We start from the raw sequence: 72,089 nt of genomic DNA on the forward strand, positions 1-72,089 counted from the left end.
TAACCAGAGTTGACAGTGAGAGAACCCGAAGGATCATGCCCCCAAATAAGACAATCCTTAGAATTGGAATTGATAGGGATACTAAGGATTGACTTAACAAGATCATTGTCAAAATAAGTGGTGAGTTTATTTAGATCTCAAAGGCCATCCTCACTAATAAAACAAGAAATCGAAATATCCGGAGGAGTGAGGTTATTCTTGAAGTAAAAAGAATTTGATCCTGGAATCCAATTTGGGCTAGTGAAGTGAATAGAATTGCAATCCCCAACCTTCTAAACTAAACCTTTAAGAAAGAGATCTCTTCCCAAAAGGAGAGTACGCCAAGAAAATGAAGGAAAATGACCAATTTTGGCATGAAGAAAATCATTGTTTTTAAAGTATTTAGCTTTTAAAAGGAAAGCAACAAGAGAGTCAGGATTCGTAAGGATACGCCAAGCTTGTTTAGCTAGCATGGCTTGGTTGTGGTGAACAATATCCTGAAATCCTAGTCCCCAATAAAACTTGGATTTACAAAGAGACACTACAAGAAAAGGCCTTTTTACCGGCGCAGATCGTCAAATGCGCCGGTAAAAGTTGTCGACGTAAAGCAAAAACTGAAATCCCATTTGCATTTTTGCTTTATTTTTGCCGGCGCAATAATGCGCCGGTATTACTATGTTTTGCCGGTGCAATAATGAATATGCGCCGGTAAAAGTAATGAAATGAAGCGCCAACAGGCGCGAAAAGTTTGCCGCCTTTCATTTCATTTATTCTGGCGCTTATACACTTTTACCGGCGCATATATGCACCGATAAAAGTCCCAGAAAAAAGAGAGGGAAACTTCCCACGTGGATTTCCTTGGTAGGTGGGGATACTTTTACCGGCGCACAATTGCGCCGGCAAAAGTATTAAATAAAACGCGTGGATTTTGACGTGGCAAGTTGGGATACTTTTACCGGCGCAATTGTGCGCCGGTAAAAGTTGTAAATGAAACGCACGTTTTGACTTAGGTCAAATTTTCAAAAGAACTTTTACCGGCGCATCCAATTGCACCGGTAAAAGTGTATATATGAACCAGAGCTGCACGAAGCCCCCTTTCTTCCCCATTTTCTTTTTTGCATTTTCAGAAAAAGAAAAAAAAAAAAAAAAAAACCTCTCACCCTCTCACCCTCTCCGATTCTCTCAAACCCTTTATCAATCTCTCTCAATCTCTAACTCAATCCCTCTCAATCCTCTCAATCACCCTCTTTTTTTCTTCAAAAAAACCACCACCACCACTTCGTCGGCCACCACCGCCACCACCACCGGCAGTCACCGTTCCCATCGACGACAGCTGAGGTACGACAGCCACCACCGCAGACCACCAAGCCCCACCTCCTCCAATTTATTTAAGGTATTTTTAATTTTTTTAATTTTAATTTTTTTTAATGTGGGTATAAATGTATGTGTATGTATAAATACATGTATGTATGTGTATATATGTTGGATTATGTATATATATGTGTATGTATGTGTATGTGTATGTGTGTGTGGATGTGGATGTGGATGTGTATATATATGTGTGTATATGTATGTATGTGTGTATGTGTGTATGTGTATATGTGTATGTATTTATGTGTATGTGTATGTGGGTGTGGGTGTGGGTGTGGGTGTGGGTGTGGGTGTTGGTGTGTATATATATGTATGCATGTATTTGTATGTGTATATTGGTATATGTATATATACATATGTATGTATGTAAATATGTATGCATATATGTGTATGTATGTATATATGTATATATGTATGTAAATATATATGTATATGTGTGTGTATGTGTGTGTATAAGTGTATGTGTATGTGTGTGTATATGTGTAAGTTAGTGTAGGGTAATGAATATGTGATAAAATTTTGAAATTTTTATAGGTATTAATTGAATGTTTGGTTTTACTTTTTTATAGAATTAGGTTCGTGTTCGACCGCTCTGGATTACCGCTAGCTGCCTGAAGTTGTCATTTTTGCACTCGATTCAGGTATGTTTTTTTGCTTTCGCTTAGTACATAGTAGAGTTTGTTATTAGTTAATAAGTTTATGCATGTTAGAGAAGTAGGTTCTGTGATAAAATTGACTGCTATTGGATGGGTGAATTATTTTGTTGTTTATATATTGTCTGAAAATATTTGTTTGTGTTATTTTTAGGTATTAAAAATTTTGGGTTTACACTTTTTAAGCCGTTCTGCTGCCGAAATTTTAGTAGAGAAAATGTAAAATTAATTGAATGTTTAAATGAAATAAAATTGAAATTGAAATTTAAAACATGTAATTAAAAAGTTAGTAAAATAATACTCTTTTTTTTAAAAAAAAAAATATATATATTTTCAATTTAAATAATAAATAATTAGGAAAATATTTAATTATGAAATGTAATATATAATTTTAAATATAATAAAATGATATTATTAGTTTTATTAAGTTAGTAATTTTAATTTAATTAATAAATGATTAATAATTATTAAATGATTGAAAAAAAAAAATAAAGAATGTAAGATATAATTTAAAATGTAATAAAGTAGTATTAAAATTTTTTAAAAAGTTAGTACTTTTAATTTAAATAATAAATGATTAAAAAATAATAAAAATGAAAAAAAATGTAATGTATACTTTAAAATATAATAAAGTGATATTATAAATTTAAAAAAGTTAGTAATTTTAATTTAAATAATAAATTATTAAAAAAATAATAAAAGTAAAAAATGTAATATATAATTTAAAATGTAATAAAGTGGTATTAATTTTTTTTTAAAAGTTAGTAATTTTAATTTAAAAAATAAATGATTAAAAAATAATATAAATGAAAAAAATGCAATATATAATTTAAAATATAATAAAGTGATATTATAAATTTGAGAAAGTTAGTAATTTTAATTAAAATAATAAAAGTGAAAATTTTAATATATAATTTAAAATGTAATAAAGTGGTATTAATTTTTTTTTTAAAAGTTAGTAATTCTAATTTAAATAATAAATGATTAAAAAATAATAAAAATGAAAAAAAAGGTAAGATATAATTTAAAATATAATAAAGTGATATTATAAATTTAAAAAATTTGTAATTTTAATTTAAATAATAAAAGTGAAAATGTAATAAAGTGATATTATAATAACTATAAATGAGCATAAGATATTGTAAAGTATATGATAAGATATTGTAAAATAGCATAAAATTAAATTTGTATTATCTTTCCTTGATCTCTTTGGTTATACACCAAAGATAGGATTTAACAATTGTATTTGTATTATCACATAGTGATAATTTTTTTTTTAATTTTACACATGCACGAAATACCTTAGACCCGTTTGGAGAAGCTGAGTCAGTAAGGACTCTTAAATACGCTTCTCCAAATTATCCAGGACTGTTTGTCCGCATGGATAGTTTGGGCTTGTTTTATACTTATAGTATGATCTATTGCTTATTTGATTATTTCATTAGTAAATATTTTGGTACAATGTCTTCTTACACGTTCTTGTAAGTCGGTAAACTTAATTACTACAAGTTTGCTAACTTATAAGAACTATAGGGAGGTGCTGCCGAAATTTTTACAAAAATGAAATAATTTTAAGAGCGTAGATTGTACTATATGTATATTACAAACCTGAATAGGATAGGTTCTTTACCCTTTTAGTAATGGAGTGAAAAGGTGGATTAGGACACTTGCACATTTTGTTGTTTGTTTTTAATTTTTTTTTTTGTTAATTACTTCATAGTGGAAGATGCCTACCAACCGAAGTTGGATGAAGGCGCACCGGTGCTCTGCAGAGTTTCAAAGTGGCGTTGAGGGGTTCGTTGCGACGTGAATTCTGACGGATTAGCTTGATGACCATGCATGCGGTGTTTGAATGTGAATTTCCACACACCTGCAACTATAAGGGTTCATTTATTTCTCAGCGGGATCCAACCTTCGTACAACCCCTGGTATTTTCACGGGGAGACTTTCTCTCAGCTCGCAGTTGAACTTCCTGAAAATGACGAAGAGGAAATGGCAGATGTGTTGGCGGACATGTTAAGAGGGGACCCTAGGTTTGACGAATCTGCTAACACTACTGATTCTTTCAATGAACCCCCTATCAACGAAAACAACAAGTTTGATGACTTGTTTAAGCAGATTGAGGCTGAGTTATATCCAGGTTGCAAAAAATCAGCCCTCAATGCACTGGTAAAGCTTATGCACTGCAAGGTTTTGAATAGGTGGAGTAACCACTCTTTCGATATGTTACTGTCCATCTTGATTGATCTATTTCCAGAGGGGACAAAATTACCGAAGTCGCATTATGAGTCGAAGATGCGATTGCGCAATCTAGGTTTGGGTTACGACTCAATAGATGTGTGCAAGTATAATTGTGCTATTTTCTGGAAGGAGAATGAGAAGAAGGAGTTTTGCCCTGTATGTGGCGAATCACGATGGGTGAAAAGAAAGGGTAAGGGGAAAAAAGTTCCTCACAAAGTTATGCGTTACTTCCCACTCACACCTAGACTAAAACGATTATATTGCTCAAGACACACTGCGGAGGATATGCGGTGGCATTACTCGCAGAGACCAAAAGAAGATGGTGTGCTTAGGCATCCTGCGGATGCTGAAGAATGGAAGCAGTTTGACCGCCTTCATCCGTCTTTTGCTGTTGAACCTAGAAATGTCAGACTGGGATTGGCGACTGACGGTTTTAATCCATTTGGCAACATGAGCAACTCTTACAGCCTGTGGCCAGTTATTTGTGTCCCATATATAATTTGCCACCGTGGAAGTGTATGAGTTCTGAATCGTTGTTGTTGACCTTATTAATTCCATGTCCATCATCTCCTGGGAAAGACATAGATGTATTCATGAGACCGTTAATTGATGAACTGAAACAGTTGTGGGAGACGGGTGTTGAAACCCGAGATGCCTACAACGGAACTGTGTTTTCAATGCGTGCGGCAGTGTTGTGGACAATAAATGATTTTCCTGCTTATGCTCTAATGTCTGGTTGGAGCACAAAAGGGTATATGGCGTGTCCCACTTGCAATGAACATACTCCTTCCATTGGCCTAAATAGTAAGATTGGATATGTTGGCCACAGACGCTTTCTCGAAATGAGTGATTCGAGAAGGAGAAGCAAAAAGTACAATGGTAAGCCCGAGAAGAGAGCACCACCTCCTGTATTGACGGGGGATGATATTTTATCTCAATTAGACCGAATTCCATTGACTTTGCCTGGAAAACACAAACAGTTCGGGGGTGTGAAACGGAAGCGTTCTAGTGAAGAGCTCAATTGGTCTAAAAAAAGTATTTTTTTTTTTTTTGAGCTTGAGTACTGGAAGTCAAAGTCCTTACGACATAATCTTGATGTACTGCACATTGAGAAAAATGTGTGTGACAGCTTAGTAGGTACTCTTCTAAGTATCGACGGGAAGTCAAAGGATACCGACAAGGCGAGAATGGATTTGCAAGACTTGCAAATACGACGAGAGTTGTGGTTGTATGAAGACCGGAATGGGAAGTGGAAGAAGCCTCCAGCTAGTTACACACTTAGTGTTCAAGAACGGATTGAATTTGCAGACTTCATAAAGTCTGTACGATTTCCGGACGGTTTTGCAGCAAACATAGACAAAAATGTAAATTTGGATACGGGCAAGATTTCCGGGCTCAAATCACATGATTGTCATGTGTTGTTACAACGTTTACTACCGGCAGGTCTCCGTAAGTTCTTGAAAAAAGAAATCCGGGACACAATCATTGAGCTGTGTGTGTATTTCAAACAATTATGCTCAAGAACACTTCATGTTTCGGATTCAGAAAAAATGCAAACAAATATTCTAACTATTTTGTGCAAGTTAGAAACAATTTTTCCACCGGCTTTCTTTGACATAACAGTTCACGTAGTTATGCATCTCCCTAAAGAAGCTATACTAGATAGACAAGTGCAGTACAGGTGGATGTATCCCATTGAGCGGTCAATGTCTGTGTACAAGCAATATGTCAGGAATCGTGCCCGTCCGGAAGGCTCTATTGCTGAATCTTTTGTGGTTAATGAGGCATTAACCTTTTGCTCAATGTACTGTCGAGAAGTGGAAACTCGATTCAACCGTCCTGACCGGAACAATGACATTGTCCAAAACATGCCAACTCGACAATTTTCTGTATTCAAGCATGTTGGGCGACCCCTCAGTATGAGGACAGTCGACACCTTACCCATGCAAAGCAAGCGTAAGGCGGGGTGGTACATTTTGAACAATTGCACAGAGGTTGAGCCGTATATCAAGTAAGTATAAAATTCCATAAACACAAACACACAATAGTCGACTTCGTTTAAAAAATTCTTAACTTACTAAGTGCATTATATTATATAGTGAGCACAAGGAGTTGCTTCAAGCAAGGGGTGTAGGCAATATTGAAAAAGTGCAAGAGACTGAGTTCCCTAAATCGTTCAAAACTCGAGTAAGCCTTGTTGCCTCTCAATACTCTTAATCTTGTTCTCAATAACTGTTCAACTTTTCTTAATTTAATTTTTTTCCTGATATGTGGATTAATGAACTACGGTTGAGCAACCAGGGTGTAGTGACAGATGAGTTGTATGCTATCGCTAACCCAGCGAATGCAGCAATTTCTTTTTATCTAGGGTGCATAGTGAACGGTATTAAATTTTTGGTCAAGGAAAGAGATGATAACCGCAAAACACAAAATAGCGGTGTTATGGTCCCCGGTGAAGATGGACAAAATTTTTACGGCACACTTGAAAAAATTATGGAGTTCACTTATTTAAAAGACTTCAGTGTTCTCTTATTTTTTTGTAAGTGGTTTGACACTAACGGGAGTAGAATGGATAGTGACGGTGTTATTGCTAGCATCTGCGTCAACCGACAGTGGTATCAAAATGAACCGTTCATACTTGCATCTCAAGCAAAATTGATCTACTACATTCCTGATTTAAAGAACGGTAAAGACTGGCTGATTGTAAATGAGTACATACCGCGCAATGTTTGGGACTTCCCGGACACGGATGGGGAGACACCCTTTGTACAGGAAAACAATTCAGCTGAAACCGAGTTCGTTGTTCAACTTCCATAGTTGGATGATGTTGACTATGTTCGCCATGATGTCGACCCAACTGAAGTTGCAAACATCCATCGTGTGAATTCACAGCCTCAACAATTAGATGATTTCATTGTCGATGATGACAACGAGGGTCTAAATACCGAAGAAGACAACTCCTTAGAATTAGAGAGTGACTGTGATGATAATGCTGTATATGTAACTGATGATGAGGATGATGAATTGTAATTGAAATAGTGTTTTAAATAAAATAAAAATTACAACCCTTCTTCTTTAATATGTTTGCAATATGTTAGTTTATTTTAAATAAACAATATGTGTTGTATATGTAGTATGTCTACACCAGGTGGCAGCAGTTCGAAAAAGAAAGGGGTTAGAGGTAAATACAAGGGCAAGAATGTTGAGGAGGAGCTCTCCAAAACACAATCTGCCAAGTTACAGATTGAGGTGCACGCAGAGACTGGCACCCCCGTAGGCAAAAACGGAAAAAAATTCAACAATATGGCGAAATGGATGACTCGGATGTCTATCCCCATTAATAAATTCAAATGGGAAGATGTCAGTAGAGTTGACATCAATGCACTCTGGGATAGACTTGAGGTATGTCTTAATAATTTTTTTAATTTCTAAATTACTATACTCTTATTAAATTGTAATTAATGTATTAATGTGTAACATTTTGCAGACCAAGTTTGTCCTCCCACGAGATAACCCTACATTCGTAGACTACGGTGAGTACGGATGTCAAAGGGTTTACGTGACTGGAGGGCAGACTGCAAGAAAAAGTGGATACAAAACATTGAGGAGCTTGGACAGGAGAGGGCCGACATGTCACCTCCTGAGGGAGTAACTCAAGAGGTGTGGAGTGACTGCATCGCTTATTGGAACACAGACAAACAAAAGGTACATTTTTTAAAATTTCAAATTTTGGTAATGTTTAATTTATATAGTCAATAATAAATAATTAATTGTTAGAAAAATTATTAATTTCAGGCGAGAGCAGCGAAAAATAAAGAAAGTCGGGGTAAGATGAAATTTCTAGGAGGCTGGGGCTCCAAGCCTATTGTTTCACATGTTGTCGAGGGGGTAAGTTTATATTTAACTATCATTTATTTAAATTTTTCTAGTAAAATAACAATACTAATATATTTTCTCTTGAAAATAGGCTAACCCCGACACGGGAGAACTGCCAACTGCGGTGGAAACTTTTCAAAAGTTTCACCATAAAGGCAACGATTGGCACAAAGAGTTCGCGCAACAAGCTTACGTAAGTTTACGTTTTAATTCAATTTTTATTTATTTCTTTTAATTTATTTTGTATTAAAATTAACCATTTAACTTATTTGTTTGTTTTAGGAGCAATTGGTTGAAATAGCGGCAACTCAACCAGCGCCCACTGAAGATGAGCCCGAAGAGCCTGGTGTTGATCCTACACAGTATCCCCGAGACTTACCTGTTATGACGCAAGTACTCGGGGAACGATCTCGGCATCTTAGAGGCTTTGGCCATCTCCCCAGACTGAATGGAGTTGGGGCCAAAAGAGCACCTGCCACGCATCCTTCAGCCCAACCGACTGTTACAATGGAACAGTACGAGGCTTTACAGAAAAAAGTGGAGGAAGCGGAGCAGACAACTCAACATACGAAGCAGCAGTATGAGACACAACAACTCTACCTCAGACGATTCCAAGATCAGTTTGAGTATCTTTCTCGAGCTGTGCCGGGTTTCAACTTGCCTCCCATGGATCTTCCACCATTGCCCACTCCTGGTGCTGGATCCTCGGCTGCTCCTGGTGCTGGATCGTCATCGCAGCCTCCCGAGACTCAGAGAAACAACGATGACGACATTACCCGCCTATAGAACTGTACTTTTTTTTATTATCCGGTTCGAACATTTAACATTTTGTTTATATACTGATTTTAGTAGAACATAATATAATTAATGTTGGTTTATCTTTTAATGTAAATTATGTTGGTTTTTTTGGTTAATATAATATTATAATTATTTAAATATTTAATTAATTAATTAAATTTTTTTAAAAAATAAAAATTAATACTTTTGCCAGCGCATTACTGCGCCGGTAAAAAGTGGCCAAAACTATTGGCGCCAACCGTCAGATTGGCGCCAATAGTTTTGCCGGCGTATTATTGCGCCGGAAAAAGCTTATCAAAGCAGGTCCAAAGCGGATAAGGGCATTTTTTAACACCGGCGCTTATTTTTTACCGGCGTGATTTCTCGCCGGTAAAAGGAAGTTTTACCGGTGCGGTTACTCTACGTGCCGGTAAAAAGTCCTTTACCGACCAAGCTTCCCAGATAAGCTTTGTCGGCGCAGTTGTGCGCTGGCAAATTGCCGGCTCAGTTAGGGTACTTTTATCGACGCAACAATGCGTCGGCAAAAGCGGGTTTTCTTGTAGTGAGAATACCATTTTTTCCAATGAATTTTGTGCTGATTTTGACCCAAAGATCTCCACCCGTAATTTGCCATCATCTTCCCCAAATGTTTACAAGTAGAGATAGGAATTCTATAACAAGACACGGCATATGAAGGAATGACTTGGATAACTACCTTGAGCAGAGTTTCTTTTCAAACTTTAGAGAAAAGCCTTTGATTCCAGACCGAAAGCTTACTGTAAGATTTTTGGAGGATGTAATAGAAAGAAGATTTTTTAGATCGAGAGAAACATTGAGGAACACCCAAATATTTGTCAACAAAAGGTTTATCCTCCATATGAAGAGAATTGAGAAAAGAATTTTTATCTTGAGGTGTAGTGTTGGGCGAGAAAAGGACAGAGGATTTGGTGAGGTTGACAAATTGACTGGTGGCCTTATTATAGATACTAAGAATGTCTTGAATAGTTCCACAATTTTGGTTATTGACATGGGTGAAAAGCATACTATCATCAACAAATAAAAGATGAGAAATAGGAGGAGGAGCACGACAAATGGAGATTCCTTTAAAAAGGTTGGCATGAGCTTTGGAAGTAATGAGACCGGACAACCCTTCAGCAACAAGGATGAACAGATAGGGAGAGTGATGATCACCTTGCCTAATTCCCCTAGAAGGAATAATGGGAGAAGAGAGGCTATTGTTAATGTAGAGTTTGAAAGAAATAGTTAAGATACAGTTAGAAATGAGGGAAACAAAATTGGCAGGTAGGCCAAGATGAGAGAGAGAATTCGATGAATAAAATTCACTCCACCATATCCGAAAGCTTTTTCTATCTCCAACTTCAGAGCAGCCCAACCCACTTTACCTTTTTTCCTGGCGGTGATAGCAATAATAATTTTGTTAGCAATAATGATGTTATCATGAATATAATGATTGCTAAGAAAAGCCCCTTGATTGTGGGAAATGAGATCAGTGAGAACAACCTTCAATCTATTAGCAAGAGATTTAGCAGCAACTTTATAGATGGTCGAGCATAAACTGATAGGTTTGAAATCACAAACTTGACAAGTGTGAGTTTTCTTGGGAATAAGGACAACGAAGGTCTTGTTGATGGGAGCAAGATTGGAATCATGATTCAAAACATTAAGAACGGCATGGCAAAGATCAGTACCAGCAACGGACCAATTTTTTTGGTAGAAGAGGGGGTTAATGCCATCAGGCCCAGGGGCCTTATCACTAGACAGCTGAAGAAGAACACTCTTACCTTCAGAGAAAGTGAAAGGACTGGCAAGGAAGCTGAATTGGTTGCTATCGATGCGTTTAGAGATACCCCTAAGAACCGTGTTAATGGACTCAAGATCAGTACTATTAAAGGTAAAAAGAGTAGAATAAAACTAGACAAAGTTATTAGTGATATCAGTGAGATTGTTAACAATAGAATTATCATCGAGAGTGACACTATTGATGACTTTGTTTCTTTTCCTAGTGGAGGCCTTATTATGAAAGTACTTAGTGTCTTTATCCCCGGCCTTGAGCCAATTAACCCCTAGATCTTTGCTTCCAGAAAACTTCCTCTTTAAGCAAGATTGCATCAAGAGAGGATTGAAGAGAATTAATATGATTGATGTCAAGCCTAGAGATAGAGAGTTTGGATAAGACACTATCCATGGAAAATTGAATATTATTAATTTTAGGGTAAATACTATTTTGGACCCTCTGTTTTGCAAAAGTTACCAATTGGACCCTGTGTTTTGTTAAATGACAAAATGGACCCTTTATTTTCTAAAATAGTACAAATAGGACCCTAAATTGATTTTTTGTCAAAATAAAGTTTAATTATAATCCGATCTAAAAGTGCTATGACAAAACTGTTTACATTTTTTGTATCTGTTCGTATTAAGCATTGTCTTCAAGTTGGTTGTATTAAAAAAAAAGTTGTCAAAAATTAAGCTCAGGGTCCTATTTTTACTATTTTAGAAAATACAGGGTCCATTTTGTCATTTAACAAAACAGAGGGTCCAATCTGTAACTTTTGCAAAATACAGGGTCCAAAATAGTATTTACCCTTAATTTGAAGCTTGAAACTATTTTTACTTAGGTCTTCATGGAATTGATACAGTTATTTTGCTTGGGGAGAAAGGAATGAAGATTAGGAGCAGAGGTAGTCGAATACACATTAGATGTCCAACTTTTTTTAATGAGATTGAAAAAATAAGCTCCAACAGCCAGTGGTTTTCAAAGAATAATCTGCGGTTATTTTTATTGGTAATAATATAAGTATGATAGATCATATTAGTAGCCCGGTGATCCGACCCATAAAAGGGAATATGAACAATGTTAGCAGTGGGATAGAGATCCGACCAAGCTTGATTAGCAATACCCCAATCAAGTCGTTCAAGAAGAACATCATATCTCCAAGTGAAACAGTTACCAGTGAAATGCAAAAGAGACATATCGTATTTGCCAAGAAAATGTTGGAAATTATTGAACCCTGAGTAATTATTGAAATTGCCTAAAATAAGCCAGGGAGAGAGGGGGCAGCATCAAAAAGGCGATTCAACAAAGTCCAAAAGTTATGTTTAGATAGAATTAGATTGGGCAAGATGCTGAGACATAATTTTGTGTGTAATAACGAATAATAAAACTCAATACTCTTGTTTTTGTTTTAGTTTCGTCCTGATTATGTAATTATTTTCTAACAATATTTTATCTGTATTGCAAATAAGGTTTTATCTTATGTATATATCCAAAAGATAGAATAATTTAAATTTAGGCAGGGAGAGTATTTAATAAATGCAGCTCAATTTGATAGCTGCAAGGTATTTCATTTATATAGTAGTAGGATATAGAGAGAAGAGCCAAACAACTCTATATAGCTGGATACAATTACAGAAGAAATATTCTAACAATCCTGATTTTATAATGATTACACAATCATAAAGCATAATAAAATTTGTACAGGCCAGCATTCCTTGATAAAGAAATAAAGCACGTGCTGGTGTTGAATAGGTTGTTGGTACAGGGTGTTAGGCAGAGAATCACAGTAGGTGATTGGTTGATAATTTGCTATTCCTTAACAAGAGTTTAGTCTAGGAAAATTATAATACATAAATTTTAAAAATATTGACCAATCAATGTAAATTATTGCTGCAAAAGAAATATTAACAGTAAAAATATATTATTAAAATAATATAAAATATATAAATTATCATATACACCACCATTTATATTACTATCATGCAACTTATTACTTAAACACCATTCTATTTTTAATCAATGAACCAAAAAAAATGTTCCTATGGGTAGGGACATTTGGAGCTTCCCTACTATAGAAATAAAACGTTAAAAAGATTCCCAAACCAATAAAACTAATGATGTGTATTGCCCCTAATATTTATATATATGTATTGCCCCTAATATTTATACATTTCTATATTTGATGTGTGTTAACATTATATCTTGATCAGTACCACACAATATAATTTCTAGAAAGAAACAAACGAATAAACACATTTAAGTGAAAAACATTTTGCACCAACAAACGAAGAATATATTATCTTCCACATAAAGATGTGTACTCTATTGTACACTTTATTTATATATTTAACTAATAATAACATGCAACAGCACTCTCATAATTAGTTTACATAATCATGAGAGTTTTTATTGAACTGATAAAATTATTAATACGTATCCTAGTGATATTAATGTAAGACATTATAGTACGACTAATATTTAAGCTGGAACAAAGTTGACAGGATCAAGAGTTGTTGGGGCAAGAGTTGGATCACCAACAATAGCTGCTAGATCCTTATGATCACCACCCACATAAGCCCTTAAAAAAGCTACCAAAATACCACCCACTGACCTCCTCATAAGATCTCTTGGACTTGTTCCATTCTTACACATACAATTTGCAATTGCCCCATCAATTCCTCCAGGACGATCAACCAACATGTCCATGTGGCCGAAGTCTTTGGCCACAAAATATGCACATGGGGGCTTGCACTCGTTGAAGAACTCTGCATGGTTCAGCCCATCTGGAGCACACGCCGGCATATAGGGCTTCCTCCTCTCCGAGCCAAGCCCGGTCCCTATAACCGCCACCGGAATACATAGGTCTAAAGAGCGCGGCACGTATGTAAGGATGTGAGGCTCAGTTCGGTTCCTCATGCTAGACCCTTCCACAGGATCTACCCCTACTAGTACTGAAAACTTAAGGTTACATTTCACTTCAGATTTTCCTAGAGCTAGGGCAAATGCGGCTTTTCCACCTCTACTATGGCCGGCTAGGGCAACCGTTGTTAAGTCTGCAACCACTTTATTATTATTATTGACCAAATCATTAATCAAAGGTTGGAGACCTTCTTCTAACCAATTGATCACTTCTGCTGCTGATTCAATTTCTTCCGGTCCAGACGGAGGAATTAACTCGTACAACTGTAATCAATATAGAATACCATATCATGTAATTTTGGCATATATATAATTATGAACATAACAAATAACAATAATATGTTAATCACTTTTTAATTGTATAGTTAAGATTAATAATAAATTATTATGTGTATGAAATGTGTGTAGTTTAAGCAGGGCCGATTCTAAGGTATATGGACCTAAGGCGAAATTAAATTTTGAGGCCCTATATATATAGTTTAACTATTATGAAAATAATAGTTCTAGTGCTTAGTGTAATGGTAAAAATTTTAGAAACTCTCTCTATGGTTCAATCCTTCATAACTACACATTAAATATTTTTTTAAAACATTAAAAAGTAGAGATGGGAAATTGATCCCATGATCTTTTAATTTAAAATAAGACCTTTTACTACTACACCAATTAATTTTTGTTATATTTTCTTTTTATTTAATATTTTATCTATATATTAATATTTTTTTTTCACAATTTCGGAGCCCTAAATGTTCGGGACCCGAGGCACACGCCTAACCCGTCTACCCTCAGAGCCGGCCCTGAATTTAAGTGTTTCCCAATTATTTTCAGTTATATTATTATAATAGTTCAACTCAACCAAGTGGATATAGAATACAAATTTTAATTAATCACCTTGCAATAATATTTTTATATGAGGGAGAGGAGAACCAGAATGTTTCTCTTAGGGAGCTGCTATTTAAATATATATATTTATATATATATATACTAGATGATCGTTACGTGCCAAACTACGTACTATTAATTTTATTTAATATTTTAATTTTTTATTTTAATTAATAATTAAAATAGTATAATTATTTGAACGATTTGTTTTAAAAAAATAAAATATGTGTCAGTATATTTAGTAAGTAAAACATAATTATGTTATAATAATGTATGTTATTAATAGTAAAATGTACATTAATTTTCTAATTGAAAAAAGTTCTATTCTAATTATGTTATTCTAATGTATGTTATATATTTATAGACTTTCACATTCTTTGCAAATTACTAATAAGCACCAATAATATCTATATTTTTTTTTTTAAAAAAAAAAATTATTAATATTCTCCCAAGATAGGTTTGTTAGAGAAATATGTGGCTAAGATGATTTTTTTAATTTAAAAAAAGATTATTAATATTTAAAAGATTATTTAATTTTTTTGGATTTAATTATTGGGTTTATTTGTTAACGGGAGATCAAAGCTAATCGTTAAATTTAACAGAATATTTAAGTATATTCTGTTAAACCAAGAAATACCGTTAGATAGACACTTTTAATACATAAAGATATATTAAAAATAGTTGGGTATAATAATGATTTTAATCACTATATATTTTGAAGATTTTAGGTAAATGAATAAGTTGAAACTCTATTTATTTTACACGGCATATAATGTACATTATATGGAGCCATCCATAAATTTTCGAATGATTTAGAATATCAAAACCATATTCAAACACAAATTACACAAGTTTCTTTTCCAATATTTTATATACGCTTAATTTCGTAATTATATAAACTCATTTAAATATATGCTAGTTTAAAATAAAAATCCAAATATATTCTATTCATTTTAGAAATGTTTGGAATGATGAAATAGAGTACTATAACTCCTAATTTACAGAAAAAGAACATGGTCCAAAAAAACAAAAAATTACATAATAAAGGCCAATAAATAATAATATAAATTCTTCAAAATTACATATTTTCTCCAAAAAAAAAAAAAAACCATCAATTTTTTTTTTTATATTATTTATTTATTTTCTAAAAAAAAAATTACATGGTACTTATTCCTCTGGTCTTTCGATAATTCGGAAGTGGCAACTATAGGAGAACCAAATCTCATATTTCCTTCATTGAATCATTGGTAACATACCTCGGCTGAGGGAGGAAAATCTTATGGGTCAATATTTGTCCTCTCTCAATTTCTTATAAATTAATTTTTGTATGTTTATATTTTTAAATATTTTAATTCTTGCCCATATAAAATTAATATTTTTTTATTTATACCCTCCATATTTTTATTTTATTCCAGTAAAATTTATAATTGTTATTTTAATCGTACATAATTTTATTTTTATCCTTGCTAAGTTTACAGCTTTTACTTTTTATATTAACATATTTTTATTTTTATGTTTATAATACTCTTTTTACAAAGAAAAAAAAAATTGTCCCTATGGGTCGGACTTCGTCACTATACTTCAAAGGTTCTCATTTCATAAAAGGATGTTATCCACACGAAGCTAGTCATACTTGTTTGGTACGCAGGATTGGACTAGATTGGACTGGACTGGACAAGATTGGATCATGCTGAAAGTAATCCTGAGTTTAATTTAAGAATAGACTGGACTATTTTTTTTTTTATTTCTTTTAAAAAAAGAAAAACTTAAATTAAAATAAAAATATAGATAATAAATTAAAATTAAAATATATAATAATAAATAAATAAAAGTGAATAATTCGCAGTAAAAAAATAAAAATAATTAATTAATTATAAAATAAAATAAAATAATATATCCTATATAATTAAGTATATATCATAAATATATAATAAAATATTTTATCATATTTTTTATTTAATAAAGAATTAAAATAATAAAATAAAAATACTTGAATAATATAAAATTATTTATCTTAAACATTAATTTAATCACTAATTTAATATAAACATTAATTTTTAAAATATTTATATAAATTTTCTAGTAATTTAAAAACAATATATAATTTTATTGTCTTATTGTTTTTCTTCGAATCAAATTAATTAAGTAACTATTATTTAATTAATAATATTATAAATTTTGAAAATTTATGTATAATAATTCAAAATTATACATTTTCACTAATTTTAATGATTAAGTTTTTGATAAAAAAAAATGTATAAATAAATATGTGATAATTATTTCCTTTAAATTCTTATCAAATTTAAAATTTATTAATAAAATTAAAATTAAAAAAACGATAAAAAAAATCTCACCAGCATGGGATTATTTATCCATCGGTGGGATAGATAATCCCACACAGATCAAGTTAGCTGGATTAGTTATCAGACTTTTAACATGCCCAAACACTAAATTAGACAAATTAGTCTGTCTAATCCAATCAAGTGAGTACCAAACGAGTCCCAAAGACCAAATATTATCCCTCCCGAAAAGGTGTGGGGAACATTTGACCTCTCAAAGAAAGAAAGAATGGCAGAAAAGACATCCTGCTATACAATTTAAACCCTTGAAAAATAATAAAAAATGCATATATTAATTGTACGTACTGTAGGTACCTACCTGAGGGGCAACTAGTATAAGTCCATGGGAGGATATGTGGTGGAGTAGATCTTCATAGAATTTGTTTTCGAGTAAGAATCCATGGAAAAACAACACTACAGGATAAGTGCCCTCCTTTGTTGGACTCACGATGAATAGTTGTTTTGGAGGTGAAAAAGTAGCCCACGAAACCAGTCTTGGCTCAAAAAAATTGGATTTAATTTCAAAACACCCCTTCTCAAAAACATCTGTGCTATTTGAGATGATAATGCTACTTTTTTTTTCAGTTCCCAAAATTGTGCCTGCCAATGCCATGATTCTATATTAATTCCTTGCTATATATGTATATATTTATATATCCTCCTCTCAACTCAAATACTATATTTATTCTATTTATATAGAATTTCCCATATGTATAGCGATCTTGTGTATAATCCAAAAGTACTGTTGAAGATGTTTGTAAATTTTGTCCCTTTTTTTATATATATATGAAATAAGTATTAGTAAATGAATTTCACTATAAATATTAATTTTTAAAAATATTAAATTATTAGATTTTGATGAATAATAAATGAATAAAAATAAATTTAAATTTGTATATTTAATTTAGCTATTTAATTAAAAATATAGTAATTAGTAGCATAAATACTTAAAATTTTAGGTTTGTAAGCGGCATAAATACTTAATGTTTATAAAACGGTAATTTTCCTCCAGTTTCATCAGTACAGACTCTGTTAAAGTCTTAAACAGAATACATATAAGATCCAAATTCAAGATTATTTGGTTGGACAGAAGTATGTAGTATCAGTTTTTCTAAATTTTCTTTTAATAAATTTAAAATGGAGCTTGTATTGACATACGAAAATAGAGAAAAATTACAGTTTTACAAACATTGAGTACTTATGCTATTAAAAAAAATTATTAAATTTATCCCGCTTACAAACTCAAAACTTGGTATTTATGCCGCTATTAATTACCCTTAAAAAATAGGGGTTTTACACCACATACTGAAATTTCCAACTTTTTTACATGTTTACTGTGGGCAGAGTTTTTTTTTTTTCTTTCAAAATACTGTGTTTTTTTTCTTCAAAAATACTATATAAGTTTTATACTGTGTACTGTGTTAAGTTTTCACGGGTGTTACACGGTTATTTTTTAGTTGTTTCACTGTTGTTTTAATTGTTCTGTTTTGTTATTTTACGGTTGTTTTATTAAAAAAAAAATAGTATTTTTTTTAAAAAAATTTGTATAACAGTAAAATTGTAAACTTTTGCCCAAAATAATATAGTATTTTTGTAAAAACCTCAATATATATATATATATAAATATCTCTTTTTACACTATATAAAAAATATATTTATATACAAAATACATTTAATATGTTTATTCAATGTATTCTTATATATTCATTAAAAGAAAACAAAAAACATAAAAATTCAAATTTTTCTAGTAATATCCATTCATAGGTAACACATATTAAGAGTGTACAAAAATATATGTATATATATATCACTTTGTGCATATATATATATATTGAAATAGGTGATTAAATACTTTATATATAAATATAAATATATATAGAAAAGTACTAGCGTCAACTTTCTATTATAATTTTTTAGTCAAATTCTGTGTTTAAAAATACATGTCAGAATATTTTCTTTTAAACAATTATCACATTATTTGCTATAGTTATAATATCATCCCTATAAATATTTGAAAATTTTTGAATAATTTACAGTATCATAAATAAGTTTAAATTTTTTGAACACGCGTGACAAATTTAAATATCAAAAATTATATTTTCAATACTATAAACTATTCAGAATTTGTGAAAAATATAGAAAGATTGCAATAAAAAGTTATAACTCGCACTTCTCATATATTTAGTTTAGGGAGCTTATATATATATATATATTGTACAGTTACACGATATAATAATTGTATAAATAGACAAAATTATATCATACATCATATAATTAATTAACCAACCAATATACTTATTATTATTATTATTATTATTATTATTATGAAATTAATGTAATTATTATTAGTATTATTATTTGAAACAATTATTATAATTATTTTGAAATGCAATATTATATTATACATGTATAGCAATTTTTATTAATGGAGAAAAACCTAAAAAAAAAATCTATATCAAAGCACGAAGTTCATGTGACCTTATTATTATTTAAATTATGCATACCAACCTTTTTCATATTTTCAAAGGAATCTTGTTAGGTGCAGAGACAGAGATCAACCACAAAATTATGTTGATATATAATCCAAAACCTTTGAACTTATTACTTTTGGAATATATATAAACATACCATGAATTTCTTGTCGAATCTTCTGTTCTATATATATTTTCTATGATACAGTTATCTTATAATGTAAGGTGGGCATGCATTGAGCTATCTTCATGATTTTCTCCCTACCCTTCAAATTAATCTCAGCCTTTTAAATATTTTTATTTACGTGTGCATATACATACTGTAATAATATCTTCGTCTTCATAGTGATCATCACCCCAAATAATGTTTGTATTCTTATGAAAGTGATAAAAAAAATTTGAAAAATGTGATTAATTATGTGAGAGAGAATAATAAAAGGATACAATGAAATTGAGATATAAAATTATTAATTAATAGGACCAATATAATTACATAATTTTTATTGAGATTTTTTTTCAATATGTTATATGATTGTGGCTATATATTTAAATTTAAATTTACTACACATTTTTTATTTTATATTAATTGTGGTTATATAACATAGAGTATTTGGGGTATAGTTCCTCCAGATAAAAAGATCTCCAAGAGTTGTTATCATTCGTAAAAAGTTGTTGAGTCGCGGATGTAAGTCTTGGAAGACTTTCTTGTCCTTCAAGAAACGATTGTCCTCCGGAAAAGAAAGAGTTCCGGATGGCTAGCTATTCCTCCTAGAAGGTATAGTCTCAAATAGTCCACTCCAGTTGGCACTTTTCTATCCAGGAAGGTCCTTCAGGGAGTGCCCTGAACTGTGACTCCGGAAGCCCTCATACTCGCCCCTGGATGCACGCTTACTTAGGCTGACGTGGAGACCTCACTCTAAGGATAGTTGGTTAAGTTGGTTATTTCCTAACTAACTTAACAACCTCCCTTCTTGCAACCACCGACTTTAGGATCTTGATCCTAAGCCTATAAGTACAACCAACACTTATCATTTCGGGAAAAAAAAAAAAAAGAACGATCAGATTGATTTGAGAGAGAGAGAGAGAGAGAGAGAGAGAGAGAGAGAGAGATTGGGTTTAGGTTCGTGTAAGATGAATCTTCTATATATAGATGAAGAAGATTTTGGGGTAAGAGTGTGAGAGTTGAAACACTTCAAGAGAACTCTTTATATAATCGATGTCGACTGTATTGTACATGTTCTTACTCATTCAATAAAGAGAATTTGTTGGTGTTCCAAATATTGTGAATAAAAATACATTTAGTCACAACAAATTGTAATTTTTGTGACTAATACATTTAACCACGGACCTTTTAATTATAATATAGGAATGATGAATTATAATTTGTCACAACTTTTTTACTTTTATTTATCAATTTTTGTAAATAAAAGTAAGATTTTTTTGTAGTAAGAATATGAGATATAATTTTTTGGGATAACAATGTTTAGACTATTAATCATTCTTTATGTAGTATAAGATTGGATGTTATAGTACTGTAAATTGCTGGTTATTCAATATATTCTTATTCATCAAAGATGAAAGCTTTAAAGCAAAGTAAGAAAACAGAGGAAGAAAAGCCTCAGAACCAAGAGAAAACAGCTTGGTTAAACTGAGGAGGAAAACTCTTTATTTATACAGCAAGATTACAGAACAGAGAATTTTGTTATGCAACAGAATTAAATACAAGAATCTTAACAGTATTAACAGACAATACACAACCAATTTGACACGTGTACTATTGGTTATCATCCCCCCTCAAACGAAAAGGTGTACAAATAACTTTGAGTTTGCCTTTGAGATAATGAAAGCGATCCTTGGGTAGAGACTTGGTTAGAATATCAGCAATTTGATCAATACTAGGAACATGTCTAACCGAGATCTCTTTCCTCAGAATTTGCTCACGAACAAAATGCAAGTCGATCTCAATATGTTTGCATCGAGCATGAAAGATTGGGTTTGCGGCAAGAGCAGCCGCACCTTGATTGTCCACCCATATAATGGGAATATCTGGTGCTGTAACTTGTAGCTCAGAAAGCAAGGAGCAAAGCCATTTGACTTCAGCTGCTGCATTTGCCAATGCTCGGAATTCAGACTCAGTTGATGATCGAGCAACTACTTGTTGCTTTTTGGCGGACCAAGAGATCAAATTTGGGCCAAGAAAAGCTGCATAACCACCCGTAGAACGTCTGTCATCAAGGGAACTTGCCCAATCTGCATCAGAGTACACTTGCAAGGATAGCCGAGATGCTGGTTTAAGGAGTAACCCTTCGTTAATGGTGCCTTTCAAGTACCTGAGTAGCCGTTTGCATGCATCCCAGTGCACACAGGTTGGTGCATGAATAAACTGAGACAATTTGTTTATTATAAATGCCACATCTGGCCTGGTAAGGGTCAAGTATTGCAAAGCCCCTAAGGTACTTCGGTATAAGGTCGAATCTTCAAAAGCAGTACCTTCATAGAGAGAAAGTATATGAGCTGTACTAGTGGGATTAGAACATGGTTTGGCTCCATCAAGTTGAACCTTTACTAGTAAATCAGAAATATACTTGGACTGAGACAAGTATATGCCTTCTGTGTTTCTGCATACTTCAACACCAAGGAAGTAATGTATGGCACCAAGATCTTTAAGTTCAAAACAGTGATTCAAATCAGAAATTAACTTGGTGATTAAAGAAGTATTAGGGCCCGTGATAAGTATATCGTCCACATATACTAGAAATATGATTAAATTCTTACCAGAGCCATAAACAAATAATGCAGAATCAGCCCGAGATGCAGTGAATCCCCATGCAAGTAAAGTAGTTTTGAGTTTGTCATTCCAAGCCCGAGGGGCTTGTTTGAGACCATAAATGGCTTTATGTAAATGACAAACATGGTTTGGTTTTGTTGAATCTTCAAAACCTTTCGGTTGTACCATGTAAACTGTTTCTTCAAGAACACCATTGAGAAAGGCATTAGACACATCCAATTGTTTAACCTCCCATTGAAATGAAACCGCAAGTGTGAGCACCATTCGAATTGTGACTGGTTTAACGACAGGGCTGAAGGTTTCAGCATAGTCAATTCCTGGTGCTTGCAAATAACCACGGGCCACAAGTCGAGATTTGTATCTGTCAACACTCCCATCTGAATTCAATTTAATTCGATGAACCCATTTGTTATCTATAAGATGCATATGACTTTGATATGGTACGAGAGTCCAAGTACCATTTTTCTTGAGAGCAGCAACTTCGTTGTTCATTGCAGCATTCCAAGCTGGATGTGCAAGAGCCGATTTGAGAGATTTAGGCTCACGGGGTAACAAGGATTCAGGGAGTTGATGCTTAGTTGCCAAGTATGCCTTCGGTTTGTAAATACCATGTTGAGATCGAGTGGTCATAGGATGAGTTCGTGTTGGTGCAGCAGGTATTAGTTCAGTAGGAGCCGAGGTGGACTGAACAGGCATGGTTGGCTCAGTAGCAGATGACAGATGTGGAGTGGACTGTGTGGAGAAGCTGCTGGAAGATGGTACAGAATTCAGAGGAGCAACATCAATTGGAGGAGTGCCATTTTGCTCATGATCAACAATAGGACAGGTATTAGTAGGAGCAACAATAGGTACAGATTGAGTGGAGAAAGTAGCAGTAGGAAAAAGTTCATTAGATTGTACCTGTGTTGTATTGTTGGTGAGGAAGGCAGGAAAGTGTGCTTCATTAAAAACCACATTTCGAGCAATAAAGATTCGACCTTCTTTATTCTCACATATGTAGCCCTTGTGCCTGGGAGAATAACCAAGAAAGAGGCATTCTTGAGATCGAAACTCCATTTTGTGATGAGAGTAGGGTCTTAAGTGGGGAAAACATGAGCAACCAAATGGTTTTTGTATGCTGTAATCAGGTTGTTGCTTGAATAGACATTCAAATGGGCTAATATTTCCAATAACAGAGGTGGGCATTCGATTTATGGCATACACAGCACTTTGAAAAGCATGCCACCAATAAGACATGTCAAGTCCAGAGTGAGCTAACAAAGTTAAACCAGTTTCAGTAACATGACGATGTTTCCTTTCCACTCTCCCATTTTGCTCATGAGTATGAGGACAAGACAATTGAAACTTTATACCTTGGTCACTTAGAAATTTTTCAAATGATCTATATTCACCTCCTTCATCTGCCTGAACTGCCTTTATAGGTAAGTTAAACTGTTTTTCCACTAAGCTTTTGAACTTGATGAATACTTCAAAGGCCTGAGACTTAAGTGTTAATGGAAAAATCCAAGAAAACCGACTATAGTCATCTAGAAAAATGATGTAGTATTTGTAGTTGTCTTTGGACACAATATGGGAGGGACCCCAAAGATCCGTATGCACTAACTCAAGGGGCTGAGATGCACGGTTTTTGGACAAGGAGAATGGAAGTCGATGACTTTTGCCCAATTGACAAGAGTTGCAGAATTTTAAATTTTTGACAGAATGAGGAATGTTGGACTGTGTTAAAATTCTGCTAAGGACATCCGAGGCAGGATGCCCCAACTTACAGTGCCACATATTTATATCATGATGCATATTAGTGCTAAAAACAGTAGGAGATGAGAAAATGTCACTTTTATTGATGGAAAATTCATTACAAGATGAATCTTTGGAATCAAGGGGTTTACAAACATCAAAAGTATTACAAGTGCAGGTAGAAGAACTAGTAATAGAATTGACAAGATTGCATTGCAGAGAACTGTTAGACAGCTTGGAGTGACCATCTCCCAACAGGTACAAGTCATTCTTGAGAATTCCTTTGAGAAGGACAGCCCCCGAGTGTTTGTCCTTGACAAAACAACAAGACTTGTGAAACTCAAGAAAAACATCATTATCTTTAGTTAGTTTGGAAACACTAACCAAATTTTTTGTAATAGAAGGGACATGCAAAACAGATTGAAGTTTGAGAGGATTAGAATGGATTGAAGGAAGAGTGGTTTTACCAATATGAGAGATAAGTAATTTCTTACCATCTCCAACAGCAACGGATTCTTGACCATTGTAAGGTGTTGCAGTGTCCAAAGAGTCCATAGAGAAGGCTACATGATTAGTTGCACCCGTATCAACATACCATCCTATGTCATCTCCAAAGTCAGGGAGGATTTGAGTTTGATGATCAATAGGCGAGTTCTGTTCAGTGAGATGAACATGCGGCTGAGATGAAGGATTCTTGGGAGTAACCCAATTTTTGTCAAACCTGTAGTGACAGGTTGTGGCAGTATGACCATACTTCATACACAATTGACACAAGGGTCTAGTGCTTGGTGGTGGGCGACTGTAGTGTCTGGCTTGCATTTTGGGTTGCTGATCACCAGAAGGCATTCGACCATGATGAAAAGGATGTCTGTATGGACCTGGTCTGGAGCCGAATGTAAGATTTGCAGCCATTTTGGTGGGTAGATCCATCATTGAAGAATGTCTTTCAAGCCTAGTCTCGTGAGACATTAGAAGGGCTTGGACTTCCTCTATTGTCAAAGCATCATTTCTTGAGGTGATACCGGAGACGACAGGATCGAACTCCGGTCCAAGTCCATTAAGCAAGTGGAGAATGAGATCAAGATCAGTAATAGTATGACCGGCTATAGCTAAAGAATCACAAATGGACTTGATTTTATCGACATAATCTGAAATGCTTAGATTACCTTTGTAAAGATTTGTCAATTGTCCCTTGAGTTGAAGTAATCTAGCTTTCGATTGTCCAGCAAACTTTTGTTCGAGAGCAACCCACACTGCATTAGAGGAAGTGAAATTCGAGACAGTGCCAAGAATGGCTTCAGACATTGAAGAGCGAAGCCATGACAGAAGCAATTGATCTTTCTTGCGCCATTGCTGAAACAGGGGATTAGGTTCACCAGAGACAAGAACACGAGGAGGAGAGTTGCTGGTAAACAATATTTCATCGAGGTCATGTCCAATGACCGTAGGAACAACCTGGGATTTCCAGGCGAGATAATTGGCTCGATCGAGCTTGATTGTGAGAGACGAAGTTAAGGAATTTGAGAAAGGATTCCATTGCGCAGAGACAGCAGCTGAAGGAGGCGCCTGAGGCCGAGGATCAGTAACACCGACTGGGGACGAGTTGTCGCCGGAAGAAGCCATGGACGTGAGCCAAGAAGCTCTGATACCATGAAAGCTTTAAAGCAAAGTAAGAAAACAGAGGAAGAAAAGCCTCAGGACCAAGAGAAAACAGCTTGGTTAAACTGAGGAGGAAAACTCTTTATTTATACAGCAAGATTACAGAACAGAGAATTCTGTTATGCAACAGAATTAGTTACAAGAATCTTAACAGTATTAACAGACAATACACAACCAATTTGACACGTGTACTATTGGTTATCAAAAGAAAAAAAGTTAGAAATAATTACCGATTTTATGTTCTTTTGCTATTTATTTTTCCAATTTACTGTATTTATTTTTACTTTTTACTTTTATATTTTGAATTTTTAACTTTTACAGTAAAATACAACTTTTAATTTCAACTGTAGGATGTCCCATTTCAATTTTGTGTGAGCCTTAGTCTTCTTCATTATGTTTACCCTTTGCATTAGTCTTCTTCTTCATCATTTCAAGATTTTCATATCATCCAACACATGTTCACTCTCGACCTTACTCTTATTTTCTATTGTTTCAAAGTTCTTCACACTGTCCAACACAGGTGCTCTTCTTGGCCTTAGATTGCCATTTTGAGGTTTTATTGGCTATACTTATTATGATGGCTATGGCTTTCTTTCCCATTACCGTTCTCCATTTGCATGTCTAGAGAATTTCACAAAGAGATCTTGAATGGTGACTTTCTTCTCTCATATATAGATATCTCACACTAGGACGATATTGGGACAAAATAAAAGTGTATGGTAAGTATATAAACAGGTTCGCCGCAAAAAATAGAGATCACCAAATTTTGATTACGGGTAAAATGGAGCTTATTGAATTCGTATTGCCGCTAAAGATGGGGTGGTCGGGTTTTGATTGCCAGTAAAAGAGGATATGACAAAAAAACAAAATAAGTAATCTTGATTTAAAATTTGTAGCTTATACATTTTTTTTTTTTGATTAAAAACTAAATTACCGTAGAAGTGATTAAAATTTCACTTATTATTGTATTTTTGAAAAAATTCCAAAAAATTAAACATGCATGGATTATTTCACAAATATACAAAAACATCTAAAGAATTACAAAATTTAAGTCTCACTGAATTTTAAATATTTTTACGATTTTTTTTAATTTTATTTACAAAAAAATGCAATTTTTTTATGTTGTACTCTTATTAATTTGTTATTGATTTTTTGTTATCTATATATTATTTTTTATTGTTGCTTTGATGTTATTTTTTGGTTATTTTGTATAATTTTCTTATTGTTTTCGTAGAAAATCGTAAAATATATAAAAAAAAAAAAAAAAAATCTTAAAAGGTAAAAATATAATTTTTTATGTTTTATGTAATTATCCCTACATTTTATTTCAATAAAATCAGAAAGCCCAAAGAACGACCATAGGTCCATAACTGCAGGTATTACATGGTAGATTTCATTTGTTGCTGTCTAACCTAAAAATGTTACCATATTCAAGATACAAATCATGTATGAAATATATAATATTTTACTATTATTATTCTAAGCTATGATATTATATACTGTTACTCCATTACATGTTGCCATTTTAAATTTACATATAAACATGGGCTTCCTCTACCATAGGAGCAATGAATCACTAATTCTTTCTATGAACAAATTCATCAGATGTGGAAAGTCTGCATAAGCAGTGAAATATCTAACTACACAACCTACTTTCTCTTTACAGATAAATAAAACCTCAACATATCATCAGCCTTCCATTCCCTTATTTTCCTTTTCTGACTTTCTTGATAAACTATTTTTGCTCAACCAATCAACAGACTGAAATTTCTGAAGAACTCTTTTCATCACACAATCAATCATCAGAATAAACTCTTTTTTATTATCAAGGAAGAGACTTAACTCTTCGAAGAACCCTTGGGCATTTCTTCTTTTCCTCTGCCGGAATCACATTTTCCATAAGCTGCAAAAGAAAACTACATTAGCAAAGGACATTTGTATCTGCAAGAAACTCAACCAACACCAAACGCTTTTAAATTTTCTTAACAAATATAACTACTTTCATTTTTTGTTTTAACCAAAACAATTGCATAAAGATGCATTCATTGCATTGCTAAGGTGTTCATTAATTGCAGCACATTGTATTACTTGTATGCATGCATACGCAAATGCAAAATGATAGTTCAACTTCAAAATATAATAGTTTTAGAGCAAACTCATAGTTCATGGTCCCAACCTGTTGAAACCTTTGCTGCGTCCGCTCAACCTGTATTCAATTTACACTAGTGTCAAACTTACAAAGAAATTAAAGAATTGAGACTAATATATCATTGAAAATAAATTTACACTCATAAGGATTTGTAAAGAACAATAATCCACAGCATACAAACACAACAGAACAGAGCATTGCTGTTTTCTGATAAACATAAAACACAGAAGCAACAACACGAAAACAATATATCCCATAAGAGAAATGCTATAGAGCCCGAGCCAGGTGGCCCCAATTTTCTCCCAATCCAAGTGTCTACCTCATATCCTTATACATAGTTTATAATCTGACCAAATTTTTATAATTTCTACATATAAAAAAAAATCAAATGGAAATTCTTCATTAAACAATTTTTCAACAATTTCAATATATTTGCTTTTCACTTTTTTTTTCTTCTCTTTTAATTATTTCCACTTAGAATAAAGACAATTTACATGAAGCATGATTCTGTGATATTTTTTCAATTTTAATATGTTTTTTAATTTTTTTTCTCTAAATTGCAATCTTAGTACATGAAGCTTTATATAGTGTTGCAAACAAAGGGACTTGAATAAAATCTCTAAATACTGTAACCACAGAGAAGGAAAATCGGCAGTTTACAAAAAGAAACTAAACAATGACTGTGCCAGAAGGATACATCAGATGTAGCTCTTTGAAAATTCCGTTGAATATATATAGATAAATTTTAATTTCAGTTGAAGAGTTGATTAAGTAAAAGAAAAAAAAAATCTGCTGTGTTGAAATATCGATTTTTAAATCCTGAAGAAAATTTAATAATATGAAAAAAAAATAAAAACTAGAAGGAAATGGTGAATTTTTTAAACCCAATTTTTTTTACTCTCTATAAGAAATGAGAAATGATGAGATCCACATGTTAGCAATTAATTTCTTACCTTATAATTTTGATTCCCAATCATTTTATCACTGAATAAAAGTTATCATTTTACATTATATATTTTTTCCCACTGTATTTTTCCTTATTTCTTATTGCTGTTTATAAACACAAATCAACAAAAAAAAAGTTTTAACACTTATTTTCAAGAATTATCTTAAATCTTTATTTTTTAACTAAATGGAAAAAAAAAAAAATAGTAGAAGAAATTATTAGAGATATCATGATAGATGACAAAACATATATCAAGAACGAAAAAGAAGAAGATGAAGAAGAGAAGTGAGGGCTTGAGGAGAGAGAAAGACATAATGAATTAATAAAAAAGATAAATCAATGAGGTCAATAGCATTGAATAAAACTAAATAATGAATTAATAAAAAAATTGGTTAAATGATACACTATATGATGGACGCGTGCGAGACACTTGGATCAAAAGAAAATTCAGGCCACTTGGCTCGGGATCTATAGCATTTCTCATCCCATAACCACAAACCCATTACAGAAAAATCTACCATAATTAATGACAAAATTATACAGGAAAACCAAAATTGCAAATTTGGGTGCATTGTCTGGCAAATGCATGACTTTTTTCAGAAACAAAACAGCGACTTATATTACAGAGTTAATAATACAAAAGAATATTAAGCAAAAACACGCCCACCGAATTATGCTAATAAGCTAAATCCTAAGTGGTAATTATTGTTAGGAATAGAAATTCTGTATAATCTTTAACTAGTTTCTAGATGCCCTGCTGGCATATTTCTGTTATTGTGGTGATCATTCGTCACGTTCTCTGTACTATACAAAACATTATTTCTGTTTTGTTCTTTCAGTTATGGTTGAATAATGATGTGCAATATACTCATGAATCGTGATGATATAAAATGCATATAGAAAGAACTTTAGCCAGCCTCAATTGATTGAGCTGTGCATTTCATTTATCTGTTTATTGCTTTATTTCTACATTTCTCACCCACCAAAATATACTATAAAGCTAAATCCTAAAAAGCACCCTACGATTACAAGTTTTATCACTAAAGATGTAACCAGAAGATTTCGGTCGGTCATCCTAACAAAAAAAAAGTAAAAGAAGATGATTTTGGTTATCTTTTTTCTTCATACATATACATCTCTGTTACTTATTTGTAATGAAATAAAAATAATACATCTCTATGGAAATCATAGAAACACAAGTTTTGTCTCACATGGCGCTAGGCACAATTCTTCAAACACAGATCTAAGAGAATGATGGGGTTTAACTAGTTTCTCACATGGCACTAGGCACAATTTATATTATTATTGTCGTAAAAGGTACCGAGGTCAAATGTCTTAAATTGACCTCCTTCCATAATTATTAGGGAGCCTCACATCCTATAACAAATAAGACTTAGGACTTCAATTGCATAAAATAAAAGAGAAATGTTAAACGGCAACTATGATACTTAGAACCTTCTTACGTGTTAATATCGCTATTAGTGCAATAAAGTATCAGGTCCCATATAATTTAATGTCATAACATTTAGATAATATTACTAATCAATTATAAGGTGACACGTCTAGAAAGTGCTAGAAACCACTAGTATCAAGTAGCAATGCTCAAAATAAAACTATTAAACCTCAAACTCCCTAAACCAAATGTATAGTATCTTGGGACAAGATACATCCCCACACTCTACTGATCTCTTGGAAAGGCAAATAACCAAAAACTTTTGTTTTATAAACCTATGAAGCCACCAAGATTTTGACCTTCTACCACTATTTATTTGTCCTTAAAGAGCTCTTCTGCAAAGTTCCACTAAAAATTATTTATGAAGACTATTTAATTCTAAAGTGTAATACAATTGAAAGAACACGTTCTATGTTGCACTAAATCCATTTTTCTTCCCAACTTGGGCAACAAAAGTGTAAGAAATTTCATTAGGACATTTATTTCACCCTCAAGTATCACATTATCTTTGTTCTTTAAAAGTCATAAATATCATTAATTTGATTCAAACCAATTTCAAGAAAATTTTAGACAAAAAATCATTTCATGTTTTCCGATGTTCACAGCTTCGCCACTAATTTGTATTACATCATATGTAGAAATAATCAGAATTTAAGAGGCTGCTTAGTTGAGGTGTTAGTAACTGTTAATCCAGGTGTATTTAATGTCTAAAATTGTACTCAGTCTACCTAAAGGTTTTTTCCAATAGTAATAAAAATAACTCAAGTGTATATTTTTCTACATTGCTACATGGTATCACAGCTGTAGAAACTCAAAAAATTGGAAAATTTCCAATTTTCTTCTTTCACCCTACTCTTACAAAATTAGGGTTTAATACACTAGAGGCTCAATCTTAGAAAACTAATTTGGAGTGGTTTTCTATTCTTACCTCCAGCAAAGCGAAATTACCCGAACTCTCAGTGGCGAAACCCCGAAGTCAGATGCCCAGCAAACCCGCACGTGAATCCCACGTGTCGTCGTTCGTCACTGCCATCTCCTTCATGCACCAGTGCATGTAGGCGTGTTACCACTTCGACGACGCCCTTTTCTCCGACATTTTCATTCTCGGCACACCCTGCTTCATCCAGTCTTAACAAACTTTTATTCCGACCATTGAAAATCAACCATGGTCACTGAGGTTGTTTCCCATCACCGTTCAGCTCCTAGAAACAATTTTAAAGGGTTACAATATGATTGTTGCCTAACCTGGAGCATTTCCTTTCACCACAGATCAGATTGCTCATCTCCATAGGGCTGCTAAAGTCAACTTCTGCACCAGATATGAACTCTCACACTCCTGTTGCATTCACTACTAAAATCTCACCATGGATCATTGACTCCGGTGCATCTGATCACATGACTAGTTGATCTTGGCATTTTATTACTTACAACCCTTGTCCAAGTAAGAGTAAAATAAAAATTGTTGATGGCTCTCTATCAACTGTGGCAGGTAAAGGTTCAGTTTATCTATCTTCTTCCCTTGCTCTCAAAAATGTCCTCCATGTGCCAAGTCTATCTTGTAATCTCCTCACAATTAGCAAACTTACCTTTGATTGTTGTATTGCAAAATTCTCACCATTATGTTGTGATTTCAAAGAAATGTCCTCAGGGAAGACCATTGGAAGTGCAAGAGAATGTAGCGAGTTTTACTACTTTGATGTTGATCCGTCATCTACTCAAGGTAATAAAAGTCTGCATATTGATTGTATTGCTTCTAATATTGATATTATGAGATGGCATTACCAATTAGGACATCCTAGTTTTCCGTATTGAAAATCTATTCCAAAACAAACACTTGAACATGTTGTTTAAATGTTAAGTGTGCCAATTTGCAAAACATACTCGAAGTGTTTTTCGTTTTTGCTCATATAAAGCATCTCATCCTTTCACTCTCATTGAAAGTGATATGTGGGGGTCATCCCGCATTACAAATATCCCTAACACTCGTTGGTTCATATCATTTATAGATGATCATACTCAACTAGCTTGGGTTTATCTTCTGAAAAAGAAATCTGATGTCTACCACTTTCAAAAAATTTCATTCCATAATTACTAATCAATTTCATGCCAATCTCCAAGTTCTTCACACTAACAATGGTACAGAATATTTCAATTCAATCTTAGGTGATTATCTTACTTCCAATGGCATTGTCCATCAAACTTCATGTGTTAGTACTCCCAACAAAATGGGATTGCTGAAAGAAAAAATCGACATCTATTAGAAGTTCATAGGGCTCTCATGTTTACTACTTCAGTTCCTAAGACTTTTTGGGGAGAAGCTATTTTGACAGCAGCTTACTTAATCAATAGAATGCCTTCTCGAGTCTTGCAATTTCAAACTCTGATTTCTTCTCTTCTTAAGATTTACCCTCATACTCATCTACTCTCAAATCTTCTCTTTAAAACATTTGTTTGCACAGTCTATGTTCATGTTTTAGGCCCTAATCATACCAAACTTAATCCCCATTCTCAAAAATTGTATTTTCCTTGGGAACTAATGCTACAATCCACTCACGGGTCACCTTAGTGTCTCATCTAATGTCACATTCGATGAAGAACAACCTTTTTATCCCAACACTTCACTTCAGGGAGAGCATAATAGTGATACTCATTGTTGGGATACTTGTTTGCCCATGGTAAGACTTGATTCTAATCTGCTCATTCCCTGAGTCTCCACCTATTGAGTCTAATCTACCCATTGAGCCTAATTATGTGCAAAATTTAGAACAAAACACTCCTAAAATGGAAAAGACAGAGCAAATAAATGCAAAAATAGAATTATTGATTTACGCTAGATGATAGAACAAACATCAAGTAATACCGCCAACTACAGATCATGCCTCCCAAGAATCTGAACCAATGACAAATCCCAATGTAAGTGATTCTTTGAGCCCAGTTTCATTTGATTCTAATCCTAATTCATGAGTGGTAGAATCAGGTTTTCCCATTGCAAAAAGAAAGGGAGTGAGAAATTGTACTTTACATCCTATATCTAAGTATGTATGCTATAGCAAACTCACACCCAAATTTAGAGTCTTTGCTGCGAAAATTGAGAAATTCAATATTCCAAAGAATATTGATAAAGCCTTGTCCATTCCCAAGTAGAAGAAAGTAGTTGAAGAAGAACTTGGTCCATTGGAGAAAATACAACCTGAAAAATAGTTGCACAGCCAAAAATCAAGCATGTGGTGGGATGCAAGTGGGTATTTACAGTCAAATACAAAGTTGATGAAACTATAGAAAGATACAAGGTGAGGCTGGTTGCTATAGGTTCACTCAAACTTACGAAGTGGACTTCCCAGAGACGTTTGCACCAGTGGCAAAACTAACCACAGTAAGAATTCTCCTATTAGTAGCTGCTAATCTTGATTAGCCATTGCAGCAACATGATATCAAGAATGCATTTCTAAATGAAATTGTAGATGATGAGGTCTATATGAAGGTTCCTCTTGGCTTCAAAGTAAAATTTGGAAAAGAAAACGTGTGTCACTTGATGATATCTCTTTATGGCTTGAAGCAATCACCACAAGCTTTGTTTGAGAGGTTTACTCAAGTGATTAAAAATGATGGGTACAAACAAGGCCATTCAAATCATGCTCCATTCTTCAAGCACAAGGTTGTAATTCTTATTATCTATGTTGATGATATGATTCTAATGTCTAATTGGAAATAACCTTAATTGAATAGAGGAGTTAAAAGGGTTTCTTGCGAAAGAATTTGAGGTAAAAGATCTTCGTCAGATAAGAGACTTTCTAGACATGAAGTTTGCAAGAACGAAACAAGGGATTTCAGTCTCTCAAACAGGGGATTCCAGTCAGATCATATTGTATTCTTCAAGCACTCACAAGATGGTAAGATTGTAATTCTTATTATCTATGTTGATGATATGATTCTAACTGAAAATGACCTTAATGGAATGGAGGAGATGAAAGGATTTCTTGCAAAAGAATTTGAGGTAAAAGATTTTGGTCAAATAAGATACTTTCTAGACATGTAGTTTGCAAGAACAAAACATGGGATTTCAGTCTCTCAATGTAAGTATGTTATTGAACTACTCAAATAGATTGGTATGCTCAGATGTAAACCAGCAGCAACACCAGTGGAGCCAAAAAGAAAGTACAAGAAGAGAAGAAAAAAAAAAAGAAACCTGTTGATAAAGGGATGTATCAACAATTAGTGGGGAAATTGATTTATTTTTCTCACATCAAACCTGACATTATCTTTGCAATTAACTTGGTTAGTCAATATATGCACAACCCTTCAGAAGAACACCTAGAGGTAATTTGCAGAATATTACAGCACCTAAAGAAGACACCGGGAAAAGGTTTGTTGTTCAGAAAAAGTAAAGAAAGAGGCATGGAAGCATATACAAATGCAGGCTGGGCAAGTTCAATTGAGGATAGAAGATTGACATTTGGATATTGTACCGAGTTATGGGGAAAGCTTGTTACTTGGAGAAGCAAGTAGCAATATCCTATTGCAAGTAGTGTTGAAATTGAGCTTAGAGCTCTTGCTCAAGAAGTATGTGAACTAATGTGGATCAAACGAGTTCTTAAAGAACTAAAACTTCAAAAGTCAAGTCCTTTGATACTATACAGTGCAATAAATTAGTTATTAATATAGCACACAATCCAGTTCATCAGGTAGAACCAAAAATGTAGAGGTGAATTGTCATTTCATAAAAGGAAAAATTGAAGAAAAAAAACTGTGTTGTTTTTGTGGCTAGCAAAGAACAAGCTACTGATTTGCTAACAGAAGGATTATCAAAGAAAACTTCGATGAACAAGTGTGCAAGATGGGCATGTGGGAATTGTATGCACAGTATTTATTAGGATTAGTTGAAGTGTTAGTAGCTGTTGGTTGAAGTGTATTTAATATCTAAGATTGTACTTAGCCTATTTAAAGGTTTTTTCCAGTAGTAATAAAAAATAACTGAAGTGTATATTTTTCTACATTTCTGCACTTATTACATTTTTCTTCCCACCTTTGGGCAACAAAAGTGTAAGATATTTCATTAGGCAAGCAATAGGACAATCATTTCACCCTCAGGTATCACATTATCTTTGTTCTTTAGAAGTCATAAATATCATTAATTTGATTCAAATTAATTTCAAGGAAATTTTAGAACAAAATTCATTTTCATGTTTTTCGATATTCACAGCTTAGCAACTAATTTGTATACATCATATTCACTTAAATCTATCTTAAGACCAACAAAAGTAAAACTAGAGGAAGCAAAGAACCAAGAAAGAAAAGATGATGAAAACAAAAAGAGAATGACATACTAACTGGTAGGCAATAGCCTTCTAAGTACTAAAGGCCCAAATCCATCAAACCTCGAGAAATTCTAAATTCCACAAATTATGAAAGATTCATACCTCTTCTCTCAACAACTGTGCATTCTCTTCCTCCAGCTCTGATACTAAAGTTTCTAGCTGAGCTTGGCAAGCCTAAATATAGAAAAACAAATGAATTAATAATTAAAAGTTAAAAACACAGTACATTTAATGATTTAAAATCATACAAACAAGTAAATAAGAAAATTATAATTTGCTTGATGACAGAATCATAGAAACAAAAAAACGCATGCAGGTCCCTAACCAAGACAATTTATCTTTTGGGCGTCAACTCAAGGAAGAAAAAGTTGCCATGCGACTAAATATTGAGGGGGGATGAAGTTATTACACTTTCCATTTTTTGATTGTTTACATAATAATATTGCTAATTTTATGTGTTTAGTTCTTTTCTTAATCAGTTATTTCCAAATTTATTCTTCTTTGTTTCCTCTAAACTACAAAAATGTAGGATAGGATGTCGTGAACTGTTTTCAATCTTTACTCTCGAGAATTGGCATCAAAGCTCATTAGTATGGAGAATGAGACAAAACAACGAGGGCAATATGGCCATATGATAATATAACGTTAAAGAAATCAAAGAAGCCAAACTCTGGTTTCATTTTTGTTTTCTCTTTAGGAGATTAGATTTTTGTAGGAAAGGTTTATGATAAGTAAATTCTCAGTGTTTCACTATTTTAATGCTACTACACACCTAATCGCTTTCCTTTTAATGAAACAAAAGATGTGAAGTAGAAACGGACTTCCATGATGCTCAATATCTTATTTGCAAAAGGATAATTCAACACAACTAACCACCATATGCAGCAACTAAATGAATCTAAGACCACAATCAAATCTGTAACTGTAAAAGCTCTCTGTCTCTCTCTCTGTCTCTCATTTATATTTCTAAGCAACTCGAGATTCTAAGAACCTCACAAATTCCTAGTTCATTGGCATGGATCCTATCGATTCAATACTAGAACTAGCAACTGTGTGCAGTTAAAGACATTCTTTCCTCATAATTAGTATTCCAATCATATATCATCCAAAAATTTGAGAGTATGACCACTCCCTAGTTTAAAAGTAACAAACCTAAGGAAATCATTGTATACCGATAAAATTGCAAAACTATCCCACCCATTTATAATTATGGCATTGTTAAGACCCCAAAATAATAGAATGTGGTATACGAGAATAAATATAAAAGGTATATGAGTCTTCGTATGGGAGTGTAGCCTTGGGGAATTGGATGGGTAAGGGAAATAGGAGATTATGCTTGAATTAAGTGAATTGTTCGTAGCATCAAGGAGAGCCTAGGCCTCTCGAATGCCTAGGGTAGAGTCTTTGCACTGTAATTCTCTTTCTGCAATATTAATCCAGCCACCATTAATTCTACTTCTCTAATTGTTCTTATTACTGTTAGTCTCTACAATTTCTGGGTTATGTACCAGCAGATTATATTAGACATACAATCTCTTGGTAGTTATCTCCTAAAGTTTCTATTTCCATAAAAAATAGCCATAGCCATTTTCAATGTAAAGCTTTGTTGCAATCTATGATACTGCCAAAACCCAACATAAGTTCTATCGCACCAACTGATCTCCATCACCATCCCTTTTTCACATCATGTCCATCCATCGTTCCACTTTCACTACTACCATCTTCAGAATCCGGAGGGAGAAACCAAACGTTAGATACTTATAGAATACATGCCTCATTCCCCATACCCCTTTGATCGGCCTATAATCCTTCACTGTGTTCTAATTATACTTTTTAGGGATCAAACAAATATACGTCTCATCAGTCATACAATGCACCCGCTGTCGTTTTCCATAAAAAATAGCCATAGCCATTTTCAACGTAAAGCTTTGTTGCAATCTATGATACTGCCAAAACCCAACATAAGTTCTATCGCACCAACTGATCTCCATCACCATCCCTTTTTCACATCATGTCCATCCATCGTTCCACTTTCACTACTACCATCTTCAGAATCCAGAGAGAGAAACCAAACGTTAGATACTTATAGAATACATGCCTTATTCCCCATACCCCTTTGATCGACCTATAATCCTTCACTGTGTTCTAATTATACTTTTTAGGGATCAAACAAATATACGTCTCATCAGTCATACAATGCACCCGCTGTCGTTCTAATTTCAATTGTTTCTTTTCCCCCAAGAAATGCTGATACCAATTTCCACTAGCATCCTCAAGATCCAGCTTTATAATTTCTTCCAATCTGATGTTGGCTTAACTTTGTACACTCTAAAGTCCACTGTCCTATCTCCCTTAGAAAATAGACATAGCCATTTCAAACGTAAAGCTTTGTTGCAATCTATGACACTGCCAAAACTCAACATAAGCTTTATCGCACCAACTGATCTCCATCACCATCCCTTTTTCAAATCACATATAAAAATGTCCATCCATCGTTCCACTTTCACTACTACCATCTTTGGAATCCAGAGAAAGAAACCAGATGTTAGATACTTATAAAACACATGTCTCATTCCCCATACCCCCTTTAATCGGCCTATAATCCTTCACTGTGTTCTAATTATACTTTTTAGGGATCAAACAAATATACGTCTCATCAGTCATACAGTGCACCCGCTGCCGTTCTAAGTTCAGTTGTTTCTTTTCCCCCAAGAAATGCTAGTACAAATTTCCACTAGCGTCCTCAAGATCCAGCTTTTAATTCTTCTTCCAATCTGATGTTTTTGTACACTCTAAAGTCCATTGTCCAATCTCCCTTGTAACATTTTTCAACTTATTCATGAACGTAGTTCCTCAAAAGCAAAAGCATTGGCTTCCTTTCATTATTCGGCGAACTTTTCCCCAAACCCCATCTCCTTTAAGCTATTATTATCAACGATCTAAGAGTGGTCTTGCTTCCACCATTTGCCTTGAGAAAAAGAATAAAGATGCCCATTCGTTTATCTAAAAGAAAACATCCAATCTCAAAATAGACCCGACTAAAATGCATGTTAATTAGAGGAGAGTCTAGTAGCCTTAATTCATCAACTAGGCCATCCAAAATCTGCATACTCTGTGTTGGTAATTGTTGTTACACTTCTCGCTTTCTTTCCTCACTATGTTGAAATCACCTCCCGCAACACACTGTGTTAAAGTTAATGATATCTTGGGGTTTAACAATTCAGTCCTACTTCGTTCATCCTAAAAAGAATCACTTCCTTCATACCTACGCGGCCTGTAGACAACTAAAACCACTAATCTAATCCATTTCCTCCCTTAATAAGAATAGAAAGACAAAATTCACCATCCAAAGAACCAATGACATTAATTTGCCTAGAATACCCCACACTCCACCAGCTCCCCAGATAGAATTTTCTTTAAACACAATCTTGATTCTTGATTTTTTTTAATTTAACAGAATCTAGCTTCATATTTTAAATAATAACAATAAAATAATTAAAGAAAAATAGAAAACTAAATTTCATGTTTTTCACACTTCTATTCAGTTTTTTCAAATGTTAACGCATCAGTTCATTTCTTAACTATTCTAACCTCATTTGAGGCTATGGGACGAAGTCTCCTACTTATACCCTCGTGGCTTGGCTGCAAGTAGTAGACCAGGCATTAAGGGATAGAGACTCGGTGGTTTTCGCCTGCTCAAAGAGAACTCGAATCAAAAAGTTTACGGAAAGTCTCAAAATGTATTTTAGAAAATCAATCTGAACTCATCCTTTCTTGCCACACAAAAAATAGAAAAAGAAAATAGAAGAAAAATATTCTCTAACAAATGACCAGAGCTTAGCAATTAGATTATCTACTTGTCTCCATACTTAGTCTAAGAAGCTGATATCCTTTCACTAACTAACTAAAGAATTTACTATTCTTTTCACTTTTCCCAATCGTATTAGATGGGACATTATTTTCACACATTTTTCTAATTTCCAGAGCAACCAAACAGAATTCACCCAAGAAAATGGTAAAAGAAAGAAACTGTAAACCAAACCTGTTTGCGCTCCCTTGACCTGGCAGCAGATTCTCTATTCTTAATCATCCTTCTCTGCTTCTGTGCAGTGGCCTTATCAACAGGTGGTTCAAAAGCTTGCCTCTTCCCTCTTCCCGAACTACCACTACCGCTCCCATTCCCACAAACGCCGATCGGATTTTCCACTGCCTGAAATTGCAACGGTGGTGGCATATGGAACTGACCGTATCCTAAGGGAGCCCTAACGTCTTCTCTAACAGCTTCATTGTGCGTCAAGTAATCCTCCAAGGTCATCCCGCTGCCGATCTCGACGGAATCAGTTTTCCAATCGCTCCCACCGGCCACGGCTCCTGACCAAGATTCGTCTGCTCCGGCGATCGGGAACGAAGCCAGTGGCTGAGAATCCTGAAGCTGTTGTTGCGGTTGTTGTTGTTGTTGTTGTGGGTAGACGTTGGGGAGATTATTGAGTAAATCATCCATGGGAGAAATGCTTCTAGAGTGTTCTTGGCTCATGATTGTGTTAAGAGAACATGTAGGGGACACAGTGTCGTGGCAGTTCCGAATTCGTCGCTGACGCTGGAGCTATGACCACGTTAGAAAACGCCATAGCCGACTTTATAGGGTTCGTTATACTTTTCGGTTGCTTCAATTTTCAGAAGAAAAAATAAAGCTGTCAAACAAAAACTATTTCTTTTTTCATAGTTTAGGCTATTTTGGGAATTACAGCATTCGAAATGAAAACATTAGTGTGATGCGGAAAAAGTAAAGAACATAACTGCTAGCACCACACTACGGATGCACATTTTTCCCATGGGAATGGCCCCGCGAGGATCGCCCCTAATGGGGCGGGAATTCTCCGTCTAAATGGAGAACGGGGCAGGGACGGAATCAAATTTTATCCCCAAATGTTAAACTGGGACGGAGATGATACTCCCCGCCCCGACGGGACCCGTTTAATTTATTAATTATTTTTTTATTAATATTTTATATTTTATATTTTATATATGCGTTTGTATTTTTTTTAGTATATTAATATCATTTTTATAATTTTTAAAGTTATATTTTTGTATAATAATTGCAATATTGAATAGTAAATAATATGTAATATTTTATCTTTTATGTAATTTAATAATTTTATACATTTAAATTTTTAAAATAAATTTTATTTTTACAATAGGGGATTTCCGCCCCGTCCCCGCCCCATTAGGGGATTCCCTGCCCCGTCCCCGATGAGGAATAAGCGGGGATGGGAATTAAAATCCTTAACGGGGATAGGGACGGGGAGAGCACTCCCCGCTAATTCCCCGTCCCGTGTGCATCCCTAACCACCACGACTCAAGTTAAATAATGACAAAAACAATAAAATATTAATGGGTGATTATACACTCTAGTTAATTATTTTATTACACTATGTAAGATATGTTGTAAAATTAAAATATATATAAATTAAATTAAAAAAATTAATGTTTCTTGTTCTGAAATTTATAACTACACGAGGTTTTTTTTCTTTTTGTGAGGCCGGCCGGTTTTTATTAAACATAGATGGGGCTTAGTTGGGATTGTATTTTGCTATTATAGTTTAATTTTTGTTCCACAATTAGTCTTTTTTCTTCTGCGACATGATTTTGAGTGTTTTAGTCTTATTTATGTGACATAGTTTTGAGAGTTTTAGTCTCATAAGCAGTAAATAAAACTAAATATAAGTGTTCTTAAGGTTTATTATAATGTTGCAATCTTTTTCATTTGATTTTATTTTTTAGTTTTTTATCAAATGATCTAAGAATTAGGTGACTGTTATTTGACTCGTTTTTTTAATTCTAATCTTGGGTGTGTCTCCAACAAGAGAGAAGTTCTTATTGGATTGCAGACTATTAATTTAGTTGATTAATATTGATAAAATTACATGATTTATTCAAAAAAAAAATTATTATACACCTCTGAGAAAGGGATATTGGCGGCAAAATTACACGAACTTTATATTTTTTTAACATTTAACCATATAAATCGAATTTTGGGGGGCAAAACTATCTAAACATCACTTCTGTTATGATTTTTTTCCCTCCATTCAAAAATCTCAGTTAAGTGCCACAATGGACGACTAAAGTGTATACTAAAGTACATGTGGCAAAATAATATTAAATATTATACCTAAAATTTGGCTGGCACTTCAGAGAAGGACACGTGTCAAACAGGGAGAATACGAATGAACAAATATAATGATAATTGTATTAGAACATATCAAAGTGGAATAACTCATTAAATGTTGAGTTGATAGAGTATGTTTACAACTTGCTGACTGTAAAGTCTTAAGCGAGATAAGGATATACAAACTATTGTCTCGCGTGTTGACAAGAAACCATTCTACGTCAGAAGTACAAAGCGAGGCATCAACCTCATTATGTATGAAGAGATGTAGACGAGACATGTTGACTGTTAAAAGACTTAACGCATAATATACATTATACAAACTATGCATAACAATTGAATGAACTTGAACAGCAAATAGCAAGGCATCTATCTCGCTATAGGAAAGCATACTCATGGTACTTTCACTAATCAGCTCCAGACATCTTTCAATGATACCCACTGCTTCGTCGAGACAACTCTCTCAGAAAGAAGATGGCATTCAAATGATGTTGATGTTGGGTTTTATGCCCTAAATAAAACTCTTTACAATCTGATTAGTTATCAATATAAGAAATTTGAAGTGATTGATGTTTGCATGAATTCTACATGCTAATGGTTTAATATGTTTGATATGTTTATTACATTCATACACACAAAATCAGTTAAATCCAGATCATATGTTTATTCACAATTACAGTATCGTCAACACAGTGGAATGTGATTGTGATCATATGAATCAAAAGTTTTGGTCCCTGTTTCATCAGTGTTATTGGATTTACACTAATGTGATAATCAGCAATGATGTGTACTTACACTTGGAGTAAGTGTTATGTTCTTTCCAGGACATTAGTAAAGTATACTAGTTTCAAATGTATGGAGTATACATTGGACTGGACCGATATCGCAACTAAGTTAAGATATTACAAACTTACCGTTATACATATCTTTCCAAGTCAATATCAGTAGTTGATCTTAAGATTAAAAGAATCTAAATCCTGATATGCTTGGGCTCAACTCAGGAGTGTTATTCATGTTCTTTGATTTATTAGTTAAGCCTACTTTTGGCTCAGGGTGATACGTATATTTTGGGAACATGATAGTATGATTGAGTGGAAGTGCTGAACATAAATATGGAATCTATAGCTTCTACTGGTGTATAGAAGTCAAGTGATGATTCCCTTCGAGCTTAGCAAATAGAAGTAAATGGATGAGCTCTTGTTTAAATGACTAATTATTAGATCACTAAACACCATTTACAGGTAGCTAAGTGTTTTAAGGGGCAAAATACATTGAGGGGTGAGAACGGTAAAGAAATCTCATCTCGATGTAGATCATCTATATAGAGGATCTTTAAATCACAATAAGATTATAACAATGGTTAAATGAGATAGTATATTGATATCGTGGAACATACAATATGCTCTATATAAGTCTAAGAGTGCAATTCTAAGTTCTAAGAGTTGATTCAACGAAGAATTAATAAGTAGGAATTTACTTGGTAAATTTGGTTCACTTATTGGAAGCTCAGCATATAGATCCATGGTCCCCATTCTAGTTGAGAACATTCTGCTTGTAAGACTCATTAATTGATTCGTGATTGATCAATTATAATTCTAAAGTTAGACTATGTCTAATTTTATGAATTTTCACTAAGCAGGGGTGAAATTGTAAAGAAAAGAGTTTCTAGGTTTATTTATTTATTAATGGACTTTATATGTCTAATTAATAATTAAATTAAATGACAATATTATTTAATAATCTATTTTAGTTATTAAATAATTAGTTTTGGCATTTAAAAGGTTAGAATTAGAAAATTGGCGTTTTTGAGAAAATAGAGATAAAATTTGATAAAACTGCAAAATTAAGTGAGGCCCAATAACACACCATGGCCGGCCACTTAAATAGGTTTTTCAAATTAATATTTTCATTATTTTAATGCCAAATAATTCCTAACCTAAACCTAGTAGTTGCCTATAAATAGAAAGTGATGGCTCAGTCACATAACATGCTTTCATTAGTAATCTGACAGAAATTTCTCTCTTCAGAAAAACTCAGCCTTCCCCACTTTCTATACCTGGCCGAAATCTTCTTTCTCTTTTCTCCTTCATCAATTTCGTGACCCTAGTGAAAGAGTGACTGCCCACACACAGCAAGCAGTAACTCAATCATAGACTGGAAGACTGTGAAGGATCAAACTTGAAGAAGAAGGACATTCAGGCTCAGATCTTGATTATACTCTGCTACAGAAAGGATACAAGGGTTAGAGATCTGAGTGGAAGGAGACATTAATTCCGCTACATCAATGTAAGGTTTTCTTAACTTTATATGTGTTTAATTTATCGTTTTAGAAAGTTCATATTTAGGGTGTTTAAACAACATACTTGTGAGTAGATCTAAGATCCTGGTAAAATAAAATTTCCAACAACTGGCCTCAGAGCCATGGTAATTGATTTACTTACATGAAATTTGGACTTTAAAACGATTGTTTGTTTGTTTTTGGATGGTATCATGTTGTATTGAGTGTTATTTGATGATTGATTGATGTTTGTAAATTTTCGTGAAAAATAATTACAATTCTGTTTCTGGAATTATTTTTATTGGATAGTATGGAAAAAATTAAGCAAGTTACTTTTTTACAGAACTCAATTTCGATTTTATTTGAATTAGTTATGAATTTTTGAAAATTTGAAAAAATCGGGACTGTGTTGAAATTTTCCTGCGATCGCGAAAACTGTCCGTACAGCTCACAATTTTTTCGTTTTTCTTCGATTTTTCATGCTTTTTCCTGGAATTAACTTCCGATTTTTTGTATAGTTTTGTATATATACTATTACTATTCCTAATTCAATTCTAATTATCATTTTGAATTAATTTAATATTTTTTAAATTTAATTCAAGATATTAGTGTAATTTGAATTTGAATAGAATTAGTATCTATCTTCTTGCTTAAAAATCTATCTTATTTTTAAATTTAATTATATCTTATCTTATTTTTAAATTTAAGGTCAGATTTTATATATATATTTTTAAATTAATTTTTTTTTAAGATATTTTGACCTTATTTAAATTTAAAATAAGATAATTATAATCATGTAATTTTAAATAGATGTAAGATATTTTGCTAACTTTTAAATTTTGTTATTTTATTTATTTAAATTAAATTTAAAATCTGATAAGATATTTCATTTATCTTTTCTAATTTTTATTTATAAAATAACATTTAATTTTTAAAAGTAGTTAGCAAATTTTTGAAATGATATTTAGGTTGGTTGAAACCTAATTTTTCAAAATTGTACGTTTAATTTTAAATATTTTTTTTTAAAATAATTTCGAAATTCAAATTGATTTTTTTTTTATTTCGAAAATAAATATTTTATTTTCAAAAATTAAATTTTTTTAATTATTTATTTAAAATTAAATAAATCCTACTTCCAACTATCCAGCTAACCTTGTTGCAGGAGTATGTGGTTTTAGCTTGTATGTAAGTTTTTTTTTTTTTTTTAAAACCTATTATTACTTGATTGCAAATAGCCATGGTTACTTTTTGCCAGATCTAATGATTTGATGGCTCCCTTGGTCAAGTTAATAATTTGTAACAGGTAAATTTTACAATCTTCTTTCATCTCTGTGTATGACCTAGCAACATGATAGGATCCATCCAAAGTGTGCCTGTGTGAGCCTATATGTTTATTTTGTTTTAATATAGATACATATAGGTTGTTGCTAAATAAAATGTCACACCATGATTGATTTTATTTAGGTCCATCTAGTTTTTGGACCTATTCAATTAATAACAGTTATTTATTTTAAGGTTAAATTCCTCTCTTTTGGGCCTTGTGTGAGAGTTGGGAGCCATAGAAGTGGGTACGACATACTGAACCCAGCACCCCCTCACATGAACTACCCCAATTGTGAAGGCCCATTTGCTTGATTTGAATAACTGTACTAGGTTAATTATATTAGTTTGACCTAATAAAATTGAATTAGCAACATAATTAACTTTTAAAATATATGAAAATTTATTTTCATTTTAATATTTTAAAGTTAATTTTAAGAAAAACACTTTTAGTTTAGATATTAATTATTTCTAGACAAACTATTTGTATTTTTTCTTGTATTTAATTAAATATAGAATTTTAACTAACTAAGATTCTTTCTGGAGCTTATTTAATTAAATATTCCTATTTAAGTTATAAATTAGTTGTAACAACTGATTTTTCTTATCTAACTTAAATTTGAATATTTGATTTAAATTTTAAATCAAGTTGAGGAATCCTAGGCATTAGTTATTAAAGATTCTTAAGATATTTTTTAAGTTAATATCTTTTCGAATATTAACTTAAAATGGAATATTTTAGATATTTTTTAGGTTAATATCTTTTCGAATATTAACTTAAAAAGATATCTTCAAATTAAGTGGTTACAACTTAATTTTTTGATATTTAATTAAATCTAAATTTGAAATTATTTAAGTTTTAGATTTTTTCTATATAACTTAAATTAGATATTTTTCAAATTTTTTGAAAAGATACTTAGTCAAATAAGATATTTTCTAGATAGTAATTTCTAGACTACTTATTATTTCTAATATTTAAATAGGAAAATATTATACTTTGTGAAATTAATTATTTAAATAATTAATTTTGGTACAATTTTATTAAGTATATTTTTCCTTGTATTAAACTAGAAATGAATAATTAAGCCTTCTCTACACTTAATTATTATTTCTTGAATTTAATACATTTAATTAACTTGAAAAATCTAAATATCTAAGTTGATTTTCATCATGATACTTAAATATTTATTGATTTTTCATGACACTTAATTAAATAGAAAATTATTTTTAGGTTGAAATTTAATTTTTCAACTTAAATTTAAATAATTTTCAAAATATATATTTCTTTATTTTATTAATCAATTTCGAAAATTGCATTTTATTTATGCAATATTTTTGAATTTTTTATTTTGAAAAATAGATTGAGTTGTAAATTAATTATTTATTTTAATTAATTCTTGGACCAACTACAATCAATGATTTTTTCATTTAATTGATTAATTTAAAATAAATGAATTTAAAATATATATATAATATTAGAAATTGAATTAATTAGTCAAAAGAAAATCTAGATAGGTAATATTTTTGCTTGAAGTATTTCTAATTTTATTATTTTCGAAAATAGTATATTTCTTTTATATACTTTAAATTTTCGAACTCAATAAATATATTCTCAAAGGAAATTTTTAAGTTGCTAATTATTTAATTTAATTCAACTTAAATTAATTTCCTTAATATTTATATTTAAGATTACTACTAAGATGGAAATAATTAATTTTATTTCAATCACCATCTAAGTATAATTTTATAAATATTATATTAAATTCTTTTTTTATTTTTTTTAATTCTTAATTTAGAATTTAATGAGAATTTATTTATTAAAATAATAAAGAAAATACATTTTAAAGAATGAGCTTTATTATTATTAAGATATTCGATCTCCATTGTGGATTTTACACCGCGTTTGTTTTAGTGAGTAATCCTCCCTAATGGAGGAATGTTCATTAGCAATTTCGCACCGTTTAATCTCGCATGATAAGTGGTTTGTAAGTGTTTTATATGGTATAGATCACCCTAATGGTGGAGACCATATTTGACTTGCAAATTGCAAAACAATGGTAGAAGCTCATGAGATAGAATAGCCTTGACTCTCGCCTAAACGGGACAACGCTGGATTCCAATCTTGATCGAATAAAAGGTTGCTAGAATGTTTAACATTTTAGATAAGCTGACAACTCTATTCAATGGATGGTAGCTTTGACTCTCGCCTAAACGGGACACTGATATCAGTTTGTTGAAAACTTTGGAAATTATTTAGGATTGAATTTTTTAAGTATTTTCTCATATCATTCCTACTTGCTATATGCTTATAATTTCTGAATTGATTTTGTGTTAAACCATTATTAATTTCAATTTGTTGATTTCTATTATTTTGTAGTATCCTGTTTTGTCAAAATGAATCCCAGTTATCACTGTTGACTGAAAACAAGCTGAATGGATCTAACTTTAATAAATGGAATGAGAACATTAATATTGCTCTCATAGGAGAAAGTGCCTTGTTTGTTTTAACTGAGCCGTCACCTGAAGTGCCTGAGGACAATGCTTCCAAAGCTGTGAAAGAAAAGTATGAGCGTTGGCAGAAAGCAAATGACAAAGCTCTATACTTTATGCTTTCTAGCATGGTAGACACCCTCAAAACTCGGTTTTCTAAAACCGAGAAGGCTGCTGAAGTTATGACGAAGTTAAATGAGCTATTCGGTAAGGCATCACTTCAGTCACGCTTTGACGCGACTAAGAAGTACATTAATGCACGGATGGAACCTCATCAAAACGTGCGTGACCATGTTCTCCTCATGTCTAGTTATTTCCAAGAAGCCCAGGATCATGGTGCTGAAATGGACAGTCCTACTCAAGTTAGTCTTATCTTGAATAGCCTGACTCCAGCATTTCTACCATATACATCAAATTATGTCATGAATAAGAAGGAAATTGACTTTCATGAATTAGTCAATGACCTTCAAACTTATGAAAATTTGATTGGAGGACCCAAGAAGAAAGGGAGTAAACCTCACAATCCTGGGAATGGTAATGGGACGATAAAACCTAAAGCAAATGTTGCCTCTGCTTCAAAGCCCAAATGGAAGAGGAAGTGGCACAACACCAAGAAGCGAACAAAAGCCAATAAAAAGGCTGCTCCTTCCGGTGATGCTACACTTAAAGGAAAATGTTTCTACTGCAATGAAAAAGGTCATTGGAAACCCCAGTGTCCTAAACTTCTTGCAAAGAAACAAGGTATTTCCATTTATAAACTTTAAGAGTTTTAGTGAATTGTTATCCAATTGGATTTATGATTCTGGACTAAACTTTGTTTATTTGTTTTCTTCTTCTTATAGGCCAAGCTACTTGAACTCAATTGAGTTGGATCAGAAAGCTGGACCAAAGGGTGAAATCGTCCAGATGAAGATGAAGCTCTTCAATTTATTTTTGAATTAATTGTTTTAGTTTAAAAACAATTTGGATTTAAAATTTTAGTCAGGGATATTTATCCCTGTTTCTCTCATATTGTTGCAATACTTTTTTATTTTATTATTAATAAAGTATTTTTTATTTTCGAAATCACTATTGCAATTTATGAGATTGAGCTTCATTTAATTTATCTTCATCAATTATTACCACATTATATTTGTATGTTTGTATGTGTAAGTGTTTTTATTATTGATGCAAATTCTATAATATTTTCAACTCTTCATAGAGTTATATTATATAAACACTAGAAATTATTTCTATGTTTATCAATAATTGTTCATTCTCATACAATTATTAAGAATTTGTTTAATAAAAGGATCTTTTGATCTGATAGGGGTGGAGAAAAGTTAAGAAAACTATGCAGTTCAACGATCTTTTATATCTAATGAACTCTGGATAGTATTCAACTCCACATAAACTCTATCACACTAAGAGAATCATGATCTTTACAACCTTTAGGGGTAGATCATAATCTCTATATACTTAGGGGTGGAGGTTATCCATAGTACCCTATATGTATATTCTTAGGGGTGGAGTCCATTCCACAATTCCCTATGAAACACATATCTTGTTTAAACATGGAAGTAATATAATGAGTCAGCTATTGTCAATATAAATTCTTGATCTTGATTGTATGTTCCATTTTGTTTTTACTGTTGTAAGTAAAAGTTTGATACCTTTGAAAGTTCTTTGTTAAAGTTTCACACTACCTTAATTGAGTCGGAGAATTTTAAAATTCTATACCCATCTTCATCAGGTTGATACTTGTGATAGGTACTTAAGAACAATACTGAAAAGCAAATCTAACCATTAACATGGATAGGAATAGCTTATCAGAATTATGAGAATAAGATAAAGAACTCTAGTTCAGTCCATTCGAATGACTTGAACCAAGAATTCTTAATCCTCATAAAATTTTATGGTATCTTAATTTTGATTACTTTATCTCTGGCATGTATTTTTCACTTCAAATACTAGTCTGCTATGTTGATGACTTAGTCTTGACTTAATGATTCAGACTAATACAAAAGTCACAACTAGATAACTCTCTAAACAATCAGAGGTTAAAAGTATTATTTAACCAGACATATGCTATTGAGTGGGAGCTATCTGAGATGTAATCAAATAGGGAACATTAGAAGATATTCAAGAAAGATTTATGAAACTGATCCATATGTTAGATATTAAGGAACTGTGTATCAGTTATCCTTGTATCTCACCATCTAATTTCGAAATTCTTGAGATGGTGCTTACTTTGGGGGTGGAGGAATTATTGTCTAATAATTCAAGCTCTACCAGAGAAGAATTATAACTTGGTCTATTCGAAAATACCAGAAAGTTATATCACTGAAGATAAGTCTACACTGTATTATCTCAATTACATATTTTAAAATATGAGAGATATGTCTTCTGTTTATTCAGATGTACTTTTAAAACAGTAAAGATTTCAGTATCCCTTGATAAGTAAAGCATATAGTAAAGGATGTTTCATAAGAGTATTTATGAAGTAGTTTCCAGAAGTTTGGGTGGATTCAAATATACTACACTTGATTTGAAGATCAAGACATCAGATTGACCTATTTGCGCAGTTTGTTTTATATTAGTGCAAGTGGGAGTTTGTTGGGTTTTATGCCCTAAATAAAACTCTTTACAATCTGATTAATTATCAATATAAGAAATTTGAAGTGATTGATGTTTGCATGAATTCTACATGCTAATGGTTTAATATGTTTCATATGTTTATTACATTCATACACACAAAATCAGTTAAATCCAGATCATATGTTTATTCACAATTACAGTATCGTCAACACAGTGGAATGTGATTGTGATCATATGAATCAAAAGTTTTGGTCCCTGTTTCATCATTGTTATTGGATTTACACTAATGTGATAATCAGCGATGATGTGTACTTACACTTGGAGTAAGTGTTATGTTCTTTCCAGGACATTAGTAAAGTATACTAGTTTCAAATGTATGGAGTATACATTGGACTGGACCGATATCGCAACTAAGTTAAGATATTACAAACTTACCGTTATACATATCTTTCCAAGTCAATATCAGTAGTTGATCTTAAGATTAAAAGAATCTAAATCCTGATATGCTTGGGCTCAACTCAGGAGTGCTATTCATGTTCTTTGATTTATTAGTTAAGCCTACTTTTGGGTCAGGGTGATACGTATATTTTGGGAACATGATAGTATGATTGAGTGGGAGTGCTGAACATAAATATGGAATCTATAGCTTCTACTGGTGTATAGAAGTTAAGTGATGATTCCCTTCGAGCTTAGCAAATAGAAGTAAATGGATGAGCTCTTGTTTAACTGACTAATTATTAGATCACCAAACACCATTTACAGGTAGCTAAGTGTTTTAAGGGGCAAAATACATTGAGGGGTGAGAACGGTAAAGAAATCTCATCTCGATGTAGATCATCTTTATAGAGGATCTTTAAATCACAATAAGATTATAACAATGGTTAAATGAGATAGTATATTGATATCGTGGAACATACAATATGCTCTATATAAGTCTGAGAGTGCAATTCTAAGTTCTAAGAGTGGATTCAACGAAGAATTAATAAGTAGGAATTTACTTGGTAAATTTGGTTCACTTATTGGAAGCTCAGCATATAGATCCATGGTCCCCATTCTAGTTGAGAACATTCTCCTTGTAAGACTCATTAATTGATTCGTGATTGATCAATTATAATTCTAAAGTTAGACTATGTCTAATTTTATGAATTTTCACTAAGCAGGGGTGAAATTGTAAAGAAAAGAGTTTCTAGGTTTATTTATTTATTAATGGACTTTATATGTCTAATTAATAATTAAATTAAATGACAATATTATTTAATAATCTATTTTAGTTATTAAATAATTAGTTTTGGCATTTAAAAGGTTAGAATTAGAAAATTGGCGTTTTTGAGAAAATAGAGATAAAATTTGATAAAACTGCAAAATTAAGTGAGGCCCAATAACACACCATGGCCGGCCACTTAAATAGGTTTTTCAAATTAATATTTTCATTATTTTAATGCCAAATAATTCCTAACCTAAACCTAGTAGTTTCCTATAAATAGAAAGTGATGGCTCAGTCACATAACATGCTTTCATTAGTAATCTGACAGAAATTTCTCTCTTCAGAAAAACTCAGCCTTCCCCACTTTCTATACCTGGCCGAAATCTTCTTTCTCTTTTCTCCTTCATCATTTTGGTGACCCTAGTGAAAGAGTGAGTGCCCACACACAACAAGCAGTAACTCAATCATAGACTGGAAGACTGTGAAGGATCAAACTTGAAGAAGAAGGATATTCGGGCTCAGATCTTGATTATACTCTGCTACAGAAAGGATACAAGGGTTAGAGATCTGAGTGGAAGGAGACATTAATTTCGCTGCATCAATGTAAGGTTTTCTTAACTTTATATGTGTTTAATTTATCGTTTTAGAAAGTTCATATTTAGGGTGTTTAAACAACATACTTGTGAGTAGATCTAAGATCCTGGTAAAATAAAATTTCCAACAGTTGACTACTGAAGTTCAGCTTGTCACCAAGAACTGCAATTGTCAGATGGAGCGTTATGTCTTCAATCGCAGAAACGACGAGATTTACATTATCAACCTTGGAAAGACATGGGAAAAGCTCCAGCTCGCTGCCAAGGTTATTTTGCTATGTTCCCAACGAGATGTCTCAGCACGATACACTTTGCAGCATATTTAATCCACATACGCATTGACCTAGTAAAAGCGGATAAATCACAATTATGTGATTTTTAAATAATAATTGCATTTGTTTTACATGGGACATAATCTAATCTCATAATTTCAGGGGATTATTGTTGTGAAATTTCAGTTTGATTGTAATTAACTGCCCTCCTATGTAACTATAAATAGGAGCAGGATACACTAAAAAGGGACGAAAAATCCTTTAGAGAAAAAACCCTAGTTTTGTATCAAAAATCTAATAAGATAGACTCGTGGACTATGCAGAATTTTAATTGCAAAACCACGTAAAAAAACTTTGTGTTATTTCTTTTCCTTTTATAGCAATTATTTTTGTGTCAATCCATCACGAAATAGGCTTTAATTTAGTTAACAAAAATATGCGTTAACAGTTTGGTGCTTTCATTGAGAGCCTTCGTGAAAAAAGCTTAAAAAAAACCCTCCTTATCAAAAGAAGAAAAAAAACTTTCTCCATGGCTGACAACGGAGAAAATGTGGATACTCATCCTGAAGAGACCACACAATGTCGTGCCGGAAAAGAGCCAATGGGCTCCCATAGGCCTCCCAACTCGCGATCTACGCAGACCACTCGTTCTAGGAGGACTCAACCTAAAAGTGGCCCAAGTACGCGGTCCACTCGTTTCATGAGGACCCAACCTGAAGGTGGCCCCAATACACGGTCCACACGTTCGAGGAGGACTCAGCATGAAAATGGCTAGAACTCAGGAGTAGATGATGAAGAACCCGATCTTGGAGGCCCTCAACCTACTGAACATGATAATGATGGCGCTTATGATCCTACTAGATACATGCCAATTGTTGAGTCGGAGAACCGCCGTCTCAGGAACCGCCTGAAGGAGGCGAACCGACGAAATGCTGAGTTAGAACGGGAGGCAGCTGCAGCCAGGGGAGCACAGGAGAACAACACACAAAATCAAACTAACCCTGGAGTGATAAGACCACGAGGCAGACCTCATGGCACACGAACCAGGAGGCAAGAGACGGCTCAGGAGAATCCTCAAAATGCTCAGGAAGAACAACCTGGGAAAACTGAGGGTCCCCCTGAGAACGAACAACCAGATGATCAACCAGAACCTTCTCACATAAATGAGAACAGAAGGCAACCAATAACTAGGGAACAAGAAATCCCTCGTGGGAACGAGGGAAATCCTGGGACTCAACCTGGGACACGTGGGTCACCAACGAGGCTTTGCCAACGTCCTTCTCGAACCAACAGGGAAGGAGAGCGTACAAACCCCAACAGGGGGCATACAACGAACCATACCCAAAGGAGAAGGACAGGACGTGAAGAGGCGAGTGTTACCTCAGGGTGCACGAGAACCCATAGTCGATCAACACGAGGAGGAGAAAGTACTTGTCGCAATAATGATCGAGAAAGCACAAGCACAAGTAAAACTGAGAGTTACTCAAGGATGAGGTCCATAAGCTTGACGAGGTCCATAAGCAAGACGAGGTCCATGAGTAGGACAAAGTTTATGAGTAGGACAAGGTTCGCTAGCATCTATAACCAACTGGATCTTCGCGATCACTTGAACTAGAAAAAACCTGATCTTCGCCAACAACTCGGTCCAAAGCAAGAGGATCATATCCAATTGCGAATAGATGACTTGGAGGATAAGTTTAGGAGGTATCAAGTTGGGGAGCAAAGAAAGCAGTTTGGATATGACTCGAATGAGGAACTCGAGCCATTCCATCCAGACATCATGAATACTCCTTTCTCCCAGGGATTTAAAAACCCTCACGTCTCGTCATATGATGGGATCACAGATCCGGTCTCGCATTTGAATAATTTCAATACTATCATGCAAGCCAAAAATGTCACGAACAATCTATGTTGTAGTTTGTTCCCCACATTGCTAGTTGGAGCAGCGAGCACCGTGTTCAATAAATTTACTCATCATTCAATCACTTCTTGGGAACAATTGTCTAAGGACTTCAAAAAACAGTTCCATGCTGCAAGGGATAGACGACCCGAAGCATCATCACTCACCAACATAAAGCAACAGTCGGGCGAGACGCTTAAGGGCTACTTAAGTCGTTTTAGCACACTTGCTGCGAGACTGAGGAACCTAGATGATAGCACCCAGCTTACTGCTCTTCAGGCACGGATCACTACTGATCTCTCCACTGCTGGAGGCGAGCTATGGAATGATCTATAGGGTTGCCCAATAAATACATTACTGAGTTCAATGAAAGGACTCAATAATTTGTTCGGAAAGAGGAAGCTAGAAAGGAGATGAAGTTGTTGCAGACTGGCTCAGGAAATAAACCCAACAAATGTCTCAACAAGTACCGTCTCGACCAAGGCTGATAATCCAGGAGCCTCTAGTTTAAAGAGGAAGGATAACTCTAAGGAGTCATACAAGGATAAGAAAATGCAAAAGAAGCACGACAAGTACGTGCCGATCTACACCATTTACACCGAGCTTAATGAAACTCGAGAAAACATTTATCTCGTGCATGAGCACAGGGTGGCATTTTGTAAACTTGAGCTAGGAGGCACGGGAGACATAAGAGAGATGCAACCAAATTTTGCAAGTACCACAAAGACATTGGGCATATGACAGATGAGTGTCGTCAACTGAAGGATGAGATAGAGAGTCTCATCGCGCGAGGACACTTCAAGCAATATGTGAAAAGGCAGAGCAATGGACACAACCAGCCCAATCTGCCCAATAACCCAGACAATCAGGGATTACAACCTCCTCCTCTTGAAGGAGAGGATATCCTGGTTATCTCAGGAGGGCCACATATTGCAGGAGAGAGCAATAATGCCCAAAAGGGGTATGTTAAGGAAGTAAAAAACGAGCGATCCGCCTTTGCTCCGGAACCTTCCAAGAAGGCAAAGACTGAAGAACATCCTATTATATTCTTGGAGGAAGATGAAAAAGACGTGAGGGATGAAAAAGACGTGAGGTACCCTCACGGGACCTCACGTCGACCCACTGGTAATCACCTTCCAGATCGCCAATAAGAGGATAAAAAGGGTGCTAGTGGATAACAGAAGTTCAGTGAACATCCTTTCTAGGGAAACACTGAAGAAGATGGGGCTTGAAAAAGTTAAATTAAGACCTTGCATGGTAAATCTTTGCGGATTTACAGGCGACCGTGTCGCCAGTTAAGGAATAATCGAGCTCCCAATTACTTTGGGTGAAGCACCTTTATCCACTACAATAATACAAGACTTTTTAGTTGTTGACCTGCCATCAACATACAACATACGACTAGGTCGACCAGCATTAATTGGACTAGGGGAAGTTAGTTCAATTAAGCACTTATCCCTGAAGTTTCAAACACCAATGGGCATGGGAGTAGTGCGAAGTGATCAAATGCTAGCTCGCGAATGCTATCGCATAGAGCTGCAGCTCAGAAAGGCTGGTCACCAGCTAATGGCAGTCTTGAATGAAGAAGGCGAGAAGAAGGATGAAGATCTTGATCCACGGATTCAAGATGAAAGAAATTTGTTGAAACCAATTGAGGAGCTGGAATAAATTGTTCTAGATCTAGGAAATCCCACAAAATATGTGTATACATTGGGGAACCTGGATGAACAATTGAAATAGTAGTTAATAAGCTTTTTGAGGGCGAAATAGGATCAGTTCGCCTGGTTCCATGGAGATATGATAGGGATTGTGTAATGTCCCCACTTCAAGCCTCAATTGGGCCCTTACACCCACGGAATGAATGGCTCTTATACACGAGTATGCCATTCTAGCTACTTCATGGACTGATGACTGACCCTACAGACCAACACGAGTGTTTCTAGCGTGCTTTGTCCTCACACGCATGCTCCCTGGGAAAACTTCCCAAGAGGTCACCCATCCTGAAATTACTCCATGTCAAGCATGCTTAACTGTGGAGTTCTTTCGTGATGGGCTACCAAAAAACAAGATGTTGTTGGGTTTTGTGCCCTAAATAAAACCCTTTACAATCTGATTAGTTATCAATACAAGAAATTTGAAGTGATTTATGTTTGCGTGAATTTTACATGCTTATGGTTTAATATGTTTATTGTGTTTATACACAAAATCTGTTAAGTCCAGATCATATGTTCATTCACAACTAGAGTATTGTCAACACAGTGGAATGTGATTGTGATTATGGGTTGGTCTTTGGCACAAATCTGTCGTGGGAAAAAACAAATTTGTAGTTGTCTTTGTGAGAAAAGTACCGTAGCTGTGCTGTAAGAAAAAATTACTGAGTATTTGGTAAATATAATTTTAAAACAGCTGTGAGTTGAAAAAGTTGTATATAAGTGTTTGGTAAGCTAAATGATTAAATAGTTGTTAAATATATAATTACTAAAATAGGTATGACATTTGTTATCTAATTTATTTAAATAATTTTATAAATATTATTTTATATATTATAAATTACGGTAATTTTTTTCTTATAATATTTAATTCTTTTAAATATTTATATAATAAAACAATAAATTAGACTTTTACTACTAATACTACTACTACTACTAATAATAATAATAATAATAATAAGATGACTGTTGAGTAGTTTTTGATCAGAGAAGGATTTTTTCTGAATAAGGATGAGATTGAAAGAATGTAAGAAGCCTTAAAATTAATTGGTAAATGGAGAATTCTAAAAATAGATGAGGGCAATTGGGTCAAATGAAAAATTCATTAAACTCAAATTTTAGCTTCCCTTTAAAAGCTAAAATCTAAAAGTTGGTGTGGGTCAACTTTAGCTAAAAGCTATAATTTTAACTTAAATTTTAAAAAAAGCTATTTTTTTTTTTTATTTTGCCAAACACTTTTTAAACAATAACTTTCTGAAAAAGCACTTTTAACTTTTTTAAAAGCTACCCCAAATGGGGCCTATATGATTCAAAAGACTAAGTCCCTGTTTCATCAGTGTTTTGGATTTACACTGATGTGATAATAAGCAATGATGTGTACTTACACTTGGAGTAAGTGTTATGTTCTTTCCAGGACATTGGTAAAGTATACTAGTTTCGAATGTATGGAGTATACATTGGACTGGACCGATATTGAACTTAGTTAAGATATTATAAACTTACCGTTGTATCTTTCCAAGTCAATATCAGTAGTTGATCTTAAGATTAAAAGAATCTAAATCCTGATATGCTTAGGCTCAACTCAGGAGTGCTATTCATATTCTTTGATTTATTAGTTAAGCCTACTTTGGGTCAGGGTGATACGTATATTTTGGGAACATGATAGTATGATTGAGTGGGAGTGCTGAACATAAATATGGAATCTATAACTTCTACTGGTGTATAGAAGTCATGTGATGATTCCCTTCGAGCTTAGTTAAATAGAAGTAAATGGATGAGCTCTTGTTTAAGTGACTACTTCTTAGATCACTAAACATCATTTACAGGTAGCTAAGTGTTTTAAGGGGCAAAATACGTTGAGGGGTGTAAACGGTAAAATTATCCCATCTCGATGTAAATCATCTATATAGAGGATCTTTGATCACAATAAGATTATAACAATGGTTAAATGAGATTGCATATCTATATCGTGGAACATATAATATGCTTTATATAAGTCTGAAAGTGCAATTCTAAGTTCTAAGAGTGGATTCAACGAGGAATTAATAAGTAGGGATTTACTTAGTAAATTCGGTTCACTTATTGGAAGCTCAGGATATAGATCCATGGTCCCCATTCTAGTTGAGACTATACTGCTTGTAAGACTCAATAATTGATTTGTGATTAATCAATTAGAATTCTAAAGTTAGACTATGTCTAATTTGTGAATTTTCACTAAGCAGGGGTGAAATTGTAAAGAAAAGAGATTCTAGGTTTATTTATTAATTAAGAGACTCTATATGTCTGATTAATAATTAAATTAAATGACAATATTATTTAATAATCTATTTTAGTTATTAAATAATTATTTTTGGCATTTAAAAGGTTAGAATTGAAAAATTGGGGTTTTTGAGAAAATAGAAATAAAAATTGTGAAAACTGCAAAATCCGAGTGAGGCCCAATAACACCTGTGGCCGGCCACTTAAGCAGTTTTTTCCAATTAATATTTTCATTATTTTAATGCCAAATAATTACTAACCTAAACCTAGTAGTTGCCTATAAATAAAAAGTGATGGCTCAGTCAAAAATAAGTTTTTTGTCAGAAAATCAGAAATTGCCTTTTTCAGAAAAAACTGAGCCTTCCACTTCTCTCTCTATAGCCGACCCTATACCTCTCTCTTTTCATCTTCTCAATTTCGAACCTTAGTGATAGAGTAGTGCCCACACATAGCAAGTGGTACCTCAATCATAGATTGGAAGACTGTGAAGGATCACACACAAAGAGAAGGACATTCGGGCTCAGATCTTGATAATACTCTGCGACAGAAAGGATACAAGGGTTAGAGATCTGAGTGGAAGGAGACATTATTCCGCTGCCATCAATGTAAGGTTTTCTTAACTTTATATGTGTTTAATTGTCGTTTTAGAAAGTTCATATTTAGGGTGTTAAACAACATACTTGTGAGTAGATCTAAGATCCTGGTAAAATACATTCCAACAGATGCACCTTGTTGATATAGGTAGTACCAATCAATCCATTTAAGCTCTCTTCAACTGTGTAGTCCCATACCTACACAGTCATAGAATCATCCCACTTGACCTTCCCCAGGCGATGTGGGATTGCACAGCTTACCCGGTATGTCCCCTTACGGATCACGGGACTACTGACTGTCACAATCACCCCCTTTACGGGGTTCGACGTCCTCGTCGACCACACTTCCGACTAGGTCAAGGCTTTGATGCCATTTGTAACGTCCCCGCTTCAAGCCTCCATTGGGCCCTTACACCCACGGGATGAATGACTTTTATACACGAGTACGCCACTCTGGTTGCTTCATGGACTGATGACTGACCCTACAGACCAACACGAGTGTTTCCAGCATGCTTTGTCCTCACTCGCACGCTCCTTAGGAAAACTTCCCAGGAGGTCACCCATTACGGATCACGGGACTACTGACTGTCACAATCACCCCCCTTACGGGGTCTGACATCCTCGTCGACCATACTTCCGGCTGGGTCAAGGCTCTCATACCATTTGTAACGTCCCCGCTTCAAGCCTCCATTGGGTCCTCACACCCATGGAATGAATGGCTCTTAGACACGAGTACGCTACTCTGGCTGCTTCCTAGATTGATGACTGACCCTACAGACCAACACGAGTGTTTCCAGCATGCTTTGTCCTCACTCGCACGCTTCTTGGGAAAACTTCCCAAGAGGTCACCCATCCTGAAATTACTCCAAAGTCAAGCTCGCTTAACTGTGGAGTTCTTTCGAGATGGGCTACTGGAAAACAAGGCTGAGGATTTTTTATGAAATGGGATTCAATTGGAATGGGGCAAGCCCAAGGTGGTTTAGGAAGTCCTTAAAGTAGTCTCGTAGGGGGATTATTGCTCCAGCCCTGATGTGCTCTAGGCTCTAAGCGCCTATCCCAATCACGCCACTTGTACTAGTCTCACCATTGGCCCCCTCAGATGTTTTGCTTGTAAGCCGCATTGGAGGATAGCAACTGAACTCGCTGGCACGTACCGATCTAACCCGACAGTCTCGCCTATATTTGACCCCACAAGCCCTTAAGGTGTTACCTACATAGTCTCTGATGGCTCGCACCTTTGACTTTATTAGCTTTACCTCAAAGGTGACATTAGGGTCTTCGGGAATCTTTGATTTACATGTCTTGGAAGACATAATTTCAAAGTCCAAGTCACCTGGTTCAAAAACAATTATGACCATGGGTAAAAACATAGGCTTAGCCAAAGGAATAGAAGACACACTAAGAGGTTCAGGCCAAGCAGCATCTCGCAAGAAATGGCGTTTGCCTTCTGTAATTTCTTGCAAGAAGCGTCTATGGCGACTAGCAATATCATCTTGGTTGGTTTTCACTAAGTGTTCCCTAATTTTCGCATCATTTATCTCCAATTCAGATTTGGGTTTTTGAATTTCAGGTTTTTATTGGATGGCAAGTTCAGTAGGATACTCTATTTCTAAATCTTCTGGATGATAAACTTCTGAACTAGATTGGGACATTGCTGCAAGGAGAAAGCAATCCCGATTCCTAGAAGAAATTTATCAAACTAGTAGTTGGTAAATTGGAGAATCTCGAAAACCTACGTTCTACCTAAACCCTAACACTTACCCAAATACAATCCAGTCCTAAAAATTGCTAAGACCAAATGAGGTAACAAAGATGCTGACTAAAAAATTGGTAATTAAACCCAGAAATAAAACATAACAAGCATGTAAGAAAATAAGGAGAAAAGTCACTTACTGTTTGGAGTTGGTTTTGGGGACAATGAGCGTCTCTGCAATCTACGAAACAACAAACGACGCGAAGATCCCTTCGAATGCTTGAAGTCGAAAATCAAATTCGATAAAACTCGCAGGAAAAATGTTGATGACAAAGATGACATGCAAGGTTTTGGGTAAATCTGGGAATGGTTTTTCTGCAAAAAAGCTGGAAAAATTTATATACTTTCTGAAATGGCAAAAGTAGTGCAAAGGTGGTTCCTTTTCTCATTTTATACTCTTGGGTTAACCTCCATTAGATTAGGGAGATAATTGATCCAACGGGTAGAATTTGAAAACAAAGTGAAAAAGATGGTCATTAAATGTTGATATACCTCGAAACCACAAAACCCCCAAAGTCAGAGGACATGCATTTTTTCAAAAGGGATTATGACAAATTTACCCTCTGTACTCATTTAAAAAGTACTTTTAAGTAAAAAGAACTTTTAAGGGGCAATTGTTATACACGAAATTTGGCTGGTACTTCAAATGAGGACATGTGTCAAACAGGGAGAATACGAATCAACAAATATAATGATAATTATATTAGAAGATATTAAAGTGGAATAACTCATTAAATGCGGAGCTGATAGAGTATGTTTACAACTTGATGATTATAAAGTCTTAAGCGAGATAAGGACATACAGTCTCGCGCGTTGACAAGAAACCATTCTACATCAGAAGTACAAAGCGAGGCATCAACCTCGTTACGTATGTAGAGATGTAGACGAGACATGTTGATTGTTAAAAGACTTAGCACATAATATACATTATACAAACTAAGCATAATAGTTGAATGAACTTGAACAACGCGAATAGCGAGGCATCCATCTCGCTATAGGAAAGCATACCTATGGTACTTTCACTAATCAGCTCCAGACATCTTTCAATGATACCCACTGCTCCGTCGAGACAGCTCTCTTAGAAAGAAGCTGATATTCAAATGATGTTGACTGCTGAAGTTCACCTTGTCACCAAGAACTACAATTGTCAGATGGAGCGTTATGTCTTCAATCCCAGAAACGATGAGATTTACATTATTAACCTTGGAAAGACATGGGAAAAGCTCCAGCTCGCTGCTAGGATTATTATTGCTATGTTCCAAGCGAGATGTCCCAGCACGATACACTTTGCAGCGTATTTAATCCACGTACGCATTGACCTGGTAAAAGTGGATAAACCACAATTGTGTGATTTTCAAATTATAATCGCATTTATTTTACATGGGATGTAATCAAATCCCATAATTTCAAGGGATTATTGTTGTGAAATATCAGTATGATTGTAATTAACTGCCCTCCTATGTAATTATAAATAGGAGCAGGTACACTGAAAAAGGAACAAAAAATCTTTTAGAGAAAAAACCCTAGTTTTGTATCAAAAATCTAATAAGATAGACTCGTGGACTATGCATAATTTTAACTACAAAGCCATGTAAAAAAAGCTTTGTGTTATTTCTTTTCCTTTTACAGCAATTATTTTTGTGCCAATCCATCACGAAATAGGCTTTAATTTAGTTAACGAAAATATGCGTTAACATTAAAATAAAAAAAATAATTTAAAATAATAAAAACAATAAAAAAAATGTTATTTTATTTTTTCTTTTTCATTCTTTTTTTCTTTTTCGTTTTCATTTCTTTCATTTCTTTTCTTATTCTTCTTCTAAAAATACCCAAAGAACCACCCAAAATCATCTCCAACAGCTGCCTCCTTCATAAAAGAAAACAACAGCAACCACCTCCCTCCTCTAATCTCTTAGAAGTAAAAGTAAACACTCCTTAACCTAGATGAGACTTGGGTTCACTCCAAGGTCAATCTACATTAGTAGCGTTTCGATTTCGTGGTCCGATGAGGATCAAAGAAAAAGTGAAACATCTCCGAGTGCATAAATCGCTTGATATCTTATTGTCTCTCTCACTCTCTCTGATTTTTGCAGGTAGATTATGTTTTGAATGTCAACTTGAATTTTTCCGTTTAAACATCGTTCATGTTTTTGGGTTGGCAGTTGGTAGTCGATGATGACTCTGGACATTACAGATCTCATCATTTGTGGTCGTGTTTGTTGTCTACGGTGGACCGTATTTAAAGGTTACGGTGGATCTCAATGTTTGAACACCATTCGTGGTTTCGGTAGCTCTAGTTTCGTGGTTGACAGCGAGAAGCTTCGTGGTCTACAGTGGACTGCAACATTAGAAAGAAGAAGAAGAAGAAGAAGAAGAAGAAGAAGAAGAGAGAGAGAGAGAGAGAGAGAGAGAGAGAGAGAGAGAGAGAGAGAGAGAGAGAGAGAGAGAGAGAGAGAGAGAGAGAGAGAGAGAGAGAGAGAGAGAGAGAGGGAGGAGAGTTACAGGGTTGAAGGTGGAGGAAGATGAAGAAGTTGGGTTGGGGGATTTTGGTTTTTCGAGAAGAAAGAGAAAGAGAAAGAGAAAAAAGAAAAAAAAAGTTTCCCATTTTTTTTTTTTATAAATTGTTTTTTTATAATTTTTATATTGTTTTTATTATATTTAAAATTAAAATTAGGCGGACCAGTAAAATTTTATCACGTGTATTTGTGTACACGTACGTAGTCTACTGTGACACTTAACTAAGGTTTTTGGACAGAAGTGTAAAAAGCAAAACATAATGTAAGTTTGGTAGGTTTTACTGTCAAAAAATCAGTTTATGTGATTAAGTGTTAAAAAATATAAAGTTCGGGTGGTTTTGCTGCCAATATCCCAATTTATAATATAAAAACTAGTGTTCAAGTCCTTCTAGAGAAATACCCTAGTGATAGAAAAACTTCAGAATGATGGAATAGTTGTGTACTTAGTGTACACCATTACTAGATTCAGGGATGTCATAATCATAAATTTAAGAAAGCTAAAACGGTTAACTTAAGTTTGCATGTTTAATAACTATTCTAAGTGATTAGGGTTGGACCATCTTATGGTCATTAAGATAAGTAGGTGTTTGTTTCAACAAAATACTACTTCTCTAAGAACATGACTAAATCTGAAAACAAAGTAGCAAAGTAGAGGAGATAATGATCATTCCAAAATGTTCTATCATCTTATTTTATATAAGATGGTCCCACTGCCTCTGTTGTCTTGATACAACCGATGAGGTCAATACTATTATATGTTCCTAGATAGAAAATCACGGTACCTTGTTGTAGTGGGAGGGTTTTAAGAAACCTACACTATTATGACTTGGAAGACACCAGTATTAAAAATCCATTGTTAGTTTAAACAAGTAATGGATAGTCAAAATAAGGAACCAAGAAGCAAAGCTAAGAGAACTATGGTTAAAACCATTCATATGGAGTAAGCAAAAGTATTCTATTACAAGGACAAGAAGGGAAATTTTGAAAATAAGTCTATTCAATGGACTTAACAAAACTTCCCGATCCTAGTATTATAGGTTTGAGATTATCTAAACCTGTGACTTGTGATATACTTGGTAATTTACTTACTCTAGTTCATGCAACTTACTTTAGTAAGATGCTGGAGCATTATTCTAATGGCTAATTCTAAAAGAAGTCTTTGGACTCCTAGATATAGATTTTATTATTTAAGGAACAGTTTCAATTATTCCAGAAAAGATAAAAGTCATGAAAAGAATTCCCTAAGAATCAACAGTGAGAGGTCTCATGTATGCTTTGCAATGCATTAGGCTAGGCACCTACTGTTGAGTGGGAGTTTATAGTAGGTATCAGTTTAATCTAGGAAAGGAACATTGGAAGATAATCAAGTAAATCTTAAGATCAAAGAAGAACTATATGTTCGATGATAAGGGTGGTATTTTAATACTCTTAGACTACACCAAATTAAATTTCTAGACTTGCGTTAATGCTAGAAAGTCTACTTATGAGATGGAGATTACTTTGGGGTGGAGCAGTGATTTTTGGAGAAGTGTAAAAACCTATATGGAGTCTCTAATTCTTCCAGTGAGACTGAATGTTAAAGTGGCCAGGAAGGCTACTAGATAAGTATTCAGCCTATGGAAAGTTCTATACAATTTTTGGCATTATTCCAATAATGGATTAACTACTAGTGTTGCTTTCAGACCTGCACAAATATAGTTTTCAAATAGTAAGGAATTTTGTATCCCAAGAGGAGTAGACATATAGAAAGGAAATTCACAATATCAAGAATTTTGTGACTAAAGAGATGTAATGGTGGAGAAAGATTGTATTGAATACAACTTGTCAAATCCTATTACAAAGAAATACTACATACTACACTTGATATAAAAATCAAGGTATTGAGATTAATTAAAATGTAATTTTAGTTTTATATTAGTGCAAGTGAGTGTTTGTTGGGTTTTGTGCCCTATATAAAATCATTTCAATGTAATCAAATTTATTAATTAATAAAAGATCATAAATAATTTTATGTTGCATGGTTCACATGATTTATTTCATGATTATATATTTAATGTATAAAATTTATTAAATCCAAAACATATAGTTATTCATGATTATAGTGTTGTCAACACAGTGACATATAATCATGATTATATGTTCTAAAGTTTAAGTCTCATAATTTCAGTACACTAGATTTAGACTAACATGATAATCAACGTTAGAGCTTACTTACACATTGGATAAGTATTATGTCATTTCTAGGACATTGGAAAAGTATGTTAGGATTGGATATATGGAGTATACATCGGACTGGACCGATATTGAACTCAGATAAGATATCATAAACTCATTGTTATATCTATCTAAGTCAATATTAGTAAGTTGATCTTAGGTCAACAGATCTTAATCCTGATATGGTTAGGTTCTGCTTAATTGTATTATCTATGTTCTTAGAGTTGTTTGTTAAAGCTTGGTCGGCTGAATACTTACATCTTAGGAACTTGATAGTATAATTGAGTGGAGCGCTAATCATAGATAGAATCTATAGTTTCTATAAGTATTTAGAAGTGAAACTATGATTTCTTTCGAGCTTGGCTTAATAAAGATAAATGATTGAGACCTTATTTCAGTAATTATATTGGTTTACTGAAATATCATTTACAGGTAGCTAAGTGTTTTAAGGATAAAATACATTGAAGGGTAGAACAGTATGTATGTCCATATTCGATGTAGATCATCTATAGAGGATCTTTGACTATTTGGATTAGAACGATAGACAATTTATAGCGTATCTATATCTTGGTACATATAGAGTGTTCTATACAATTAAGAGTGCAATTCTGAATCTATAGTGGCGCAAGGATGAATTAATAAGTTAGAGAATTTACTTGGTAAATTCTAGTTCTATTTATTGGAAGCTTGATTATATAGGCCCATGGTCCCCTCACTAGTTGAGATAATACTGCTAGCAGAATTAGTTAAATTTTAATTAATCAATTATAATTCTAAAATTAGAGTATATCTTATTTATAAATTTTTACTAAGCAAGGGCTTAATTGTGAAGGAAACAGGTTTTGGAGTTTATTTGTTAATTAAGAGACTTTGTATGGTCTAATTAATAAATAAGATAAATAGTAATTTTATTTGATAATTAATTATAATTATTAAATAAATAGTTTTGACATTTATAGGATTGAAATTAAAAAATATGGCATTATATATTAAAAAAATGGTTGAAATAAAGGGGAAAAATTGTCACTAGTGAGGCCCACATGTGTGGCTGGCCACTTAGGTGGCGTTTGGTTGGAAGGAATGAAAACATAGGAATGAGGATGAGAATGGGTATTGGAATAGGAATGGAATAGAATAAAATTTAAAATACATAAAAAAAAATTGATAAAAAAATTATCAAATTTGTTTCTCATCATGCATTGGAATGGTCTTTCCTTCCATTTCAAAATGGAATAGCTATTCCACCAAAATGGTGGAAAGGCCATTCCATTAGAATGACATTCCAACACTTTAATATGCAACCAAACAAAGGAATGGAATGGAGATTGTTTCCTTTCCTTTCCATTCCATTTCATTACCTCCAACCAAACGCCATGTCTTTTATTTTATCTTTTTTAATCCATATAATTAAATCTTAAATCCTAGTTTAAATAATATAAAAGGAACATGATGCTCTCATTCTCATCCAACCTACTTCAACCTATCTAAACCTAGTTTTCTAACTCTGTTAGAAAACTAGTAGATGAGAGACTCCTTCTATAGTGATTTCGACTCCTCTTGCTATTCTTCATCATATTCAAGCCTTTAGTGATATAGTACTATACCCACATATAGCAAGTCAAGTACTCAATCATAGTGCGGAAGACGGTGATTAATCAAACTGAAGGAGAAGGAGATCCAGGCTTAGATGTTAGTATTACTCTGTGACAGAAAAGAACAAGGGTGAGAGATCTGAGCAGAAGGAGCCATTATTATTCTGCTGCCATCAATGTAAGTTTTCTAAATTTTATATGTGTTTATTTTATTGTTTTAGAGAATTCATATTTAGGGTGTTAATTAAACATACATGTTAGTAAATCTAGATCGCGGTAAAATAAGTTCCAATAGTAAATTCATCTGGCTTCTTCGCAAGCATAGCCAAAAATAACCTTAGGCGCTTATCATTTTCAATAACTTTAGGGCGATGCATTAAGCCTTTCATGTATTTGTAATTCACTTCCAATTTCAAGTCATACTACACTTTTTCAACATCGATTTTTTCGTACAAAAGATCAATCAAATGTGAGTAGGTTACATTTTGTATCAATCTCGAATGTCAAATTTTTAGCTCGGTTATAAATCTAATTTATACCCTCAAGCTCAACACCATCATACATAATGAATGAAAAAATAGTTGAACTTGTCCTCCAAAGACATAAAAAATAAAAAACAAAAAAAAAATTAAAGCAAAACTCTATCAGAAAAGTGATAAAAAAAGTTCTCAAAAAGCCATAAACTGGTTAAATATTGGACACCATCGAGTCTATATTGGATAAATATCAGATCACATCTGATAAATTTCAACAATAAGCATCAGATCAGAGAATTGGACATAATCGGCCATAACTTTGGACCTGGCCATGAAACCCATAATCAAGTTAGCCATTGGACACATTGTTGGTCCTATATCGGGCCCCTTAAACTATCTAACCTATATCAAACCCACCATCGGACCTATATCAGACCCTCTAAACTATCAGACCTATATCGGATCCACCATCAGATCTATATAAACATCTTCCCTAACCTAGAATCTGAACTGACCATCAGACCCCTATCGGGCACCATCAGATTAAACAAAAAAAACCAGAAACCAGATAAATGCAAAAAATATTTAAAAACAACTATTTCCACAAAAAAAAAAAAAAAATTGCATAAAACAGCAACAACCAATAGATCGGATATCAAAACAACATTATAAACTAAATATCGTAATCAACAACAAAAATAATCAAGAGAATCACTTACCCATTAAATCCGTCGTTGGTGCCCGCACTTCCTAACACTACTACAAAATACACTATTTATGTCGGTCAATGCTACTGTTCATAGCATTGACCGACGTGAATAGTACTCAAATAATTGGGGCGTCACTTTAAAAATAACACTAATAATATGTTATTTGTGTCTTTTAGGTATATGACGCTAAAAACTAAACCGACAAAAATAAGTAGGAAATTCAAAAATTTATGTTTCATTTTGCGTCTGTTATTAAAACTCATGTATTGTATTAGCGAGCTTTTAAGAATAACACAAAATACAATAGTGAGAGTTAATAACCGACGCAAAAAAAGTGAAACCCCTAAAACTAAAATACGCAAAATCCTCAGCCTTCTCTCTTCAGACGATTCAGCCTCACACTATTCACGTCTTTGTGAATCTCTTCAGTCGCATCTCCTCTTCAGACGACGGTGAGAACTCACCCTAACCACCTCTCTTCAGACAATTTGACAGTGGTCGGTGGTCTCTCTTCTCCCGTGAGTTCCTTCGTACAACCTCTAGTTGTTTTTGAGTTCCTTCCTTCAAAACCTCCGGTGGTCAAAACCTCCCGTGAGTTCCTTCAGACGATTCGACGGTGGTATGTTTCTATTCTTTAATTTATTCTCTTAACTCTCTATTTTGATTTTGATTCACCTAGAAAAGACAAAAGCTGATTCCAGCAAAGAAAAAGAAAATGTTGTAATTTTCTTACCCTAATTTTCTCTATTCTCAGTCCCCAGCCTCTTCACAAATTATTATACTCAAATTATTCCTTAATTCCTGAGATCCATTGGAAAGTTGTCAATGTGGAACTAACTAGAAGTATGATTTGGTAAATCTGATCCGTGATTTGCTATGTATTTTCACCATACCTTACATTTTGTATTGAACACAATCAAGAGTAAGTACCGCAAACTTGATTAAATCGATTAGTTTTAACACAATATTCAGTAGCACATTTAGCAGGCGTGCTTAATCTGTAGACAATTTTACTTTCAACTAGGTACTCTACTGGCTTCAAATTTTACTGGGGACTGAGCTCATTTCTTGTGTAGGCGTCCTAGAGGAAGTTATTAAGTGGGCAACATCTTTGTTGGAATCTATTGGAGAAAATAAGCATGTTGAGCGATTGTGTAATGAGAATATATATTTTTTTAACGCGGTGTAATGAGAATATATTAGCCCAAGATCAAATATACATGGTAATAATTCAAAAACAAGACTTTAAATACGATACTTGGATTAATATTATAGTAAGGTTCTTGCGTATTTTTATCTTTCTTTCCTATATAAATTTCAGAAAGCAGTGGACAAGATGTTCTCCTTTGATGTTTCCAATGGAGATTTAAGCCCTTTTTTTCCAGAATATTTTTTTCATCTTAGTCGTAAAGGCGTTGAAGGTGAGATCAGCTCTTAATGCATGTATTTCTTTCTATACAACAGAATTTATATTCTTTAGACACTATTTCTTCTCGTTCAAGACATCCAAAGCGGAGATGAACACATGGGCAGTTTTTACTTTTGTCTTTTTTGTTATTGTCGGTGACAATTATACAAAGCTTGAATAACTAAGTTTTTACTCAATAGAAATATAAAATAATTAAAGCACTCTGAAAAAAAATGTAAAAAAAAACAAAACAAAGCATTACTGAGAGTGAGATTTAAGTAACGAAGTAAAAATAATCAAGGAGTGACATTTCGAACCTTCCTCTTGTGCCTGATAACCATTTAAATTATTAGTTAATCAAAAACTTAGGGACAATTATTATTAGCTAATATATATATAGAGAGAATTAATTATGACTACTATGATATATGTATTGCATGTACGTACTTATTTTTGTATTTTTGGCTATTCGACCAAATATACAATTTTTCACATCACTACTTTTATTCACCAGCTTTTCAATTGTGGTGGTATCTTCCTAAGAAATTGCTTGAACGCTAGCTTGGAATTGGTAAGCTACTTAAACTTTATTTCTTTATATTTTATAATTCCTAGAAGAGTTTGAATATCCTAGATATTCATCCATAGTGAAATAAGTTCTGGGATTGCATGACTGTGATCGGATGGAAGGTAATATTTGTACTGTTAATTATAGTTTTGTTTATTTATATTATTGTGGATGTTTTAATAGATTAATTGCATGTCTAAAATTTTCGGGAACGTCTGAATTATAGATGTTATGCTGCCGAAATTTCGGTAGAAATCTCAGTAGGATTAGTATTTTATTGAATTAATTAGGTTAAGTTGAAATAGAATTATTTTATTGTATTAATTAGGTTAATTAATTTGTTGTTTTGTTAGAATTTTCGAAAGGGATAGAGATTGGATGAGTGCGAATAGGTTAACAGTAAAATACAGGGAAGGTGTTGATTTTTTTTTTTGGAGTTTTCTGGAAAGAATGCTGGTAATCCAGATTTGGTTCATTGCCCATGTCTCAAATGTGGTAACATGGAGCATATAAAAATTGTCCAAATAAGAGAACATTTGTTTAAGAACGGTATAGACAGGAGTTATAAGGTTTGGTATCACCACGGAGAAAAAATTAGAAGATCAGTCGAGGGACCCTCAGTGGCGGAACTTGGCACCACTTTAAGGAGGGGCCAAGTATAAAGATTTTTTTTTACAAACAAAAAAAAAATAATTGAGTATGTATAGTACACTTATATTTTTGTTGGTTCTCTATTTGTTCGACATTTTAGAGTATTTTTCAAACTATTTTTTAATGATCATGTACGTTGTAGTTATTTAGGCTCACCGGTAAATTTTTAGAAAACTTTGAATAGTTTACAATGCCAAAAATAAGTTTTAAAAATTTTATTGCAATCATGACTATTTTTTTTTATATATTTAGTAAACAACTATTTGAACTTTATTTTTCGACAATACAAACAATTTAAAATATTTTGAAAATTTACAAGTGGTCCTAAATATCTACAATATACACTATCATAAAAAAAAAAAAAATAGACTTAAAAGCTCTCATGAATGGCTAAATAGATAAGTGGTCTACCGAAATACCCCTTTAAGAATGTCTTATTGATTCTTCCTAAAGAATTCAGTATTTCTTCTTATAATTATATAGTAGTAATTTTTGGTTTTGATTTGTTTTAGATACTGTTGACCGAGGTTTTCGGCAACTAGTAAAATATGATTATAATAATGAGCTATAAGAAAGCGAGATGAAGACTTTTTACGTGGTTGGGGCGTTAATGAGCCTTAGTCCACGAGCCACTGCTATTAATGGATATCTTTAATACAGATTCTACACTTGGGAGAATGTTTCTCTCTTTAATACAAAGAATGTCCTTGGTGAGTTTTTTCTCTTCTTGCTCTTGAGCAACCAAGATTCTCCGACCCCATTAAGTGAGCTTTGAGGGGGTATTTATAGTGTTTTGGTGGGGTAATCCCTAGAATTGTTCTTACACATGTATCTGTAAGTATCCATAAAGTTGGGCATTTCCGATGAATATACCATGGATGATGCATGGTCAAATCCTTAGGTGCTGTAGGGCTTTTATGGAGAATGTCCTTTTCGTCTTATGATTGACGTGACTCTTCGCAGGGTAGCCGTCGCTAGACTTAAATGATCATTACTGTAGCGCTGCTGTTTGGGGGTTGTGCCGTCAGACTTTATTGCGTGTTACAGTCCCAACACGCTTCCTCCCATGCAGCATTAAATGCGACTTGATTTCTCGGGAGAGACCTGACACATCCCGGAGTGCCTTCAAGCTATGCTCGCTTCCGGGAGTACCTTGTACTCCGGGTATATCCTCCGGGACCCATGCGAATAACGCTTCCTGGTGTCATAAAAAGACTTAGCAGTTCTTCCCAAGTAATTTGATCCACGTGTCCCCTCTTGACTGGTCCACGTATATTGGGCGATTTTAGGAGCAACATTTACCCCCAAGCCTTGTTTACTTAGTAAAAAATAAACCAAGGCTTGTTCGAGTGTCTCCTGTTGACTCCTCATTTCCCTATCTCGAGCTTCGAGCGCGTAGGGGCACATTAAATGATGTTATTTAATGCAGCAATATGCTCGTTCGCAGGAATGTTTCCAGCCGCCTCCTCGATCTTATGATACGCCTTGGGGGCGCG

The 72,089-nt window shown here is 33.7% G+C and overlaps 1 protein-coding gene and 1 pseudogene across 1 annotated transcript; both read right to left on the reverse strand.

Annotated features, from left to right (window-relative positions):
- Positions 1 to 12,962: 12,962 nt before the first annotated feature.
- LOC115724631 (chlorophyllase-1) lies at positions 12,963 to 17,615 on the reverse strand. The gene is made up of 2 exons (XM_030653963.2): positions 17,149 to 17,615; positions 12,963 to 13,875 (listed from the first exon to the last, which is right to left on the reverse strand). The coding sequence occupies exons 1-2, from the start codon at positions 17,440 to 17,442 to the stop codon at positions 13,171 to 13,173; spliced, it is 999 nt and encodes a 332-aa protein (XP_030509823.1). The 5' UTR covers positions 17,443 to 17,615; the 3' UTR covers positions 12,963 to 13,170.
- A 9,315-nt stretch (positions 17,616 to 26,930) lies between these two features.
- LOC115725663 (G-box-binding factor 4-like) lies at positions 26,931 to 40,083 on the reverse strand (annotated as a pseudogene).
- Between the last annotated feature and the right edge of the window lie 32,006 nt (positions 40,084 to 72,089).

The sequence above is a fragment of the Cannabis sativa genome, chromosome 6 (genome assembly GCF_029168945.1).
Source record: "Cannabis sativa cultivar Pink pepper isolate KNU-18-1 chromosome 6, ASM2916894v1, whole genome shotgun sequence".
In the NCBI taxonomy this organism is placed as follows: Eukaryota; Viridiplantae; Streptophyta; class Magnoliopsida; order Rosales; family Cannabaceae; genus Cannabis; species Cannabis sativa.

What these genes read in the sequence shown, in the direction of transcription:
- LOC115724631 (XM_030653963.2), bottom strand. Translation starts at nt 17,442, where the DNA reads ATGGCATTGGCAGGCACAATTTTGGGAACTGAAAAAAAAAGTAGCATT. An exon ending in TTATACTAGTTGCCCCTCAG is followed by an intron (nt 13,876 to 17,148) that starts GTAGGTACCTAC and finishes TATTGATTACAG; the next exon opens with TTGTACGAGTTAATTCCTCC.